We start from the raw sequence: 72,089 nt of genomic DNA, 5'->3' as shown, positions 1-72,089 counted from the left end.
AATGATGCCCTATTAGTCCTTGAGATCTGACCCTTTCACAGTGTTGTAATTCAAGGGTTCAAAATATGGATAGAGGGGCAGCTAGGTGGCCCAGTGGATAGAGCACCAGCTCTGAATTCAGGAGGACCTGAGTTCAAATCTGATCTCAGACACTTAACACTTCCTAGCTGTGTGACCCTGGGCAAGTCACTTAACCCCAGCCTCAAAAAAAAAAAAAAAAAAAAAAAAGAAAGAAAGAAAGAAAAAAAATACGGATAGGGACCTCAGATAAAAATGCTTTTGTCTGTAGGAACAGGCTGGTGTCTTCTGGAATCTACCAGGATTGATATCTGGGCCTTTGAATGTTGTCCTCCTGGCCCTTGAGATCCAACATTTTCACAGTTGTGTACTTCAAGGGTTCAACAGAGCCATGGGGACTTCTGAATAAAAATTCTTTTGCCTACTGGAAGAGGCTCTTCTTCTCCTGGAGACTACCAGGAGAGATACTTGCCTTTTGAACGTTGCCCTCCTGGCCCTTGAGTTCCAACACTTCTAAAATGTTACTTTTCAAGGGTTCAAATGGTGACAGGGACCTCTGAATAAAATTGCTTTTGCATGTTGGAACAGGCTCTTCTTTTTCTCTTAAAGGCCACCAAAAGGGTTATCTGGCCAATAAATGGTTCCTCCTGGCCCTTGAGATCCAACATTTTCAAGTGTTGTAGTTCAAAAGTTCAACACTGTCATGGGGACCTCTGAAGAAAAATGCTTTTGCCTGCAGGAACAGCCTCTTCATCCTCTCCTGCAGTTTACCAGGAGGGATACCTGGCCTTTGAATAATGTCCTCTTGGCCCCTGAGATGCAACAATTTTACAGTCTTGTAATTCAATGCTTCAACATGGTGCTGGGAACCTGTGTATGAAAATGCTTTTTTTCCCATGGTCTCAAGGTCTTCTTCTTCTTCTAGAAGCCACCAGGAGTGCTACCTGGCCATTGAATGATGTCCTCTTGCCCGTTGAGTTCCAACAATTCATAGGGTTCAAGGTTTCAAAGCGGTGAGGGGGACCTCTGACGAAAAATGCTTTTGATTGTCGGAACAGGAGCTTCTTCTTCACCTGGAGTCACCAGCAGTGATATCTGGAAGTCGAATGACATCATCCTGACCCTTAAAATTACATACTTTTACAGTATTGTAGTTCAATTGTTCAACAGAGCAACTGGGACTTCTGTAAAGTATATTCCTTCCCTCTATCTCCATTCCCCCCCTCTTCTTCTGTTTTGTTCCCTCCAATTTTAAATGTCACTATTTTTCCTCTTTCTAGCTTCTCTTCTTTCCTCAGCTGGTGTTGCTCCATGCTGCCTTATTTCCTTTCTACTCCCCTACTGTCATCTTAACCCCCTCAGAATCAGTACCTGGCAGGTATATTTGCAGGCTTTTCCTGGGGCTGCTGATGTGTCTTCTTCAATTCCAATCGTAGCTCAACCATATTTGAATTGTTTTATGGGTTTGTTTCTTTCAAGATTTTCTTTTTGACCTGGGGATTTTAAAAACTGTCACTAATATTCCTGTGTGGTTTGCACAAAGGATTTTGAGTTGATAGGGGAATTCTATTTCTCCATTCCCCTATCATGTTATAAATGGCTTTAGATTTTTAAAAAAGTTTTCTTTATGTACAAAGTTATTCAATTTCTGAGGAAATAAAGCTATTCTAAAACTTTGCCCTAAAAATCTCCACAGGCCTATACTATTGCAAACCCCCAGTAGAGTCTTTTGTCTCTGTATCCGCCATTTGAGGGGCTTTGGTTGGAGGGTTTGCAGTCAGATAATCCATGTTGTGTCTATGAAAGGCAGGATGGAGGATCCCAGTGGGAGCAGCCTTAGAAAAAGTTACAGTGCCTTCCCATATGTCATGAAGATTCACAGGTTGACAAGGTTGCAGCATTAAGGAAGACATTGTCAGAGTCATAGGATGAATTGCAAAAGTACGATTTTCCCCCCATGATGATTCTCCCTCTTCTTTGGGATTATTTACAGAACCAATAGGAATGACTTAAGGACCTTAAAATTAAGACACTTTTACATTCTTGTACTTCAAAGTGTTGCACGGAACAACAGGGACCTCTGAATATATTTTTTTTTCCTCTTAAAACAGGCTCTTCTCCTGGAGTCAAGGACTGATAGCTGGCCTTTGAATCATGTCCTCCTAGCCATTGAGATCTTTGAATCATGTCCTCCTGGCCATTGAGATCAAATCCTTTTACAGTCTTGCACTTCAAGAGTTCAACATGGTGACAGGGATCTCTAAAGGAAAATGCTTTTGCCAGTTGGAACAGGCTCTCCTCCTAGAAGCCACCAGGAGGGATACTTGGCTGTTGAATAATGTTCTCACCACCATTGGGATCAGACGCTTTTTTGATCACGTGATAGGGTTCAACAGAGCTAAGGGGACTTCTGCATCAAAATAATTATGCCTGTTGGTAAAGGCTGCTCTTCTTCTACTGGAATCTACCAGGAGAGGTACTTGCCCTTTGAATGATGTCATCTTGGCCCTTGAAATCCAACTCTTTTGCAGTGTTATTGTTCAAGGGTTGAAAACAAGGATGGGGACTTTGGAATAAAACTGCTTTTTTTCTGGAGGAACAGGCTGGTCTTCTCCTGGAATCTACCAGGAGTGACATCTGGCCTTTGAATAATGACCTCCTGGCACTTGAGATCCAAGACGTTCACACCTGTGTAGTTCAAGTATTCAAGAGAGTAATGGGGCCTTCTAAACTAAAATGCTTTTGCCTGTAGAAACAGTCCCTTCTTTTCTAGGAGACTAGCAGGAGAATGTCCATTGAATGATGTGCTCCTGGCCCTTGAGATCCAACAATTTTACAGTTTTGTAGTTTGAGTGTTCAAAGCGTTCATGGGAACCTCAGAATAAAAATGCTTTTTTTCAGTCTGCCAGGAAAGATAGTTGGCCTCTGAATGACTTCCTCCTGTCCACCGAGATCGGACACTTTTCAGTCATGCAGTTCAAGAGTTCCACAGAATCATGGGGACTTGTGAATAAACATTCTTTTGCCTGTTGGAAGAGACTATTCTTTTTCTCTTAGGAGGCCAGCAGGAGTGATGGATACCTGCCCTTTTAATGATTTCCTCTTGGCCCTTGAAATCTGACACTTTTATTGTCTTCTTGTTCTAGGGTTTGACAAGGTGATGGGCAGTTCTGAATAAAAAATCTTTTTTGCCATAAGGAAAAGGATCTTCTCCTGGAGTAATATCTGGCTCTTAAATATAATCATCCTGGCCCTTGAAGTTATACAGTCAAGTGGTTTAAGTTTTCAACAGAGCAACGGTAAGTTAAACTTTTAAGTTTTCTCATTCTTTCCCTTCTCTCGTTTTGCTCCCTCCAATTTTATGTCAATCTTTTTCCTCTGTCTTCTCTCCTTCCCTCAGTTGGTCTCACTCCATGATGCATTCTTTCTCCTCCCGTGCTGTCCCCCTCTGCCCGCTCAGAATCAACACTTGATAGATATATTTCCAGTCTTTTCCTGGAGCTGCTGATGTGTCTTCAATTCCTATTGTAGCTCCAACAAATTTGAATCATTTTTTTCCGTTTGTAACAAAGATTTTCTTTTGGACCTGGGGTTTTCAAAATTAGGGCCTAATATTTCAGCGTTTTCCACAGAGGATTTTGTTGAGGTGGTGCTGGGACTTTTTTCTATGTCTTCTTTCCCCACTCTTGTTATAGATGTTAATCCATCTATATTTCTTCTGAGTCACACAATTATTCCATTCCTGGGGTAATCAATGTATTCAATAACTTTGTTTTAAAAAACCCTCCTTAGCCCCATCCTTTTATGAAACCTTAGTAAAGTCCTTGGTCTCTTTATAGTCACCATTTTGGGAGCTTTGAGTGGAGAGCTTGGCAACAGTCCCTTAAGCGTCTCTCTTTTCTCTGCCCAAGGCAGATGGAGGATCCTGGTGGGAGCAGCACTAGGAAAGGCTACAGTGCCTTCCCATATGTCATGAAGATTCACAGGTTGACAAGGTGGTAGCATTAAGGAAGACATTGTCAGAGTCAAAGGATGAATTGCAAAAGTACAATTTTTCCCCCATGATGTTTTTCCCTCCTCCATGGGATTATTTACAGACCCAACAGGAATCACTTTGGGACCTTAAAGTACAGACACTTTTATATTCTTATACTTCAAAGTGTTCCACAGAGCAACAGGGACCTCTGAATATATAAATATATATATATATATATATATATATATATATATATATATATATATTTTTTTTTTTTTTTCTGTAAGAAGGGGCTGTTCTCATGGAGTCTAGGATTTATACCTGGCCGTTGAATCATGTCCTCAAGGCCATTGAGATCAAATCCTTTTACAGTCTTGTAGTTCAAGGTTTCAACGTGGTGACAGGGATCTCTAAAGGAAAATGCTTTTGCCAGTTGGAACAGGCTCTCCTCCTAGAAGCCACCAGGAGGGATACTTGGCTGTTGAATGATGTTCTCACCACCATTGGGATCAGATGCTTTTTTGATCATGTGATAGGGTTCAACAGAGCTATGGGGACTTCTACATCAAAATTCTTTTGCCCGTTGGAAGAGGCTGCTCTTCTTCTGGAGTCTACCAAGCCAGATAAATGCCTTTTGAGTGATGTCCTCCTGGCCCTTGAGATTCAACTCTTTTAAAGTGTTGTTGTTCAAAGGTTCAACAGGATGACGGGGAGGTCTAAAGAAAGATGCATTTGGCTCTTGGAACAAGCTCTTCATCTTCTACTGGAATCTACCAGGAGAGGTACTTGCCCTTTGAATGATGTCATCTTGGCCCTTGAAATCCAACTCTTTTGCAGTGTTATTGTTCAAGGGTTCAAAGTAGGGATGGGGACTTTGGAATAAAACTCCTTTTTTTCTGGAGGAACAGGCTGGTCTTCTTCTCCTGGAATCTACCAGGAGTGACACCTGGCCTTTGAATAATGACCTCCTGACACTTGAGATCCAAGACGTTCACACCTATGTAGTTCAAGTATTCAAGAGAGTAATGGGGCCTTCTAAAGTAAAATGCTTTTGTCCATAGAAACAGTCCCTTCTTCTCTAGGAGTCTAGCAGGAATGATAGCTGTCCATTGAATGATGTGCTCCTGGCCCTTGAGATCCAACAATTTTACAGTTTTGTAGTTTGAGTGTTCAAAGCGTTCATGGGAACCTCAGAATAAAAATGCTTTTTTTCAGTCTGCCAGGAAAGATATTTGGCCTCTGAATGACTTCCTCCTGTCCACTGAGATTAGACACATTTTCAGTCATGCAGTTCGAGACTTCCACAGAATCATGGGGACTTGTGAATAAAAATTCTTTTGCCTGTTGGAAGAGACTCTTCTTTTTCTCTTAGGAGGCCAGCAGGAGTGATGGATACCTGCCTTTTGAATGATGTCCTCCTGGCCCTTGAGATCCAATATTTCAAGTGTTGTAGTTCAAAGGTTCAATGCTGTGATGGGGATTTCTTTAAAAAAATGTTTTTGCCTGTGGGAACATGTTCTTCATCATCTCTTGTGGTCTTCCAGGAGTCATACCTGGCCTTTGAATGATGTCCTCTTGGCCCTTGAAATCTGACACACTTTTATAGTCTTGTCATTCAAATGTTCAAAGCAGTCAGGGGGACCTCTGAAGAAACAAGCTTTTCATTGTCAGACCAGCCCCTTCTTCTTCACCTGGAGTCTAGCAGCTGTGATATCTGGCCTTTGAATGATGTCATCCTGACCCTTCAAGTTAAACACTTTTTGCCGTCTTGTAGTTCAAGTGTTCAACAGAGAACATGGACTTGTGAACAAAAAAGCTTATTTCTTTTGGAACAGGCTGCTCTTCTCCTGGAGTGTGCCAGAAGTGATAGCTGGTTATTGATCATCATCATCCTGGCTCTTTAAATTAATTTAGACACTTTTACCGTCTTGTAGCTCAAATGTTCCACAGAACAACAGGAACTTCTGTAATGTAACTTCTCTCACTCTGTCTCTGTGTCCACCTCTGCTTGTCTCGTTTTGCTTTCTCCCGTTTTATATCAATCTTTTATTCCCACCTTCTCACCTTTGCTCAGTTGCTCTTGCTCCCTGCTTCTTTCTCTCCTTGCTCCTCCCCATGTCTGCCCTGCTCTCTCAGAATCAGCATGTGGTAGATATATTTTCCATCTTTTGCTGGGGCTTCTTCAATTCCAGATGTATCTCCAATATATTTGAATCGTTTTTTCAGTTTCAAGATTTTTTTTGATCTGGAACTTTCCAAGTTTAGCTCTATTAACCGTATGTGTTTTCTACAAAGGATTTTGTTGACTTGGTATGGATTATTTTCTATTTCTTCTTTCCCCCACTCTTGTTATAGGTTTCAAGCCATCTCTATTTCTCCTGAGGCATAAATTGATTCAATTTCTGGACTAATTGACCTATTCAATAACTTCGTTTTAAAACCCTCCACAGGCGAAATCTTTTGAGGCGTCCTTTGTCTCCGTATCTCCCATTTTGGGGGCTTTTGGCTTTAGGGTTTGGGGACAGACTGATACAAATCCTTTTGTCTGCCCAAGGAAGGATGGAGGATCTCAGGGGGAGCAGCACTAGAAACGTCTACAGTGACTTCCTTTATATCATGGAGATACACAAATGGACACGGTTGTAGTAATCAAGGCACAAAGTCAGAGGAGAAATTGCAAAAGTAAGATTTTTTTGACATCCGACATTTCTAAGTTCAAAGGTTCAACACGTTGATGGCTCCTCTGAATAAACTCCCTTTTGCTAGTTGGAACAGGTTTTTCTTCTCCTGGGGATTACCAGGAGTGATTACCTGGCCTTTGAATGATGTCCTCCTGGCACTATTACAGTCTTGTGGTTCAAGGGTTCAAGAAGGCAATGAGGACTTCTGAATAGAAATTTTTCTATTGAAACAGGCTTTTTCTCCAGGAGGCTGCAGAAGTGATACCTGGCCCTTCAATGATATCCTCTTGGCCCTTGAAATCTGACACTTTTATAGTCTTCTTGTTCTAGGGTTCGACAAGGTGATGGGGCGTTCTGAATAAAAAATCGTTTTTGTCATAAGGAACAGGATCTTCTCCTGGAGTAATACCTGGCTCGTTCATATAATCATCCTGGTCCTTAAAGTTATATATTTCTACAATCAAGTGTTTGAAGTGTTCAACAGAGCAATGGTAACTTAAACTTCAAATTTTTTCATTCGTTCCCTTCTCTCGTTTTGCTCCCTCCAATTTTATGTCAATCTTTTTCCTCTGTCTTCTCTCCTTCCCTCAGTTGGTCTCACTCCATGATGCCTTCTTTCTCCTCCAGTGCTGTCCCCCTCTGCCCACTCAGAATCAACACGTGGTTGATATATTTCCAGTCTTATGCTGGAGCTGCTGATGTGTCTTCAATTCCTATTGTAGCTCCAACAAATTTGAATCATTTTTTTCTGTTTGTAACAAAGATTTTCTTTTAGACCTGGGGTTTTCAAAATTTGGCCCTAATATTTCGGTGTTTTCCACAGAGGATTTTGTTGAGGTGGTGTTGGGACTTTTTTCTATGTCTTCTTTCCCCACTCTTGTTATAGATGTTAAGCCATCTATATTTCTTCTGAGTCACACAGTTATTCCATTTCTGGGGTAATCAATGTATTCAATAACTTTGTTTTAAAAAACCCTCCTTAGCCCCATCCTTTTATGAAACCTTAGTAAAGTCCTTGGTCTCTTTATAGTCACCGTTTTGGGAGCTTTGGGTGGAGAGCTTGGCAACAGTCCCTTAAGCGTCTCTCTTTTCTCTGCCCAAGGCAGATGGAGGATCCTGGTGGAAGCAGCACTAGAAAAGGCTACAGTGCCTTCCCATATGTCATGAAGATTCACAGGTTGACAAGGTGGTAGCATTAAGGAAGACACTGTCACGAGTCAAAGGATGAATTGCAAAAGTACAATTTTTCCCCCATGATGTTTTTCCCTCCTCCATGGCATTATTTACAGACCCAACAGGAATCACTTTGGGACCTTAAAGTTCAGACACTTTTGTATTCTTGTACTTCAAAGTGTTCCACAGAGCAACAGGGATCTCTGAATATTGTTTTTTTCCTCTTAAAACAGGCTCTTCTCCTGGAGTCAAGGATTGATACCTGGCCTTTGAATCATGTCCTCCTGGCCATTGAGATCAAATCCTTTTACACTCTTGTACTTCAAGGGTTCAACGTGGTGACAGGGATCTCTAAAGGAAAATGCTTTTGCCTGTTGGAACAGGCTCTTCTCCTAGAAGCCACCAGGAGGGATACTTGGCTGTTGAATGATGTTCTCACTACCACTGGGATATTAGATGCTTTTTTGATCATGTGATTGGGTTCAACAGAGCCATGGGGACTTCTGCATCAAAATAATTTTGCCTGTTGGTAAAGGCTGCTCTTCATCTACTGGAATCTACCAGGAGAGATACCTGCCTTTTGAGTGATGTCCTCCTGCCCCTTGAGATCCAATTCTTTTAAAGTGTTGTTCAAGGGTTCAACAGGAAGACAGGGACGGCTAAAGAAAAATGCATTTGGCTCTTGGAACAGGTGCTTCATCTTCTACTAGAATCAACCAGGAGTGATACTACCACAGAGCAACAGGGATTTCTGAATATTTTTTTTCCTTGTCAGAACAGGCTCTTCTCCTGGAGTCCAGGATTGATACCTGGCCTTTGAATCATGTCCTCAAGGCCATTGAGATCAAATCCTTTTACAGTCTTGCACTTCAAGGGTTCAACGTGGTGACAGGGATCTCTAAAGAAAAACGCTTTTGCCAGTTGGAACAGGCTCTCCTCCTAGAAGCCACCAGAAGGGATACTTGGCTGTTGAATGATGTTCTCACCACCATTGGGATCAGACGCTTTTTTGATCATGTGATAGGGTTCAACAGAGCTATGGGGACTTCTACATCAAAATACTTTTGCCCGTTGGAAGAGGCTGCTCTTCTTCTGCTGGAGTCTACCAAGCCAGATAACTACCTTTTGAGTGATGTCCTCCTGGCCCTTGAGATCCAACTCTTTTAAAGGGTTGTTGTTCAAAGGTTCAACAGGATGACGGGGAGGTCTAAAGAAAGATGCATTTGGCTCTTGGAACAAGCTCTTCATCTTCTACTGGAATCTACCAGGAGAGGTACTTGCCCTTTGAATGATGTCATCTTAGCCCTTGAAATCCAACTCTTTTGCAGTGTTATTGTTCAAGGGTTCAAAGTAGGGATGGGGACTTTGGAATAAAACTACTTTTTTTCTGGAGGAACAGGCTGGTCTTCTTCTCCTGGAATCTACCAGGAGTGACACCTGGCCTTTGAATAATGACCTCCTGGCACTTGAGATCCAAGACGTTCACACCTGTGTAGTTCAAGTATTCAAGAGAGTAATGGGGCCTTCTAAACTAAAATGCTTTTGCCTGTAGAAACAGTCCCTTCTTTTCTAGGAGACTAGCAGGAGAATGTCCATTGAATGATGTGCTCCTAGCCATTGAGATCCAACAATTTTACAGTTTTGTAGTTTGAGTGTTCAAAGTGTTCGTGGGAACCTCAGAAAAATGCTTTTTTTCAGTCTGCCAGGAAAGATAGTTGGCCTCTGAATGACTTCCTCCTGTCCACCGAGATCGGACACTTTTCAGTCATGCAGTTCAAGAGTTCCACAGAATCATGGGGACTTGTGAATAAAAATTCTTTTGCCTGTTGGAAGAGACTATTCTTTTTCTCTTAGGAGGCCAGCAGGAGTGATGGATACCTGCCCTTTTAATGATTTCCTCTTGGCCCTTGAAATCTGACACTTTTATTGTCTTCTTGTTCTAGGGTTTGACAAGGTGATGGGCAGTTCTGAATAAAAAATCTTTTTTGTCATAAGGAAAAGGATCTTCTCCTGGAGTAATATCTGGCTCTTAAATATAATCATCCTGGCGCTTGAAGTTACATACTTTTACTGTCAAGTGGTTTAAGTTTTCAACAGAGCAACGGTAAGTTAAACTTTTAAGTTTTCTCATTCTTTCCCTTCTCTCGTTTTGCTCCCTCCAATTTTATGTCAATCTTTTTCCTCTGTCTTCTCTCCTTCCCTCAGTTGGTCTCACTCCATGATGCATTCTTTCTCCTCCCGTGCTGTCCCCCTCTGCCCACTCAGAATCAACACTTGATAGATATATTTCCAGTCTTTTCCTGGAGCTGCTGATGTGTCTTCAATTCCTATTGTAGCTCCAACAAATTTGAATCATTTTTTTCCGTTTGTAACAAAGATTTTCTTTTGGACCTGGGGTTTTCAAAATTAGGGCCTAATATTTCAGCGCTTTCCACAGAGGATTTTGTTGAGGTGGTGTTGGGACTTTTTTCTATGTCTTCTTTCCCCACTCTTGTTATAGATGTTAAGCCATCTATATTTCTTCTGAGGCACACAGTTATTCCATTCCTGGGGTAATCAATGTATTCAATAACTTTGTTTTAAAAAACCCTCCTTAGCCCCATCCTTTTATGAAACCTGAGTAAAATCCTTGGTCTCTTTATAGTCACCATTTTGGGAGCTTTGGGTGGAGAGCTTGACAACAGTCCCTTAAGCGTCTCTCTTTTCTCTGCCCAAGGCAGATGGAGGATCCTGGTGGAAGCAGCACTAGGAAAGGCTACAGTGCCTTCCCATATGTCATGAAGATTCACAGGTTGACAAGGTGGTAGCATTAAGGAAGACACTGTCAGAGTCAAAGGATGAATTGCAAAAGTACAATTTTTCCCCCATGATGTTTTTCCCTCCTCCATGGCATTATTTACAGACCCAACAGGAATGACTTCGGGACCTTAAAGTTAAGACACTTTTATATTCTTGTACTTCAAAGTGTTCCACAGAGCAACAGGGACCTCTGAATATTGTTTTTTTCCTCTTAAAACAGGCTCTTCTCCTGGAGTCAAGGATTGATACCTGGGCCTTTGAATCATGTCCTCCTGGCCATTGAGATCAAATCCTTTTACACTCTTGTACTTCAAGGGTTCAACGTGGTGACAGGGATCTCTAAAGGAAAATGCTTTTGCCTGTTGGAACAGGCTCTTCTCCTAGAAGCCACCAGGAGGGATACTTGGCTGTTGAATGATGTTCTCACTACCACTGGGATATTAGATGCTTTTTTGATCATGTGATTGGGTTCAACAGAGCCATGGGGACTTCTGCATCAAAATAATTTTGCCTGTTGGTAAAGGCTGCTCTTCATCTACTGGAATCTACCAGGAGAGATACCTGCCTTTTGAGTGATGTCCTCCTGCCCCTTGAGATCCAATTCTTTTAAAGTGTTGTTCAAGGGTTCAACAGGAAGACAGGGACGGCTAAAGAAAAATGCATTTGGCTCTTGGAACAGGTGCTTCATCTTCTACTAGAATCAACCAGGAGTGATACTACCACAGAGCAACAGGGATTTCTGAATATTTTTTTTCCTTGTCAGAACAGGCTCTTCTCCTGGAGTCCAGGATTGATACCTGGCCGTTGAATCATGTCCTCAAGGCCATTGAGATCAAATCCTTTTACAGTCTTGCACTTCAAGGGTTCAACGTGGTGACAGGGATCTCTAAAGAAAAACGCTTTTGCCAGTTGGAACAGGCTCTTCTCCTAGAAGCCACCAGGAGGGATACTTGGCTGTTGAATGATGTTCTCACCACCATTGGGATCAGATGCTTTTTTGATCATGTGATAGGGTTCAACAGAGCTATGGGGACTTCTACATCAAAATACTTTTGCCCGTTGGAAGAGGCTGCTCTTCTTCTGCTGGAGTCTACCAAGCCAGATAACTACCTTTTGAGTGATGTCCTCCTGGCCCTTGAGATCCAACTCTTTTAAAGGGTTGTTGTTCAAAGGTTCAACAGGATGACAGGGAGGTCTAAAGAAAGATGCATTTGGCTCTTGGAACAAGCTCTTCATCTTCTACTGGAATCTACCAGGAGAGGTACTTGCCCTTTGAATGATGTCATCTTGGCCCTTGAAATCCAACCCTTTTGCAGTGTTATTGTTCAAGGGTTCAAAGCAGGGATGGGGACTTTGGAATAAAACTCCTTTTTTTCTAGAGGAACAGGCTGGTTGTCTTCTCCTGGAATCTACCAGGAGTGACACCTGGCCTTTGAATAATGACCTCCTGGCACTTGAGATCCAAGACGTTCACACCTATGTAGTTCAAGTATTCAAGAGAGTAATGGGGCCTTCTAAAGTAAAATTCTTTTGTCCATAGAAACAGTCCCTTCTTCTCTAGAAGTCTAGCAGGAATGATAGCTGTCCATTGAATGATGTGCTCCTGGCCCTTGAGATCCAACAATTTTACAGTTTTGTAGTTTGAGTGTTCAAAGCGTTCATGGGAACCTCAGAATAAAAATGCTTTTTTTCAGTCTGCCAGGAAAGATATTTGGCCTCTGAATGACTTCCTCCTGTCCACTGAGATTGGACACATTTTCAGTCATGCAGTTCGAGACTTCCACAGAATCATGGGGACTTGTGAATAAAAATTCTTTTGCCTGTTGGAAGAGACTCTTCTTTTTCTCTTAGGAGGCCAGCAGGAGTGATGGATACCTGCCCTTTGAACGATGTCCTCCTGGCCCTTGAGATCCAATATTTCAAGTGTTGTAGTTCAAAGGTTCAATACTGTGATGGGGATCTCTTAAAAAAATGTTTTTGCCTGTGGGAACATGTTCTTCATCATCTCTTGTGGTCTTCCAGGAGTCATACCTGGCCTTTGAATGATGTCCTCTTGGCCCTTGAAATCTGACACACTTTTATAGTTTTGTCATTCAAAGGTTCAAGGCAGTGAGGGGGACCTCTGAAGAAACAAGCTTTTCATTGTCAGACCAGCCCCTTCTTCTTCACCTGGAGTCTAGCTGCTGTGATATCTGGCCTTTGAATGATGTCATCCTGACCCTTCAAGTTAAACACTTTTTACAGTCTTGTAGTTCAAGTGTTCAACAGAGAACATGGACTTCTGAAGAAAAAAGCTTGTTTCTTTTGGAACAGGCTGCTCTTCTCCTGGACTGTGCCAGAAGTGATAGCTGGTTATTGAACGTCATCATCCTGGCTCTTTAAATTAATTTAGACACTTTTACCGTCTTGTAGCTCAAATGTTCCACAGAACAACAGGAACTTCTGTAATGTAACTTCTCTCACTCTGGCTCTGTGTCCACCTCTGCTTGTCTCTCTCGTTTTGCTTTCTCCCGTTTTATATCAATCTTTTATTCCCACCTTCTCACCTCTGCTCAATTGCTCTTGCTCCCTGCTTCTTTTTCTCCTTGCTCCTCCCCATGTCTGCCCTGCTCTCTCAGAATCAGCATGTGGTAGATATATTTTCCGTCTTTTGCTGGGGCTTCTTCAATTCCAGATGTATCTCCAATATATTTGAATCGTTTTTTCAGTTTCAAGATTTTTTTGATCTGGAACTTTCCAAGTTTAGCTCTATTAACCCTATGTGTTTTCTACAAAGGATTTTGTTGACTTGGTATGGATTATTTTCTATTTCTTCTTTCCCCCACTCTTATTATAGGTTTCAAGCCATCTCTATTTCTCCTGAGGCATAAATTGATTCAATTTCTGGACTAATTGACCTATTCAATAACTTCGTTTTAAAACTCTGCACAGGCGAAATCTTTTGTGGCGTCTCCATATCCGCCATTTTGGGGGTTTTGGCTTTAGGGTTTGGGGACAGACTGATACAAATCCTTTTGAATGCCCAAGGAAGGATGGAGGATCTCAGGGGGAGCAGCACTAGAAACGTCTACAGTGACTTCCTTTATATCATGGAGATACACAAATGGACACAGTTGAAGTAATCAAGGCACAAAGTCAGAGGAGGAATTGCAAAACTAAGATTTTTTTGACATCCGACAGTTCTAAGTTCAAAGGTTCAACACGTTGATGGCTCCTCTGAATTAATTCACTTTTGCTAGTTGGAACAGATTTTTCTTCTCCTGGAGTTTACCAGGAGTGATTACCTGGCCTTTGAATGATGTCCTCCTGGCACTATTACAGTCTTGTGGTTCAAGGGTTCAAGAAGGCAATGAGGACTTCTGAATAGAAATTTTTCTATTGAAACAGGCTTTTTCTCCAGGAGGCTGCAGAAGTGATACCTGGCCCTTCAATGATATCCTCTTGGCCCTTGAAATCTGACACTTTTATAGTCTTCTTGTTCTAGGGTTCGACAAGGTGATGGGGCGTTCTGAATAAAAAATCGTTTTTGTCATAAGGAACAGGATCTTCTCCTGGAGTAATACCTGGCACTTTCATATAATCATCCTGGTCCTTAAAGTTATATATTTTTACAATCAAGTGTTTGAAGTGTTCAACAGAGCAATGGTAACTTAAACTTCAAATTTTTTCATTCGTTCCCTTCTCTCATTTTGCTCCCTCCAATTTTATGTCAATCTTTTTCCTCTGTATTCTCTCCTTCTTTCAGTTGGTCTCACTCCATGATGCCTTCATTCTCTTCCCGTGCTGTCCCCCTCTGCCCACTCAGAATCAACACATGGTTGATATATTTCCAGTCTTATTCCTGGAGCTGCTGATGTGTCTTCAATTCCTATTGTAGCTCCAACAAATTTGAATCATTTTTTTTCCGTTTATAACAAAGATTTTCTTTTGGACCTGGGGTTTTCAAAATTTGGCCCTAATATTTCGGCGTTTTCCACAGAGGATTTTGTTGAGGTGGTGCTGGGACTTTTTTCTATGTCTTCTTTCCCCACTCTTGTTATAGATGTTAAGCCATCTATATTTCTTCTGAGTCACACAGTTATTCCGTTTCTGGGGTAATCAATGTATTCAATAACTTTGTTTTAAAAAACCCTCCTTAGCCCCATCCTTTTATGAAACCTTAGTAAAGTCCTTGGTCTCTTTATATTCACCGTTTTGGGAGCTTTGGGTGGAGAGCTTGGCAACAGTCCCTTAAGCGTCTCTCTTTTCTCTGCCCAAGGCAGATGGAGGATCCTGGTGGAAGCAGCATTAGGAAAGGCTACAGTGCCTTCCCATATGTCATGAAGATTCACAGGTTGACAAGGTGGTAGCATTAAGGAAGACACTGTCACGAGTCAAAGGATGAATTGCAAAAGTACAATTTTTCCCCCATGATTCTTCTCCCTCCTCTTTGGCATTATTTACAGACCCAACAGGAATCACTTTGGGACCTTAAAGTTCAGACACTTTTATATTCTTGTACTTCAAAGTGATCCCAATGGTGGTGAGAACATCATTCAACCGCCAAGTATCCCTCCTGGTGGCTTCTAGGAGGAGAGCCTGTTCCAACTGGCAAAAGCATTTTCCTTTCGAGATCCCCGTCACCACGTTGAAACCTTGAAATACAAGACTGTAAAAGGATTTGATCTCAATGGCCTTGAGGACATGATTCAATGGCCAGGTATCAATCCTAGACTCCAAGGGAAGAGCCTCTTCTAACAGAAAAAAAAAATTAAAAAAAAAATACTTCTTGTTCTAGGGTTAGACAAGGTGATGGGGCGTTCTGAATAAAAAATCATTTTTGTCATAAGGAACAGGATCTTCTCCTGGAGTAATACCTGGCTCTTTCATATAATCATCCTGGTCCTTAAAGTTATATATTTTTACAATCAAGTGTTTGAAGTGTTCAACAGAGCAATGGTAACTTAAACTTCAAATTTTTTCATTCGTTCCCTTCTCTCATTTTGCTCCCTCCAATTTTATGTCAATCTTTTTCCTCTGTATTCTCTCCTTCCCTCAGTTGGTCTCACTCCATGATGCCTTCTTTCTCCTCCCGTGCTGTCCCCCTCTGCCCACTCAGAATCAACACGTGGTTGATATATTTCCAGTCTTATCCTGGAGCTGCTGATGTGTCTTCAATTCCTATTGTAGCTGCAACAAAGTTGAATCATTTTTTGCCATTTGTAACAGATTTTCTTTTGGACCTGGGGTTTTCAAAATTTGGCCCTAATATTTTGGCGTTTTCCACAGAGGATTTTGTTGAGGTGGTGCTGGGACATTTTTCTATGTCTTCTTTCCCCACTCTTGTTATAGATGTTAAGCCATCTATATTTCTTCTGAGGCACACAGTTATTCCATTCCTGGGGTAATCAATGTATTCAATAACTTTGTTTTAAAAAACCCTCCTTAGCCCCATCCTTTTATGAAACCTCAATAAAGTCCTTGGTCTCTTTATATTCACCGTTTTGGGAGCTTTGGGTGGAGAGCTTGGCAACAGTCCCTTAAGCGTCTCTCTTTTCTCTGCCCAAGGCAGATGGAGGATCCTGGTGGAAGCAGCACTAGGAAAGGCTACAGTGCCTTCCCATATGTCATGAAGATTCACAGGTTGACAAGGTGGTAGCATTAAGGAAGACACTGTCAGAGTCAAAGGATGAATTGCAAAAGTACAATTTTTCCCCCATGATGTTTTTCCCTCCTCCATGGGATTATTTACAGACCCAACAAGAATCACTTTGGGACCTTAAAGTTCAGACACTTTTATATTCTTTTACTTCAAAGTGTTCCACAGAGCAACAGGGATCTCTGAATATATATATTATATATATATATATATATATTTTTTTTTTTTTTCTGTAAGAAGAGGCTGTTCTCATGGAGTCTAGGATTGATACCTGGCCGTTGAATCATGTCCTCAAGGCCATTGAGATCAAATCCTTTTACAGTCTTGTAATTCAAGTGTTCAAAGTGGTGACAGGGATCTCTAAAGGAAAATGCTTTTGCCTGTTGGAACAGGCTCTCCTCCTAGAAGCCACCAGGAGGGATACTTGGCTGTTGAATGATGTTCTCACCACCATTGGGATCAGACGCTTTTTTGATCATGTGATAGGGTTCAACAGAGCTATGGGGACTTCTGCATCAAAATTCTTTTGCCCGGTGGAAGAGGCTGCTCTTCTTCTGCTGGAGTCTACCAGGCCAGATAACTGCCTTTTGAGTGATGTCCTCCTGGCCCTTGAGATCCAACTCTTTTAAAGTGTTGTTGTTCAAAGGTTCAACAGGATGAAGGGGACGCCTAAAGAAAAATGAATTTGGCTCTTGGAACAGGCTCTTCATATTCTACTGGAATCTACCAGGAGAGGTACTTGCCCTTTGAATGATGTCATCTTGGCCCTTGAAATGCAACCCTTTTGCAGTGTTATTGTTCAAGGGTTCAAAGTAGGGATGGGGACTTTGGAATAAAACTGCTTTTTTTCTGGAGGAACAGGCTGGTCTTCTCCTGGAATCTACCAGGAGTGACACCTGGCCTTTGAATAATGACCTCCTGACACTTGAGATCCAAGACGTTCACACCTGTGTAGTTCAAGTATTCAAGAGAGTAATGGGGCCTTCTAAACTAAAATGCTTTTGCCTGTAGAAACAGTCCCTTCTTCTTCTCTAGGAGTCTAGCAGGAGTGATAGCTGTCCATTGAATGATGTGCTCCTGGCCCTTGAGATCCAACAATTTTACAGTCTTGTAGTTTGAGTGTTCAAAGCGTTCACGGGAACCTCAGAATAAAAATGCTTTTTTTCAGTCTGCCAGGAAAGATAGTTGGCCTCTGAATGACTTCCTCCTGTCCACTGAGATCGGACACCTTTTCAGTCATGCAGTTCAAGAGTTCCACAGAATCATGGGGACTTGTGAATAAAAATTCTTTTGCCTGTTGGAAGAGACTCTTCTTTTTCTCTTAAGAGGCCACCAGGAGTGATGGATACCTGACCTTTGAATGATGTCCTCCTGGCCCTTGAGATCCAATATTTCAAGTGTTGTAGTTCAAAGGTTCAATACTGTGATGGGGATCTCTTAAAAAAATGTTTTTGCCTGTGGGAACATGTTCTTCATCATCTCTTGTGGTCTTCCAGGAGTCATACCTGACCTTTGAATGATGTCCTCTTGGCCCTTGAAATCTGACACACTTTTATAGTCTTGTCATTCAAAGCTTCAAGGCAGTGAGGGGGACCTCTGAAGAAACAAGCTTTTCATTGTCAGACCAGCCCCTTCTTCTTCACCTGGAGTCTAGCATCTGTGATATCTGGCCTTTGAATGATGTCATCCTGACCCTTCAAGTTAAACACTTTTACAGTCTTGTAGTTCAAGTGTTCAACAGAGAACATGGACTTGTGAACAAAAAAGCTTGTTTCTTTTGGAACAGGCTCCTCTTCTCCTGGAGTGTGCCAGAAGTGATAGCTGGTTATTGAACATCATCATCCTGGCTCTTTAATTTAGACACTTTTACCGTCTTGTAGCTCAAATGTTCCACAGAACAACAGGAACTTCTGTAATGTAACTTCTCTCGTTCTGTCTCTGTGTCCACCTCTGCTTGTCTCTCTCGTTTTGCTTTCTCCCGTTTTATATCAATCTTTTATTCCCACCTTCTCACCTCTGCTCAGTTGCTCTTGCTCCCTGCTTCTTTTTCTCCTTGCTCCTCCCCATGTCTTCCCTGCTCTCTCAGAATCAGCATGTGGTAGATATATTTTCCGTCTTTTGCTGGGGCTTCTTCAATTCCAGATGTATCTCCAATATATTTGAATCGTTTTTTCAGTTTCAAGATTTTTTTGATCTGGAACTTTCCAAGTTTGGCTCTATTAACCCTATGTGTTTTCTACAAAGGATTTTGTTGACTTGGTATGGATTATTTTCTATTTCTTCTTTCCCCCACTCTTGTTATAGGTTTCAAGCCATCTCTATTTCTCCTGAGGCATAAATTGATTCAATTTCTGGACTAATTGACCTATTCAATAACTTCGTTTTAAAACCCTCCACAGGCGAAAACTTTTGTGGCGTCCTTTGTCTCCATATCCGCCATTTTGGGGGTTTTGGCTTTAGGGTTTGGGGACAGACTGATACAAATCCTTTTGTCTGCCCAAGGAAGGATGGAGGATCTCAGGGGGAGCAGCACTAGAAACGTCTACAGTGACTTCCTTTATAACATGGAGATACACAAATGGACACAGTTGAAGTAATCAAGGCACAAAGTCAGAGGAGGAATTGCAAAACTAAGATTTTTTTGACATCCGACAGTTCTAAGTTCAAAGGTTCAACATGTTGACGGCTCCTCTGAATAAACTCCCTTTTGCTAGTTGGAACAGGTTTTTCTTCTCCTGGAGTTTACCAGGAGTGATTACCTGGCCTTTGAATGATGTCCTCCTGGCACTATTACAGTCTTGTGGTTCAAGGGTTCAAGAAGGCAATGAGGACTTCTGAATAGAAATTTTTCTACTGAAACAGGCTTTTTCTCCAGGAGGCTACAGAAGTGATACCTGGCCCTTCAATGATATCCTCTTGGCCCTTGAAATCTGACACTTTTATTGTCTTCTTGTTCTAGGGTTCGACAAGGTGATGGGGCGTTCTGAATAAAACACCTTTTTTGTCATAAGGAACAGGATCTTCTCCTGGAGTAATACCTGGCTCTTTCATATAATCGTCCTGGTCCTTAAAGTTATATATTTTTACAATCAAGTGTTTGAAGTGTTCAACAGAGCAATGGTAACTTAAACTTCAAATTTTTTCATTCGTTCCCTTCTCTCATTTTGCTCCCTCCAATTTTATGTCAATCTTTTTCCTCTGTATTCTCTCCTTCCCTCAGTTGGTCTCACTCCATGATGCCTTCATTCTCTTCCCGTGCTGTCCCCCTCTGCCCACTCAGAATCAACCCTTAAACCTGGAGCTGCTGATGTGTCTTCAATTCCTATTGTAGCTCCAACAAATTTGAATCATTTTTTTCTGTTTGTAACAAAGATTTTCTTTTGGACCTGGGGTTTTCAAAATTTGGCCCTAATATTTCGGCGTTTTCCACAGAGGATTTTGTTGAGGTGGTGCTGGGACTTTTTTCTATGTCTTCTTTCCCCACTCTTGTTATAGATGTTAAGCCATCTATATTTCTTCTGAGTCACACAGTTATTCCGTTTCTGGGGTAATCAATGTATTCAATAACTTTGTTTTAAAAAACCCTCCTTAGCCCCATCCTTTTATGAAACCTTAGTAAAGTCCTTGGTCTCTTTATATTCACCGTTTTGGGAGCTTTGGGTGGAGAGCTTGGCAACAGTCCCTTAAGCGTCTCTCTTTTCTCTGCCCAAGGCAGATGGAGGATCCTGGTGGAAGCAGCATTAGGAAAGGCTACAGTGCCTTCCCATATGTCATGAAGATTCACAGGTTGACAAGGTGGTAGCATTAAGGAAGACACTGTCACGAGTCAAAGGATGAATTGCAAAAGTACAATTTTTCCCCCATGATTCTTCTCCCTCCTCTTTGGCATTATTTACAGACCCAACAGGAATCACTTTGGGACCTTAAAGTTCAGACACTTTTATATTCTTGTACTTCAAAGTGATCCCAATGGTGGTGAGAACATCATTCAACCGCCAAGTATCCCTCCTGGTGGCTTCTAGGAGGAGAGCCTGTTCCAACTGGCAAAAGCATTTTCCTTTCGAGATCCCCGTCACCACGTTGAAACCTTGAAATACAAGACTGTAAAAGGATTTGATCTCAATGGCCTTGAGGACATGATTCAATGGCCAGGTATCAATCCTAGACTCCAAGGGAAGAGCCTCTTCTAACAGAAAAAAAAAATTAAAAAAAAAATACTTCTTGTTCTAGGGTTAGACAAGGTGATGGGGCGTTCTGAATAAAAAATCATTTTTGTCATAAGGAACAGGATCTTCTCCTGGAGTAATACCTGGCTCTTTCATATAATCATCCTGGTCCTTAAAGTTATATATTTTTACAATCAAGTGTTTGAAGTGTTCAACAGAGCAATGGTAACTTAAACTTCAAATTTTTTCATTCGTTCCCTTCTCTCATTTTGCTCCCTCCAATTTTATGTCAATCTTTTTCCTCTGTATTCTCTCCTTCCCTCAGTTGGTCTCACTCCATGATGCCTTCTTTCTCCTCCCGTGCTGTCCCCCTCTGCCCACTCAGAATCAACACGTGGTTGATATATTTCCAGTCTTATCCTGGAGCTGCTGATGTGTCTTCAATTCCTATTGTAGCTGCAACAAAGTTGAATCATTTTTTGCCATTTGTAACAGATTTTCTTTTGGACCTGGGGTTTTCAAAATTTGGCCCTAATATTTTGGCGTTTTCCACAGAGGATTTTGTTGAGGTGGTGCTGGGACATTTTTCTATGTCTTCTTTCCCCACTCTTGTTATAGATGTTAAGCCATCTATATTTCTTCTGAGGCACACAGTTATTCCATTCCTGGGGTAATCAATGTATTCAATAACTTTGTTTTAAAAAACCCTCCTTAGCCCCATCCTTTTATGAAACCTCAATAAAGTCCTTGGTCTCTTTATATTCACCGTTTTGGGAGCTTTGGGTGGAGAGCTTGGCAACAGTCCCTTAAGCGTCTCTCTTTTCTCTGCCCAAGGCAGATGGAGGATCCTGGTGGAAGCAGCACTAGGAAAGGCTACAGTGCCTTCCCATATGTCATGAAGATTCACAGGTTGACAAGGTGGTAGCATTAAGGAAGACACTGTCAGAGTCAAAGGATGAATTGCAAAAGTACAATTTTTCCCCCATGATGTTTTTCCCTCCTCCATGGGATTATTTACAGACCCAACAAGAATCACTTTGGGACCTTAAAGTTCAGACACTTTTATATTCTTATACTTCAAAGTGTTCCACAGAGCAACAGGGATCTCTGAATATATATATTATATATATATATATATATATTTTTTTTTTTTTTTTCTGTAAGAAGAGGCTGTTCTCATGGAGTCTAGGATTGATACCTGGCCGTTGAATCATGTCCTCAAGGCCATTGAGATCAAATCCTTTTACAGTCTTGTAATTCAAGTGTTCAAAGTGGTGACAGGGATCTCTAAAGGAAAATGCTTTTGCCTGTTGGAACAGGCTCTCCTCCTAGAAGCCACCAGGAGGGATACTTGGCTGTTGAATGATGTTCTCACCACCATTGGGATCAGACGCTTTTTTGATCATGTGATAGGGTTCAACAGAGCTATGGGGACTTCTGCATCAAAATTCTTTTGCCCGGTGGAAGAGGCTGCTCTTCTTCTGCTGGAGTCTACCAGGCCAGATAACTGCCTTTTGAGTGATGTCCTCCTGGCCCTTGAGATCCAACTCTTTTAAAGTGTTGTTGTTCAAAGGTTCAACAGGATGAAGGGGACGCCTAAAGAAAAATGAATTTGGCTCTTGGAACAGGCTCTTCATATTCTACTGGAATCTACCAGGAGAGGTACTTGCCCTTTGAATGATGTCATCTTGGCCCTTGAAATGCAACCCTTTTGCAGTGTTATTGTTCAAGGGTTCAAAGTAGGGATGGGGACTTTGGAATAAAACTGCTTTTTTTCTGGAGGAACAGGCTGGTCTTCTCCTGGAATCTACCAGGAGTGACACCTGGCCTTTGAATAATGACCTCCTGACACTTGAGATCCAAGACGTTCACACCTGTGTAGTTCAAGTATTCAAGAGAGTAATGGGGCCTTCTAAACTAAAATGCTTTTGCCTGTAGAAACAGTCCCTTCTTCTTCTCTAGGAGTCTAGCAGGAGTGATAGCTGTCCATTGAATGATGTGCTCCTGGCCCTTGAGATCCAACAATTTTACAGTCTTGTAGTTTGAGTGTTCAAAGCGTTCACGGGAACCTCAGAATAAAAATGCTTTTTTTCAGTCTGCCAGGAAAGATAGTTGGCCTCTGAATGACTTCCTCCTGTCCACTGAGATCGGACACCTTTTCAGTCATGCAGTTCAAGAGTTCCACAGAATCATGGGGACTTGTGAATAAAAATTCTTTTGCCTGTTGGAAGAGACTCTTCTTTTTCTCTTAAGAGGCCACCAGGAGTGATGGATACCTGACCTTTGAATGATGTCCTCCTGGCCCTTGAGATCCAATATTTCAAGTGTTGTAGTTCAAAGGTTCAATACTGTGATGGGGATCTCTTAAAAAAATGTTTTTGCCTGTGGGAACATGTTCTTCATCATCTCTTGTGGTCTTCCAGGAGTCATACCTGACCTTTGAATGATGTCCTCTTGGCCCTTGAAATCTGACACACTTTTATAGTCTTGTCATTCAAAGCTTCAAGGCAGTGAGGGGGACCTCTGAAGAAACAAGCTTTTCATTGTCAGACCAGCCCCTTCTTCTTCACCTGGAGTCTAGCATCTGTGATATCTGGCCTTTGAATGATGTCATCCTGACCCTTCAAGTTAAACACTTTTACAGTCTTGTAGTTCAAGTGTTCAACAGAGAACATGGACTTGTGAACAAAAAAGCTTGTTTCTTTTGGAACAGGCTCCTCTTCTCCTGGAGTGTGCCAGAAGTGATAGCTGGTTATTGAACATCATCATCCTGGCTCTTTAATTTAGACACTTTTACCGTCTTGTAGCTCAAATGTTCCACAGAACAACAGGAACTTCTGTAATGTAACTTCTCTCGTTCTGTCTCTGTGTCCACCTCTGCTTGTCTCTCTCGTTTTGCTTTCTCCCGTTTTATATCAATCTTTTATTCCCACCTTCTCACCTCTGCTCAGTTGCTCTTGCTCCCTGCTTCTTTTTCTCCTTGCTCCTCCCCATGTCTTCCCTGCTCTCTCAGAATCAGCATGTGGTAGATATATTTTCCGTCTTTTGCTGGGGCTTCTTCAATTCCAGATGTATCTCCAATATATTTGAATCGTTTTTTCAGTTTCAAGATTTTTTTGATCTGGAACTTTCCAAGTTTGGCTCTATTAACCCTATGTGTTTTCTACAAAGGATTTTGTTGACTTGGTATGGATTATTTTCTATTTCTTCTTTCCCCCACTCTTGTTATAGGTTTCAAGCCATCTCTATTTCTCCTGAGGCATAAATTGATTCAATTTCTGGACTAATTGACCTATTCAATAACTTCGTTTTAAAACCCTCCACAGGCGAAAACTTTTGTGGCGTCCTTTGTCTCCATATCCGCCATTTTGGGGGTTTTGGCTTTAGGGTTTGGGGACAGACTGATACAAATCCTTTTGTCTGCCCAAGGAAGGATGGAGGATCTCAGGGGGAGCAGCACTAGAAACGTCTACAGTGACTTCCTTTATAACATGGAGATACACAAATGGACACAGTTGAAGTAATCAAGGCACAAAGTCAGAGGAGGAATTGCAAAACTAAGATTTTTTTGACATCCGACAGTTCTAAGTTCAAAGGTTCAACATGTTGACGGCTCCTCTGAATAAACTCCCTTTTGCTAGTTGGAACAGGTTTTTCTTCTCCTGGAGTTTACCAGGAGTGATTACCTGGCCTTTGAATGATGTCCTCCTGGCACTATTACAGTCTTGTGGTTCAAGGGTTCAAGAAGGCAATGAGGACTTCTGAATAGAAATTTTTCTACTGAAACAGGCTTTTTCTCCAGGAGGCTACAGAAGTGATACCTGGCCCTTCAATGATATCCTCTTGGCCCTTGAAATCTGACACTTTTATTGTCTTCTTGTTCTAGGGTTCGACAAGGTGATGGGGCGTTCTGAATAAAACACCTTTTTTGTCATAAGGAACAGGATCTTCTCCTGGAGTAATACCTGGCTCTTTCATATAATCGTCCTGGTCCTTAAAGTTATATATTTTTACAATCAAGTGTTTGAAGTGTTCAACAGAGCAATGGTAACTTAAACTTCAAATTTTTTCATTCGTTCCCTTCTCTCATTTTGCTCCCTCCAATTTTATGTCAATCTTTTTCCTCTGTATTCTCTCCTTCCCTCAGTTGGTCTCACTCCATGATGCCTTCATTCTCTTCCCGTGCTGTCCCCCTCTGCCCACTCAGAATCAACCCTTAAACCTGGAGCTGCTGATGTGTCTTCAATTCCTATTGTAGCTCCAACAAATTTGAATCATTTTTTTCTGTTTGTAACAAAGATTTTCTTTTGGACCTGGGGTTTTCAAAATTTGGCCCTAATATTTCGGCGTTTTCCACAGAGGATTTTGTTGAGGTGGTGTTGGGACTTTTTTCTATGTCTTCTTTCCCCACTCTTGTTATAGATGTTAAGCCATCTATATTTCTTCTGAGTCACACAGTTATTCCGTTTCTGGGGTAATCAATGTATTCAATAACTTTGTTTTAAAAAACCCTCCTTAGCCCCATCCTTTTATGAAACCTTAGTAAAGTCCTTGGTCTCTTTATATTCACCGTTTTGGGAGCTTTGGGTGGAGAGCTTGGCAACAGTCCCTTAAGCGTCTCTCTTTTCTCTGCCCAAGGCAGATGGAGGATCCTGGTGGAAGCAGCATTAGGAAAGGCTACAGTGCCTTCCCATATGTCATGAAGATTCACAGGTTGACAAGGTGGTAGCATTAAGGAAGACACTGTCACGAGTCAAAGGATGAATTGCAAAAGTACAATTTTTCCCCCATGATTCTTCTCCCTCCTCTTTGGCATTATTTACAGACCCAACAGGAATCACTTTGGGACCTTAAAGTTCAGACACTTTTATATTCTTGTACTTCAAAGTGATCCCAATGGTGGTGAGAACATCATTCAACCGCCAAGTATCCCTCCTGGTGGCTTCTAGGAGGAGAGCCTGTTCCAACTGGCAAAAGCATTTTCCTTTCGAGATCCCCGTCACCACGTTGAAACCTTGAAATACAAGACTGTAAAAGGATTTGATCTCAATGGCCTTGAGGACATGATTCAATGGCCAGGTATCAATCCTAGACTCCAAGGGAAGAGCCTCTTCTAACAGAAAAAAAAAATTAAAAAAAAAATACTTCTTGTTCTAGGGTTAGACAAGGTGATGGGGCGTTCTGAATAAAAAATCATTTTTGTCATAAGGAACAGGATCTTCTCCTGGAGTAATACCTGGCTCTTTCATATAATCATCCTGGTCCTTAAAGTTATATATTTTTACAATCAAGTGTTTGAAGTGTTCAACAGAGCAATGGTAACTTAAACTTCAAATTTTTTCATTCGTTCCCTTCTCTCATTTTGCTCCCTCCAATTTTATGTCAATCTTTTTCCTCTGTATTCTCTCCTTCCCTCAGTTGGTCTCACTCCATGATGCCTTCTTTCTCCTCCCGTGCTGTCCCCCTCTGCCCACTCAGAATCAACACGTGGTTGATATATTTCCAGTCTTATCCTGGAGCTGCTGATGTGTCTTCAATTCCTATTGTAGCTGCAACAAAGTTGAATCATTTTTTGCCATTTGTAACAGATTTTCTTTTGGACCTGGGGTTTTCAAAATTTGGCCCTAATATTTTGGCGTTTTCCACAGAGGATTTTGTTGAGGTGGTGCTGGGACATTTTTCTATGTCTTCTTTCCCCACTCTTGTTATAGATGTTAAGCCATCTATATTTCTTCTGAGGCACACAGTTATTCCATTCCTGGGGTAATCAATGTATTCAATAACTTTGTTTTAAAAAACCCTCCTTAGCCCCATCCTTTTATGAAACCTCAATAAAGTCCTTGGTCTCTTTATATTCACCGTTTTGGGAGCTTTGGGTGGAGAGCTTGGCAACAGTCCCTTAAGCGTCTCTCTTTTCTCTGCCCAAGGCAGATGGAGGATCCTGGTGGAAGCAGCACTAGGAAAGGCTACAGTGCCTTCCCATATGTCATGAAGATTCACAGGTTGACAAGGTGGTAGCATTAAGGAAGACACTGTCAGAGTCAAAGGATGAATTGCAAAAGTACAATTTTTCCCCCATGATGTTTTTCCCTCCTCCATGGGATTATTTACAGACCCAACAAGAATCACTTTGGGACCTTAAAGTTCAGACACTTTTATATTCTTATACTTCAAAGTGTTCCACAGAGCAACAGGGATCTCTGAATATATATATTATATATATATATATATATTTTTTTTTTTTTTTTTCTGTAAGAAGAGGCTGTTCTCATGGAGTCTAGGATTGATACCTGGCCGTTGAATCATGTCCTCAAGGCCATTGAGATCAAATCCTTTTACAGTCTTGTAATTCAAGTGTTCAAAGTGGTGACAGGGATCTCTAAAGGAAAATGCTTTTGCCTGTTGGAACAGGCTCTCCTCCTAGAAGCCACCAGGAGGGATACTTGGCTGTTGAATGATGTTCTCACCACCATTGGGATCAGACGCTTTTTTGATCATGTGATAGGGTTCAACAGAGCTATGGGGACTTCTGCATCAAAATTCTTTTGCCCGGTGGAAGAGGCTGCTCTTCTTCTGCTGGAGTCTACCAGGCCAGATAACTGCCTTTTGAGTGATGTCCTCCTGGCCCTTGAGATCCAACTCTTTTAAAGTGTTGTTGTTCAAAGGTTCAACAGGATGAAGGGGACGCCTAAAGAAAAATGAATTTGGCTCTTGGAACAGGCTCTTCATATTCTACTGGAATCTACCAGGAGAGGTACTTGCCCTTTGAATGATGTCATCTTGGCCCTTGAAATGCAACCCTTTTGCAGTGTTATTGTTCAAGGGTTCAAAGTAGGGATGGGGACTTTGGAATAAAACTGCTTTTTTTCTGGAGGAACAGGCTGGTCTTCTCCTGGAATCTACCAGGAGTGACACCTGGCCTTTGAATAATGACCTCCTGACACTTGAGATCCAAGACGTTCACACCTGTGTAGTTCAAGTATTCAAGAGAGTAATGGGGCCTTCTAAACTAAAATGCTTTTGCCTGTAGAAACAGTCCCTTCTTCTTCTCTAGGAGTCTAGCAGGAGTGATAGCTGTCCATTGAATGATGTGCTCCTGGCCCTTGAGATCCAACAATTTTACAGTCTTGTAGTTTGAGTGTTCAAAGCGTTCACGGGAACCTCAGAATAAAAATGCTTTTTTTCAGTCTGCCAGGAAAGATAGTTGGCCTCTGAATGACTTCCTCCTGTCCACTGAGATCGGACACCTTTTCAGTCATGCAGTTCAAGAGTTCCACAGAATCATGGGGACTTGTGAATAAAAATTCTTTTGCCTGTTGGAAGAGACTCTTCTTTTTCTCTTAAGAGGCCACCAGGAGTGATGGATACCTGACCTTTGAATGATGTCCTCCTGGCCCTTGAGATCCAATATTTCAAGTGTTGTAGTTCAAAGGTTCAATACTGTGATGGGGATCTCTTAAAAAAATGTTTTTGCCTGTGGGAACATGTTCTTCATCATCTCTTGTGGTCTTCCAGGAGTCATACCTGACCTTTGAATGATGTCCTCTTGGCCCTTGAAATCTGACACACTTTTATAGTCTTGTCATTCAAAGCTTCAAGGCAGTGAGGGGGACCTCTGAAGAAACAAGCTTTTCATTGTCAGACCAGCCCCTTCTTCTTCACCTGGAGTCTAGCATCTGTGATATCTGGCCTTTGAATGATGTCATCCTGACCCTTCAAGTTAAACACTTTTACAGTCTTGTAGTTCAAGTGTTCAACAGAGAACATGGACTTGTGAACAAAAAAGCTTGTTTCTTTTGGAACAGGCTCCTCTTCTCCTGGAGTGTGCCAGAAGTGATAGCTGGTTATTGAACATCATCATCCTGGCTCTTTAATTTAGACACTTTTACCGTCTTGTAGCTCAAATGTTCCACAGAACAACAGGAACTTCTGTAATGTAACTTCTCTCGTTCTGTCTCTGTGTCCACCTCTGCTTGTCTCTCTCGTTTTGCTTTCTCCCGTTTTATATCAATCTTTTATTCCCACCTTCTCACCTCTGCTCAGTTGCTCTTGCTCCCTGCTTCTTTTTCTCCTTGCTCCTCCCCATGTCTTCCCTGCTCTCTCAGAATCAGCATGTGGTAGATATATTTTCCGTCTTTTGCTGGGGCTTCTTCAATTCCAGATGTATCTCCAATATATTTGAATCGTTTTTTCAGTTTCAAGATTTTTTTGATCTGGAACTTTCCAAGTTTGGCTCTATTAACCCTATGTGTTTTCTACAAAGGATTTTGTTGACTTGGTATGGATTATTTTCTATTTCTTCTTTCCCCCACTCTTGTTATAGGTTTCAAGCCATCTCTATTTCTCCTGAGGCATAAATTGATTCAATTTCTGGACTAATTGACCTATTCAATAACTTCGTTTTAAAACCCTCCACAGGCGAAAACTTTTGTGGCGTCCTTTGTCTCCATATCCGCCATTTTGGGGGTTTTGGCTTTAGGGTTTGGGGACAGACTGATACAAATCCTTTTGTCTGCCCAAGGAAGGATGGAGGATCTCAGGGGGAGCAGCACTAGAAACGTCTACAGTGACTTCCTTTATAACATGGAGATACACAAATGGACACAGTTGAAGTAATCAAGGCACAAAGTCAGAGGAGGAATTGCAAAACTAAGATTTTTTTGACATCCGACAGTTCTAAGTTCAAAGGTTCAACATGTTGACGGCTCCTCTGAATAAACTCCCTTTTGCTAGTTGGAACAGGTTTTTCTTCTCCTGGAGTTTACCAGGAGTGATTACCTGGCCTTTGAATGATGTCCTCCTGGCACTATTACAGTCTTGTGGTTCAAGGGTTCAAGAAGGCAATGAGGACTTCTGAATAGAAATTTTTCTACTGAAACAGGCTTTTTCTCCAGGAGGCTACAGAAGTGATACCTGGCCCTTCAATGATATCCTCTTGGCCCTTGAAATCTGACACTTTTATTGTCTTCTTGTTCTAGGGTTCGACAAGGTGATGGGGCGTTCTGAATAAAACACCTTTTTTGTCATAAGGAACAGGATCTTCTCCTGGAGTAATACCTGGCTCTTTCATATAATCGTCCTGGTCCTTAAAGTTATATATTTTTACAATCAAGTGTTTGAAGTGTTCAACAGAGCAATGGTAACTTAAACTTCAAATTTTTTCATTCGTTCCCTTCTCTCATTTTGCTCCCTCCAATTTTATGTCAATCTTTTTCCTCTGTCTTCTCTCCTTCCCTCAGTTGGTCTCACTCCATGATGCCTTCATTCTCTTCCCGTGCTGTCCCCCTCTGCCCACTCAGAATCAACCCTTAAACCTGGAGCTGCTGATGTGTCTTCAATTCCTATTGTAGCTCCAACAAATTTGAATCATTTTTTTCTGTTTGTAACAAAGATTTTCTTTTGGACCTGGGGTTTTCAAAATTTGGCCCTAATATTTCGGCGTTTTCCACAGAGGATTTTGTTGAGGTGGTGCTGGGACTTTTTTCTATGTCTTCTTTCCCCACTCTTGTTATAGATGTTAAGCCATCTATATTTCTTCTGAGGCACACAGTTATTCCATTCCTGGGGTAATCAATGTATTCAATAACTTTGGTTTAAAAAACCCTCCTTAGCCCCATCCTTTTATGAAACCTTAGTAAAGTCCTTGGTCTCTTTATAGTCACCATTTTGGGAGCTTTGGGTGGAGACCTTGGCAACAGTCCCTTAAGCGTCTCTCTTTTCTCTGCCCAAGGCAGATGGAGGATCCTGGTAGGAGCAGCACTAGGAAAGGCTACAGTGCCTTCCCATATGTCATGAAGATTCACAGGTTGACAAGGTGGTAGCATTAAGGAAGACACTGTCAGAGTCAAAGGATGAATTGCAAAAGTACAATTTTTCCCCCATGATGTTTTTCCCTCCTCCATGGGATTATTTACAGACCCAACAAGAATCACTTTGGGACCTTAAAGTTCAGACACTTTTATATTCTTATACTTCAAAGTGTTCCACAGAGCAACAGCGACCTCTGAATACATATATATATATATATATATATATATATATTATTTTTTTTTTTTTTCTGTAAGAAGAGGCTGTTCTCATCGGGTCTAGGATTGATACCTGGCCATTGAATCATGTCCTCATGGCCACTGAGATCAAATCCTTTTACAGTCTTGTAATTCAAGTGTTCAAAGTGGTGAGGGGGATCTCTAAAGGAAAATGCTTTTGCCTGTTGGAACAGGCTCTTCTCCTAGAAGCCACCAGGAGGGATACTTGGCTGTTGAATGATGTTCTCACCACCATTGGGATCAGACGCTTTTTTGATCATGTGATAGGATTCAACAGAGCTATGGGGAATTCTGCATCAAAATTCTTTTGCCTGTTGGTAAAGGCTGCTCTTCTTCTGCTGGAGTCTACCAGGCCAGATAACTGCTTTTTGAGTGATGTCCTCCTGGCCCTTGAGATCCAACTCTTTTAAAGTATTGTTCAAGGGTTCAACAGGATGACGGGGACATCTAAAGAAAGATGCATTTGGCTCTTGGAACAAGCTCTTCATCTTCTACTGGAATCTACCAGGAGGGATACTTGCCCTTTGAATGATGTCATCTTGGCCCTTGAAATCCAACTCTTTTGCAGTGTTATTGTTCAAGGGTTCAAAGCAGGGATGGGGACTTTGGAATAAAACTGCTTTTTTTCTGGAGGAACAGGCTGGTCTTCTCCTGGAATCTACCAGGAGTGACACCTGGCCTTTGAATAATGACCTCCTGACACTTGAGATCCAAGACGTTCACACCTGTGTAGTTCAAGTATTCAAGAGAGTAATGGGGCCTTCTAAACTAAAATGCTTTTGCCTGTAGAAACAGTCCCTTCTTCTCTAGGAGCCTAGCAGGAGAGATAGCTGTCCATTGAATGATGTGCTCCTGGCCATTGAGATCCAACAATTTTACAGTTTTGTAGTTTGAGTATTCAAAGTGTTCGTGGGAACCTCAGGAAAAAAATGCTTTTTTTCAGTCTGCCAGGAAAGATAGTTGGCCTCTGAATGACTTCCTCCTGTCCACTGAGATTGGACACATTTTCAGTCATGCAGTTCGAGACTTCCACAGAATCATGGGGACTTGTGAATAAAAATTCTTTTGCCTGTTGGAAGAGACTCTTCTTTTTCTCTTAGGAGGCCAGCAGGAGTGATGGATACCTGCCCTTTTAATGATTTCCTCTTGCCCCTTGAAATCTGACACTTTTATTGTCTTCTTGTTCTAGGGTTTGACAAGGTGATGGGGCATTCTGAATAAAAAATCTTTTTTGCCATAAGGAAAAGGATCTTCTCCTGGAGTAATATCTGGCTCTTGAATATAATCATCCTGGCCCTTGAAGTTATATACTTTTACTGTCAAGTGGTTTAAGTTTTCAACAGAGCAATGGTAACTTAAACTTTTAAGTTTTCTCATTCTTTCCCTTCTCTCGTTTTGCTCCCTCCAATTTTATGTCAATCTTTTTCCTCTGACTTCTCTCCTTCCCTCAGTTGGTCTCACTCCATGATGCCTTCTTTCTCCTCCCGTGCTGTCCCCCTCTGCCTGCTCAGAATCAACACTTGATAGATATATTTCCAGTCTTTTCCTGGAGCTGCTGATGTGTCTTCAATTCCAGTCGTAGCTCCAACAAAACTGAATCATTTTTTTTTTGTTTGTAACAAAGATTTTCTTTTTGACCTCTGGTTTTCAGTATTTGGCCCTAATATTTCTGTGTGTTTTCCACAAAGGATTTTGTTGAGGTGGTATTGGATTTTTTTCTATTTCTTCTTTCCCCACTCTTGTTATAGATGTTAAGCCACCTATATTTTTTCTGAGGCACAAAGTTTTTCCATTTTTGGGGTAATCAATGTATTTAATAACTTTGTTTTAAAAAACCCTCCTTTGGCCCATCCTTTTATGAAACCTCAGTAATGTCCTTGGTCTCTTTATATTCACCATTTTGGGAGCTTTGGGTGGAGAGTTTGGGGACAGTCCCTTAAGCGTCTCTCTTTTCTCTGCCAAGGCAGATGGAGGATCCTGGTGGGAGCAGCACTAGCTTCTAGGCTTTATCCTTAAGAGGCACTCTATGTTAATGTGCCCTTGCACTGTCCTTGTGGGCCCTGGATAGTGAGTCCTTGGATGATCCAGATTAAGGGGTGGCAGCCACGATTCTGTTAATGGCACAGGATTGGGCTACTCTGTAGTTAGCAAGGAAGGTAGGGAACTACTGACCCTGGAGTATCAAGCCACCCTGTGTGGGGGTCTTGACTGTTCATTTGTTAAAAGTCCAACTCAGATCATCTGAGCAAAAGGAAAAGTGAAGTGCACCTGGAGGAGCTGTACAAGCTGTGAACTTTCTAGGAGGAATTTCTTATTGTGATCCTGGAGAGGTTGATTCATGACAGTCGCAGTAGGAGATAAAATGTCTGGGGCTGCAGGTGATGTTTGGAGTTTTAAATTCGTGTTTGACTATCTCATCATCAAGCCACCATGATCCACCATGTGAAAGGAAGTTGTTATAGATGGAAGTTAGTGTCTGGGAATGAATTAAGATGGACGATCTTGGCCTCTGCTGAAGGTAGGATTCTTCTGACTCAGTTTCCCGTGGTGTTCTTTTGTTGTTTTGAATGAGAACCCAAGAGGCTATTCCTGAGTCTGGCTTGCCCTGGAATTGTTTAAAAACTAGGACAGGACAGTTTGAGGAAATCATGTTCCTGATTTTTCCTCTTATAGCAAATGTCTGTAATCTGAGCAAGTGGTCAGAGTTTCTTTATCTAAAGGTCTACTTTGTCCAAGTATTTGGGTCCACTCTTACTTTCCTTTTTGTTCAATGGGAAAAAGCAGACAATTTAATCACGCCCTGATTAGGCTAAGGTTTTAGGACCCTAAAAGTTAAACTAATCTGCCTCCAGTTTTCGACACTGTAAATTGATGTAAGGCAGGGCGAGGTCTTGGTTCTCTGGAAGCCCAGTGCTAGAATTCTGACTTATCAAAGCTCTATACTGACTTCAAATGCATTTTTCATTTTTTGTTATTCTAAAACTTTGTCCTAGCAACCTGCACAGGCCCATCCTTTTATAAAGGACCCCAGCAGGGTTCTTTGTCTCCCTGTCCTCCATCTTGAGGGCTTTGTGTGGAGATTTTGCTGACAGTCCCATATGAATCCATATTTTCTTTACGAAAAGGCAGGATTGGAGGATCGGGGTGGGAACACCAGTAGAAAAGGCTATGGTGCCTTCCTGTATGGCATGGAGATACACAAGTGGACAAGATAGTGGCATTAATTTTGCACTGCCAGAGTTGAGAGGAGGAATCCCAAAACTAAAGATGTTTTATCCATGATGGTTCAGCCTCCTCCTTCGCCTCATTTACGGACCCAACAGGCGTGTCTTCCTCCTGGCCCTTAAAGTTAAGACACTTTTACAGTCTTGTAGTTCATGTTCAAAATGAGCATCGGGGACATCTGAATAAAAATGTTTTTTTCTCTTAGAACAGGCTGCTCTTCTCCTGGAGTTTTCCAGGATACCTGCCCATTGAATGACTTCCTCCTGGCCCTTGAGATCCCACACTTTGACAGTGTTGTAGCTCCAATGTTCGACAGAGTAACAGGGAACTCTAAGTTCTCTCAATCTATCTTTGTTTCTGCTTCTGTTTGTCTCTCTTTTGCTTATTCCAGTTTTATAGCAGTCTTTCATTTCTGTCTTCTCTCCTTCCCTCAGGTGGTCCCACTCCATGCTGCATTCTCTCTTTGCTTTCTTCTTCCCTGTTTCCTCCCCACAGACAGACACACTCAGAATCAACACTTGGGTTGAAATGCTTACAGTCTTTTTTTTTTTTTTTTTGGTAACTCCAACATATTTGAATCTTTTTTTTTTTTTTTTTTTTCTGTTTCAATATATATTGACTTGGGGCTTTATAAATTCGGCACTAATATTCCTGTGTGTTTTCCACACAGGATTTTGTTGAGGTGGTATTAGATTTTTTCCTATTTCTCCTTTCCCCCCTTCATGTTTTAGATGTTAATCCATCTATATTTCTTTTGAGTCACAAAGCTATTCAATTTCTGGATTAATCGACATATTCAGTAACTTCATGAGGCGCATCCTTTTATAAAGCCTCAGTAACATCCTTTGTCTCCATATTCACCATTTGAGGGGTGTAAGGTCTGGGAACAGTCTGATGGGAATCTTTGTGTTTTCTGTATGAGGCAGGATGGATCATCCAGGAGGGAGCAGCACTAGAAAAGGCTACAGTGCCTTCTTGTATGTCCTGGAGATACACAGGTGGAAAAGGTTGTAGTATTAATCAAAACACTGCCCGAGTCAGAGAAGAAACCAAAAAACTCGACGATTCTTTTACCCATGAATTTCTTCTTCCTCCTTTGACTTATTTACGGACCCAACTGAAATGACTTCCTCCTAGCCCTTAAAGACACTTTTACAGTCTAAGTTCAATTGTTCAACAGAACAACAGGGACTGCTGTAATGTGCATTCTCTCGCTCCATCTTTGTTTTCCCTCTGCTTGCCTTTTTTTGTTCCCTCCAATTTTATCTCAATCTCTTTTCCTCTTTTTGTCTTCTCTCCTTCCCTCAGCTGGTCTTGCTATATTATGCTGCCTTCTCTTTTTCTCTCCTTTCTCCTCCCCTGATGTCCCTCCTGCCTGCTCAGAATCCAAACTTATTTATTTCCAGTCTTTTCCTGGGGCTGCTCATGTGTCTTCAATTCCAACTGTAGTTCCAACATATTTCATTTGCTTTTGGTTTGTTTCCTTCAAGTTTTTTTGATCTGGGGATTTACAAATTTGACACCAATATTCCTGTGTGCTTTCTTGATAGGATTTTGTTGAGATGGCATTGGATTTTTTTTTTTTTAATTTCTTTTGATGCACAATGTTATTCAATTTCTGGGGAAATCGAGTTATTCTAAAACTTTTGTCTTGAAAACCTCCTCAGGCCAATACTTTTGCAAAGCTCCAGTAGGGTCCTTTGTCTCTGTATCAGCCATCTTGAGGACTTTGGGTGGAGGGTTTGCTGACTGTCTGATAATAATCCATGCTGTCTCTATGAAAGGCCAGAAGGAAGATCCCAGGGGAGCAGCACTAGAAAAGGCTTTGGTGCCTTCCCCTATTGTCTTGGAGATACAAAGTGAATAGGATTGTAGCATTAATCAATGCCTTAAGGAATCTCAAAAACAAGTTTTTTTAACATGACAGTCCCTCCTCTCCTCTTTTGGCTTATTTAAGGTCCCAACAGGAATGACTTCCTCCTGGCCCTTAAACTTAAACCTCTTTTATGGTTTTGTAGTTCAAGTGTTCAACAGAGCAAGGGGCACTTCTGAATAAAAATGCTTTTTTTCTGTTGGAGCAGGATCTACTTCTCCTGGAGTCCTCCAAGGGTGATATTTGCCCTTTGAATAATGTCAATATAATGCCCTTGAGATCCAACATTTTCATATTTATTTTCTCTTTTGGAACAGGCTTTTCTTCTCCTGGAGAGTTATAGGCCTTTGAAGGCGGTCCTTTTGACCCTTGAGATCCAAATTTTTTACAATGTTACTGTAGTTCAAGGTTCAAAGAAGTGATGGGGACCTTGGAATAAAAATGCTTTTTTCTATTGGAATAGGCCCCCCTTCTCCTGGACTCTACCAGGAGTGATATCTGGGCCTTTGAATGATGTCCTCCTGATCTTAGAGATTCAACATTTTCAAGTGTTGTGGTTCAAGGGTTCAATATGGTGACCTTGACCTCTGAGTAAAATTGCTTTTGCCTGTTAGAACAGGCTCTTCTTCTCCTGGAGTCTTCCCCAGAGTGATTGCTGGTCTTTGAACGACCTTGAAGTTTAGGCACTTTTACATTCTTGTAATTCATGGGTCCAGCAGAGCAACAGGGACCTCTGAGTAAAAATGTTTGTTTTTTGTTTTGTTTTTGTTTTTGTTTTTTTGTGTGTGGGATCAAGCTCTTTTTTCTCCTAGAGGCCACCAGGAGTGATACCTGCCCTTTGAAGGATGTCCTCTTAGGGGCAGCTAGGGGGCTTAGTGGATAAAGCACCAGCCTTGAATTCAGGAGGACCCAAGTTCAAATCTGGTCTCAGACACTTATCACTTCCTAGCTGTGTGACCCTGGGCAAGTCACTTAACCCCAGCCTCAGGGAAAAAAATAATGATTTCCTCTTGCCCCTTGAGATCTAATACTTTTAAAATCTTGTAGTTCAATGGTTTAAAGTGGTGACAGGAACCTTTGAATAAAAAGGCTTTTGCCTTTAGGAACAGGTTCTTCTCCTGAAATATACTGGGAACGATATTTAGTCTTGGAAGGATGTCCTCCTGGCCCTTGAGATACAACACTTTTACAGTCTTGTAGTTCAGTTGTTCAACAGAGCAATGGTGACTTCTGTAATGTACGTTCTCTCACTCAGTTTCCCCTTCTTGTCTCTCTCATTTTGCTCCCTACAATTTTATGTCGATTTTTTCCTGTCTTCTCATATTCCTTCAGTTGGTCTCACTCCATGCTTCCTTCTCTTTCCTTTCTCCTCCCTTGCTATCTGTCCCTGCCCACTCAAACAACACTTGGTAGACATATTTCCAATCATCTACTGGGGCTGCTGATGCATCTTCAATTCCAGTTGTAACTCCAACAAATTTGAATCATTCTTTTTTTCAGTGTCAAGATTTTCTTTCTGACCTGGGGATTTCAAAATTTGGTATTAATATTCCTGTGTGTTTTGCACAAAGGATTTTGAGTTGGTATCGATTTTTTTCTATTTCTCCTTTCTTCCCTGATATTAAAAGTGGCATTGGATTTATTTTTATTTTTTTGATGTACAAAGTTATTCAATTTCTGAGGAAATAAAGCTATTCTAAAACTTTGTCCTAAAAACCTCTGCAGGCCAATACTTTTGCAAATCCCCAGTATGGTCCTTTGTCTCCATATCAGCCATTTTGGGGTGCAGAGTTTGCAGACTATCTGATAATACTACATGTTTTTCTTTACAAAAGGCAGGATTGGAGGATCCCTGTGAGAGTAGCACTAGAAAAGGCTACTGTACCTTTCCCATTTGTAGCTCCAATTATTGGAATCGTTTTTCTTTTTGTTTCAAGATTTTCTTTTTGTTGTGATGGTTTCAAAGGCTGGCACTAATATTCCTATGTGTTTTCTACAAAGGATTTTGTTGAGGTGATATTGAATTTTTTTATTTCTTTTATTTCTTCTTGTAACTCTAACATATTTGAATCATTTCTTCTTTTTCAAGATTTTTTTTTTTTTTTTTTTTTTGACTTGGGGCTTTCAGAATTCGGCACTAATGTGCCTGTGTGTTTTCCACACGGGATTTTGTTGAGTGGTATTAGATTTTTTTCCTATTTCTCCTTTCCCCCCTCATTGTTTAGATGTTAATCCATCTATATTTCTTCTGAGGCACAAAAGTATTAAATTTCTGCATTAGTTGACATATTCAGTAACTGTGTTTTAAAACCCTCCTGAGGCCCGTCCTTTTATAAAGCCTCAGTAACATCCTTTGTCTCCATATTCACCATTTGAGGGGCTTTGGGTGTAAGATTTGGGAACAGTCTGATGGGAATCTTTGTGTTTTCTGTATGAGGCAGGATGGAGGATTCAGGTGGGAGGGTCTTATGTCTCCCTCTTCACCATCACAGGGGATTTGTTGGGAGTGTTTAGGGACAGACTAATAGGAATCCTTGTTTTCTCTGCCCAAGGAGGACAGTCTGATGTGAATTCTTGTTTTCTGTATGAAAGGCAGGATGTGGATCCTGTTGGGAGCAGAATTAGAAAAGGCTACAGTGTTTTTCCATATGTCATGTAGATACACAGGTGGACAGGGTAGTAGAATCAAGCAAGGCACTGTCAGAATCAAGAGGATAAATTGCAAAACTCAGATTATTTGCCCATGAAGGTTTCTGCTCTTCCTTGGGCTCATTTACAAATCCATCAAGAATAACTTCCTCCTGGCTCTTAAAGACACTTTTATATTCTTGTAGTCCATGTGTTCAACAGAGTAACGGGGACCTCGAATAGAAATGCTTTTTCCTGTGGGTTCAAGCTCTTTTTCTTCAGGAGTCTTACCAGGAGTGATACCTGCCCTTTGAATGACGAACTCTTGCCCATTGAGATTTTATAGAGTTCTAGTTCAGCACTAGAAAAGGCTTCCTGTATGTCCTGGAGAGACACAGGTGGAAAAGGTTGTAGCATTAATCAAAACACTGCCCAAATCAGAGAGGAGAAACCACAACACTCAGATTTTTTTACCCATGAATTTCTTCCTCCTCCTTTGACTTATGTTAGGGTGGAGGGTTTGGGGACAGATATATTAATCCTTGTTTTCTCTACCCAGGGCAGGATGAAGAACACTGTTGGGAGCAGCACTAGAAAAGGCTATGGTGCCTTCCCATATGTCATGGAGAAACACTGGTGGGGCAAGGTTGTAGCATTAATCAAGGCACTGCCAGGATCTGAGGAAGAATCATAAAACTAAGGGTTTTTTTATCCTTGAAGGTTCCCGCTCCTCCTTTGGCATATTTATGGACCCACTAGGAATGATTTCCTCCTGGCCCTTAAAGTTAAGACACTTTTCTTGTAGTTCATATGTTCAACAGAACAATGGGGATCTCTGAATATATTTTTTTTCCCTGTGGTATGATCAAGCTGTTCTTCAGGAGTCTACCAGGAGTGATACCTGCCCTTGGAATGATATCCTCCTGGCCCTTGAGATCCAACACTTATACAGTTGTATAGTTAAATATACAGTTGTGTGTTTTTATATATACAGTTTACAGTGGTATAGAGTTCAATGAATCAAAGTGGTGATGGGACTGCTATATAAAAATGTTTTTCTTCTTTGAACAAGCTTTTCTTCTCCTGGTGTATTCCAGCAGTGATATCTGGCCTTTCAATGCTGTTGTCCAGGCCCTTAAAGTTAGACACTTTTACAGTCTTGTAGTTCAATTGTTCAACCGAGGAACAGGGATGTTCAATGTAATGTACATTCTCCCGCACTCTGTTTCCCTCTCTGCTTGTCTCTCTCGTTTTGCTCCCTACAATGTTATCTCCATCTTTTTCTTCTTTCTGTCTTCTCTCCTTCCCTCAGTTGGTCTCACTCCATGCTTCCTTTTCTCTCCTTTCTCCTCCCCTGCTGTCTGCCCTGCTCTCTCAGAATCAACACTTGGTAGATATATTTCCAATTTTTTTGGGGACTGCTGATGTGTCTTCTTCAATTCCTATTGTAGCTCCAAGGTGTTAATTTTTTTTGGTGTTCAATTCATTCAAGATTTCCTTTTTGATCTGGGGGTTTCAAAATTTGACAGTAATATTCCTATATGTTTTCTACAAAGGATTTTGTTGTGGTGGTATTGGATTTTTTTTTTCTATTTCTCCTTTCTCCTTTCATATTATAGAAGTTAAGCCATCTCTATGTCCTCCGAGGCACAAAGTTATTCAATTTCTGGTGTCTTCGAGCTATTCAAGAACATTGTCCTATAAACCTTTGCTGGCCAATCCTTTTGCAAAGCCCCAGTAGGGTCCTTTCTCTCCTTATCCACCATCTTGGGGTATTAGGGTGGAGAGTTTGGGGACAGACTGATATGAATCCTTGTTTTCTTTTCCCAAGGCAGGATGGAGAACACTGTTGGGAGCAGTACTAGAAAAGGTTACAATGCCTTCCCTTATGTCATGGAGATACACAGGTAGAAAAGTTTGTAGCATTAAGCAAGGCACTGCCAGAGCCAGAGGAAGAATCATAGAACTAATATTTTTTTACTTATGTTGGTGCCCATTCTTCTTTTGGCTTATTTAAGGACCCAACAGGAATGACTTCCTTCTGGCCCTTAAATTTAAGACATTTTTACATTCTTGTAGTTCAAGTGTTCAACAGAGCAACAGGGACCCCTGAATAAATTTTTTTTTTTTTTTCCTTTTGGAACAGGTTCTACTTCTTCTCCTAGAGTCTACCATGAGTGGTACCTGGTCTTTGTATAATGTCCTCTTTTACAGTCTTGTAGTTCAATGGTTCATCATGGTGACTGGGACCTCTGAAGAATATTGCTTTTGCCTGTTAGAATGGGGACTTCTTCTCCTGGACCAAGTCTGTCAATGAAGAAGGGACTGTATGAGTAAAGGTAAAGGAATCAGGAAACATGGTTTTTTTACTTTTAATTTATATCTTTTTCCTAATTACATTAAAAAAAATTTTTCTTTTACATTTGTTTTGCTTTGTATATTCTTTCCCTGATTGCCACTCACAATTAAGAAATCACATTTGAAATTATCCAAAATATTTCCATAAAAGTTGTGAACAAAACAGAGATCTCTCATCCCAATGAAAATAAAAAGCCTCAAGGGAAATGAAGATAAAAATAGATAAGGAATTAGAGAAAGCTTTGCTATGTATACAGACACCATCATTTCTTCTCTGTGGATGGATAGGATTTTTTATCCTCAATCAGAGGATAAACAAGTTCAGAGAAGTTGTGGATGATTATGTTACTGAGAACAACAAAATCATTTGCAACCGGTCTCTCCAGAACATGCTATCATTTCATTTAAGATATATTTCACTTTGTTCATGGAGGACATTCTAGTTTTTGTTTTTCCGCTGGGGGAATTCTGCTCATCTTTTCCCAGAGAACAATGAGATTCCATCAGAAAAACTTGTTGCATATGTGCTGATCAATACTGACAGACATGACTTTCTTCAATAATGAGATGATTCAAACCAGTTCCAACTGATCAGTAATGAAGAGTATCAGCTACACCCAGAGAGAGAACTATGGGAAATGAGTGTGGACTGAAACATAGCATATCTAGCCTTTCTATTGTTGTTTGCTTGCATTTTGTTTTCTTTCTTAGTTTTTTTTTTTTTTTTAACTTTCTAGATCAGATTTTATTTGTGCAGCAAGACAATAAAAATATGTGTACATATATTGTATATATTGTATTTTATTGTATTTTAACATATTTAACATTTATTGGATTACATTCCATCTAGTGGAGGGGGTGAGTGGTGTGCCACAGTTCTCTTTTAGTGCCCTGACCCAGTTTCCCCAATTGTCCTATTCAGTTATTCTGCCTCAGATTACAATCATTCCCTCTTATATCTTAGACTTTAGGCTATACTTATTCCCTCTTAATGTTTGATGGGATAAAGGTCTTTATCCATTTTAGACATCATTAGAATATCAGGAGCCCCTCCAGGACCTCCCTCCATTATGCCTGCCTCCATTATGACATCCTCATCCTAGGTTCCTCTCCCCATCAGGTCATCCCCATCCAGGTACTTCCCCCATTATGTCATCATTCTTGTACCCTATAAAAGAGTCTTGTATCTGACATTCACTGCTGGATTCTTTGAGGCAATAGCCTCAGCCATGGGACTAACCATGGAATCATTTTGTCCCAGTAAATCTCCATTTAATAAATTCTGTATTAAATACTCTCTAATCTCTGTCTTGCTCAGTTTCTCCAGCATTAGAGAAGGAGGGGAAAAATTGGAACAAAGTTTTGCAAGGGTCAGTGTTGAAAAATGACCCATTCATATGTTTTGTAAATAACAAACTAAAAAAACCCTTGTTTTGATCTAAAACTTAGTTTTACAATTATAAAGACTTATTATATTTCTCACATTTATTTATTCTCTCTCACCTTTCACCCTGTCACTCCTCAACAGTGTTTTGCTACTGACCACTGACTCCCCCCAAATGACCAGTGCTTTTATCACCCACTCTTCCCATATTCCATTCCACTCCCATTTTCCTGCAGGCTAACATAGATTTCTATGTCCTCATTGAGTATTTATGGTGGTGTCTCCTATTTGAGCTACTTTTGATGAGAATAATATTCTCTCATTCAACCTTTACTTCTTCTCCCTCTGCCCCCTCCACTGGAAAAGTTTTTTCTTGACTCTTTTTCTTAGGGCGGATGATTTGCAACATTCCACTTCTCCCTTTCCTTTTTCCTGGACCATTCCTATCTCTTTTTCAAAAAGAGAATATTCCTTCATATTCCACTCAAACCTGTGCCCTCAAGCTATGTATACTCTAATTGCCAGAATATTGAGAATGTCCTAAGGAGTTACAAGTATCATCCTCCTATGCAAACAGATCAAGTTTAGACCACTCCCAGGTATAGTGATCCTACCTCAGTCTATCTCTTGACCTTTCTTTCCCAATCCCCATACTATCTGTTGGACATTTTGACCCAGAAAGCCACTTGCACATGAATCTCACTGTGTCCAAACCACAATCTGTTCTTTGTCCTCCCCCTCTGCCCTCTAATGCAATTCCCTTTTCTGTCAGCCAGGTGTGAGGGCTCAGTCATCCACCACTCTTCCCTTTGCTTAGCCCACATATCATCCATCTCAACATTTTTCCCCCAGAAGTTTTCTTTATTCCCAGAGCTATTTGCCTGGTGCCCTTATACACCTCTATCCTGAAGTGCTCTGATAGTTTCATTGGAACACTAGGATTATTGATGTAATAGCGCTATGTCCCCCGATCTTTGGTGGGGGTGCACCTGGGTTGGAAAGACCCTGAATCTCAACCCCTCCCCGCCTCTGGGAACATTCCCACTTTCCTAGTGGATTCCCAGGGGAAACTCCCACAATAATCTTCCCCTACAATTCATTTGGAGGTCAAGAAGATCTTCCCTTATTGATTTGAGAATTAGCCCCTCAATCACTCCCTAACCCAAGGGATAGAAGGCTAAATAAAAAGCAAGACTTGGTATCCCAGACTTCGCTATCTTAACCAGGGACCAGCCCACTGAGACCTCAGTAAAAACAGACCCATTTCTGCCAAAAACTTCACTTGGAGATTGGGACTGTGAATTCTTTCACAAAACCTATGATACTGGTGTGGGGACCCCAATGGTTGTTAGGGTATCCTCACCCCTCAACATTGTGACTTCTGACATTATTTTTCTAAACTCAGAGGAATCTGGCATATTCTAGGTTATGTACTTTTTGTCTTCCCTCTTAAAATGCATTTTTGGGGTGCATCTTCCTCATTTAATACAGTGACTGATATAAGAACAAGTATTACCTCAAGTTTGTTGATTCATTCTCATCTTGGGGAAACATCCGGGTTATTTTCACCATGATGACTTTAAAAGACTTCCTGAGGGCAAGAATGTCAATAAATAAATACTAAGAACTACCCCATCTTCCCAAATAAGGCAGTAATAAGAGTAATAAACAACCCAGGAATGCCCCAATAGGTCACTGGGCACAGCCTAACTATTGCTCCTCATTGTCAATATATTTTTACATGAGAGCCAGCCTCAACTCAATTGATAAAAACATTCCATTGCTACAGGTTCCTTTCCCTGTTTGCTCCTTTCTCCATCCCGCCTCTCCCCTCTCCTCATCATTGAAAGTAATCCAAAAGGAGCAACTGAGAAACTCCCTTGGATGACAATAGAAGAAACAGAGGATGAAACATTATAGGCAAAGTGTCTGTCAGTATAAAGGAGAATCTTGAAAATTCATTTGCTGAGATTTGTAGTGGTCTGTTTCAAATGGACAGGGGGTACCTTCTATCAGACTGCCCAAATCACAAATTTCTGAGAATAATTCCAGTATTTTTTGATTTTACAAAATCCTATGCATCTGTCCAGCTTTTAATAAAAGTCCATGGGTTCTGTCATAGTCGTATTCTCAAATCCACAAGACCTAAGGGCAAAGTAGCAGCTGCAATGTGGGCCAGAAGGTTAATTATCACCAAAAGGTTAAAACTTTTGATGCTGTTCTGCCCCATCTCCTCTCCTGCTAAGAACCCCAAGTCTCTGATGGTTCAGCTTGATCCCAACAAATTACACATCTCACCCCAAATACAAACTAACTCATTTCCCCTTCTACACATATGTGGCAGTCCCCACCCCCTGAAAAGTCTGGATCATCCAGCTTCTTACCACTAAGAGCTTCTTGAAGATGAGAAAAACTAGGCAGCTCCTTAGCTGGTCAACTTCTAGGTAATGGTGGGTTTCATGTGGCTACCAGAGCTCTCTGTCCCTCCTCTCTCTCTCTCTCTCTCTCTCTCTCTCTCTCTGTCTCTCTCTTTTTCTCCCTCTCTCTCTCCTGTGTCTCTCTCCTGTGTCTCTCTCTCAGCAAGGCTGTTAAGATTTCTGGCCTTTTATCCTAGTAACTGTTTGTGAGGTAGTCATGACAACACACGGAACCTTTTTTCTGTCATATCCGTTACCTCCCTCCATCTCCTCTGTCATCAAAGGCTGGAGTATTTGTACAGAGAGAGGAAGCTTCTTGCTCATCTAGTGTCCTGAACCCGAGCCACTCTGCCTCATTTCATTTTCAAACTGTATTTCCCACTGATTCTCATTCAACATATTGTTCATTTTTACCCAGTGTGGATCTTTGAGGAAACAAAAGCAGGAATTTTGGGGAAATGCTCTTTGGTATTTATTTTAAGAAAAGCTGTGTGGGAGAGCCTCCACTTCCCCCCATAGTCTTCCTCTGGATGGGGTCCCTGGTGACTATCCCTTGTAATCCCCATTCTAACTGCAATTTGTTCATTTTTTGCTCTTAATTGGTCCTTGCAGTTTTAATCTACTTGTGAGAATTGTTTCCCCAGACTCCAAGCCATGAAATTCTAAGTGTGTGGTCAGCATAAAATCACCTGACACCTGATTCAGGCACCCAGTCCCTGCTGCTGCTGCTGCTGCTCCCTACAAGTCATGGTCTCCCTTATCAGTCTGGACCCCATTGGGCAGGGTCAGCCCCTCGCCCCTTGTCAGCCTGCAGCAGGTCCATAAGGTGAGACCTTCATCCCTTTGGCCCAAATGGCTCAGTATTTCCTGCTTGAGATGGGATAACGGCACTGATGTATCCAGGCCTGGACAGTGCTGGAGTTCTGTGGATAACATTGTCTGCCAGATGCCAATTGTGGGTGGGTCTGTGATGACTGGATGTCCAAGATGGAGGATGGGAGCTGATGCAAGGGGTGTCTCTGACTCCTGCCCCTTGCCTTAAGCAGCTTGACCTGATCACTGGCTTAATGACTTCAGCACAAGAATGGGTCAAGATTTCTTAGCTAATGTGGTTCCTGAAAGCTCCCACGGATGGGCAGTGTCAGTTCTGAAACAGAAAGGGCGGTTACATGTATCCTGAGGAGGGGGACCAGTCTCAAGGCCTAGGTAACAAGGATGTCCTAGTGGAAGAAATGCATGAGAAAGCTTCAAAGATCTGAAATAAGGAGGGACTGAATGGGCTGAGAGATGAAGAGGATTTTTCAAAGGCTCTTTGAACCCCAGGCCTAAGTTTCAGAAAGTCACATTACCCAAGGGAAGTAGAATAGGTGACTATTGGTCAATGATTATTTCCTTTTAAGTCCAACCAATGAACCAAGTCTTTTGCTATTTAATGTATTCCCTGTGACCTTGGGTCACAAGTCATGCTGATCTGCTCAGTATGTATACTTGGATCTCTCATTGTTTTTTAGTTTTGTTTTAATCTTTTTTATTTTCAAATCATATGAAAGCATAATTGTCAACATTTATACTTGCAAAACCTTGTGTTGCAATTCCCCCCCCCCATTCTCTCTCCTATATTAGTTCCCCCCATTCCCTCCACTACATGGCAAGTAATCCTATATATGTCAACATGGAGAAAATATCTGTTAAATCCAATGTATGCATATTTACACAATTATCTTACTGGACAAGACATAATGGATCAATGAGGAAAAAAAGAAAATAAAATGTAAGTAAACAACAGAGTCAAAATGCTGTGTTGTGATCCACACTCAGTTCTCACAGCCCTCTCTCTGGACATACATGGCTCTCTCCATCAAAAGACCGTTGGAATTGGCCTGAGTCATGTCAGTGTTGAAAAGCATCACGTCCATCAGAATGTATCAGAATATATTGTATAATATTGATGTTGCTGTGTTCAATGATCTCCTGGTTCTGCTCACTTCACTCAGCATCTATTCATGCAAGTCTCTCCAGGCCTTTCTGAAATCATACTGTTGTTCATTTCTTACAGAACAAAAATATTCCATAACATTCAGACACCAGACTTATTCAGCCATGCACCATTGATGGGCAACAAGTCAGTGTCCAGTTCCTTACCGCTACAAAGAGGGCTGCCACAAACATTTCTGCACATGTGGGTCCCTTCCATTCCTGTAAGATCTCCTTGGGATATAAACCCTGTATAAATACTGCTGGATCGAAGAGTATGCACAGTTTGAAAGCCTTTTGGGCTCTTTGCAAGGATAGAATACATTCTCTTTGTATCTGGAGACCCTTCTGAGGAGCCAATTTGGCAAAGGGGTTCTAGCACCCTGTCCAACACAGATTCCTATTTTTCCTTTGTTGTGTTTTTTTTGCCACATGATCTGATTTTTGATTGCACAACAGGAGAAACATGATGATGTGGTTAAAAGAATTGCAATTACTTAACTTTTATTATATTTCTTACTGCTTTGGGGACAGTGGGGTTAAGGGAGTAAAGGAGAAACATTGAGAACACACAGTTTAACAAGAATAAAGGTTGAAAACTCTCTTTACATGTACTTGGAAAAATACTATTGAAATGAGTTGAAAAAATAAATTTTAAAACAAATAATGTATGATATGAAAACGTTACAATGGAAGTTCTTGCTCTCTGCTTCCCCCTCTTCTTGTCTTTCATTTTGCTCCTCCCAATTTTATCTCCATCCTTTTCCTCTTTCTGTCTTCTCTCCTTCCTTCAGTTGGTCTTGCTCCATGCTTCCTTTTTTCTCCTTTCTCCTCCCCTACTGTCTGCCCTGTCCTCTCAGAATCAACACTTGGTAGATATATTTCCAATCTTTTACTGGGGCTGCTGATTCGTTGTCTTCAGTTCCAGTTGTAGCTCCAACATATTTGAATCACTTTTTCTGTTTGTTTCATTCTGATCTGAAGGTTGCCAATTTTGGTACTAATATTCCTATGCATTTTTCAAACAGGATTTTGTTAAGGTTGTATTGGAATTTTTTCTATTTCTCCTTTCCTTCCTCAAGTAATAGATATCAAGCCATCTATATTTCCTCTGAGGCACAAAGTTATTCAGTTTCTTGGGGAAATAGAACTATTCTAAAACTTCATCTTAAAAACCTCTGCAGGGCAATCTTTTTACAAAGCCCCAGTAACATCCTTTGTCTCTGTATTTGCCATCTTGGGGGCTTTGGGTGGAGGGTGTGGGGGCATTCTGATGGGAATCTTTTCTCTGCCCAAGGCAGAATGGAGGATCCCAGTGGGAGCAGGACTGAAAAAGGCTACAGTGCTTCTCATATATCATGGAGACATACAGGTGGACAAGATTGTAGCATTGATCAAGGCACTTCCAGAGTCAGAGGAGGAAGTGTAAAACTCAGATTTTTTACCCATGAAGGTTCCCCCTCCTCCTCTGGCTTATAGACCCAGCAGGAATGACTGGTCCTTAATGCTAAGACACTTTTACTGTCTTGTAGTGCAAGGGGTCAACAAGGTGATGATGAACTCGGGGTATTAGTACTTTTGTCTGTTGGAACAGACTCTGCTTCTCATGGACCATGTCTTTAAATGAAGGAGAGGTTTGTATGAGAAAAGGGGAAGAGATCAAGACACATTTGTTGGTGGTAAAGATGGCAGCAGTCCAGGGATTATGATCTACTAAGAGTGATTCCTGGCCTTTGGAGGAGCACAGGACCTTTGTCAATGTACTCTTGCATATGCTCTCCCTCATTTCCTACTTGGACATAGCTCAAGAGACAACTTCACAGGAGTGAAACAAGGTTATCCACTATCATCATTACTATTCAATATTGCATTAGAAATGTTAGCCTCGGCAATAAGAGTCGAGAAAGAGATTAAAGGAATAAGAGTAGGAAATGAGGAAATCAAACTATCACTCTTTGCAGATGACATGATGGTATACTTAAGAGAACCACAAAGATTCTGCTAAAAAGCTATTAGAAAAAATTCAGAATTTTAGCAAAGTTGCAGGATACAAATTAAATTCACATAAATCCTCAGCATTTTTATTTATCACCAACAAAATGCAACAGCAAGAGATACAAAGAGAAATTCCATTCCAAACAAATGTTGAGAGTATAAAGTATTTGGGAATCCATCTACCAAAGAAAAGTCAGGAATTATATCAAGAAAATTACAAGGCACTTGACACAAAAATAAAGTCAGATTTAAATAATTGGAAAGACATCCAGTGCTTGTGGATAGGCCGAGCGAATATAATAAAGATGACCATACTCCCCAAACTAATCTATTTATTTAGTGCTATACCAATCAGACTCCCAAGAAACTATTTCAGTGACCTAGAAAAAATAACAAAGTTCATATGGAAGAATAAAAGGTGGAGAATTTCAAGGGAATTAATGAAAAAAATTTCAGATGAAGGTGGTCTAGATATACCTGATCTAAAACTATATTATATAGCAGCAGTCACCAAAACCATTTGGTATTGGCTAAGAAATAGACTGGTCAATCTGTGGAACAGATTAGATACAAAGGACAAAAAAGGGTACATCTATAGCAATCTAGTGTTTGACAAACCCAAAGATACCAACATTTGGAATAAAAATTAATTCTTTGAAAAAAACTGTTGGGAAAACTGGAAATTATTATGGCACAAATTAGATATAGATCCACACTTAACACCATATACCAAGATAAGATCAAAATGGGTCCATGATTTAAGCATAAAGAATGAGATCATAAATAGATTAGAGGAACAGAGGATAGTCTAACTCTCAGACTTGTGGAGGAGGAAGGAATTTATGACCAGAGGAGAACTAGAGATCATTACTGATCACAAAATAGTAGATTTTGATTACATCAAACTAAAAAGTTTCTGTACAAACAATACTAATGCAAACAAGATTAGAAGGGAAGTAACAAATTGGGAAAATATTTTTAAAAGGAAAGGTTCTGACAAAGGTCTCATTTCCAAAATATAGAGAGAATTGATCCTAATTTATAAGAAATCAAACCATTCTCCAATTGATAAATGGTCAAAGGATATGAACAGACAATTCTCAGATAATGAAATTGAAACAATAACCATTCACATGAAAGAGTGTTCCAAATCACTATTGATCAGAGAAATGCAAATTAAGACAACTCTGAGATATCACTACACACCTGTCAGATTGGCTAAGATGACAGGAACAAATAATGATGAATGTTGGAGGGGATGTGGGAAAACTGGGACACTAATGCATTGTTGGTGGAGTTGTGAAAGAATCCAGCCATTTTGGAGAGCAATCTGAAACTATGCACTAAAGTTATCAAACTGTACATACACTTTGATCCTGCATTGCTGCTGTTGGGCTCATATCCCAAAGAAATACTGAGGAGGGGAAAGGGACCTGTATGTGCCAAGATGTTTGTAGCAGCTCTTTTCGTAGAGGCTAGAAACTGGAAGATGAATGGATGTCCATCAATTGGAGAATGGTTGGGTAAATTATGGTATACAAATGTTATGGAATTTTATTGTTCTATAAGAAATGACCAGCAGGAGGAATACAGAGAGGCTTGGAGAGACTTACATCAACTGATGCTGAGTGAATGAGCAGAACCAGAAAATCTCTGTTCACTTCAACAACAATGCTGTATGAGGATGTATGCTGATGGAAGTGGATATCTTCAGTATAAAGAAGATCCAACCCACTTCCAGTTGATCAATGATGGACAGAAACAACTACACCCAGAGATGGAACACTGGGAAGTGAATGTAAAATATTAGTACTACTGTCTATCTACCCAGGTTACTTATACCTTTGGAATCCAATACTTAACGTGAAACAAGAAAATTGCATTTAGCACACATATATTGTATCTAAGGTTATACTGTAATACATGTAAAATGTATGGGATTGCCTGTCATCTAGGAGAGGGAGTAGAGGGAGGGAGGGGAATATCTGGAAAAATGAATACAAGGGATAATGTTATTAAAAAAATTACTCATGCATACATACTGTCAAAAATGTATAAATATAAAATTAATTTTAAAAAAAGGGAAAAATAAAGAGACAACTTCATTAATTCTAATTTATGTAGTAAAGCATTTATTTATACAGTCTTATTTGTATGAAGTCACCTTCTTAGACAGAAAGCTTTTCCAGACCAGGGCCCTGCTTAGGCCATTCTCTGTACCCCCAGTGCTTACTATGGAGCTTGGTCCACTGTAGATAATTAATAAATGTTTATTTCCTGTGGCTTCCACTTAGTCTTTTCCCTTTCTCTCTCATCTAAACTCTCTGCACTTTGGTTTCTCACATTCCCATTCAGTTGAATTTTATTAATTGAAATGCAAAGTTACTATTATAACCTCTAAAGAACAAAAGTATACTATCCCTTTTTTTCTTTAATTTTAATTTATTTAATATTTTATCTGTTACATTCAAATTTTTTTCTGTTATATTTACTTTTAAGATTTTTGTTTTGTTAGTTCCCTGATTTGCATTCACAATTCAGAAATGGCATTTGAAATTGTCCAAAACATTTCCATACAAGTTGTGAAAAAAAAACTTAGATTTTCTACCCTGATTAAAATAAAAAGCCTGAAGAGAAATTAAATTAAAAATAGAGAGATAAAGAGGGAAATAGAAAATTATTTGATCTGTATAGATCTACATTCCTTTTTGTGAATGGATATGAATTTTTATCATGAATGGGTCTGATTGGATGTGAAGGTTTCTTAAGTTTGAAACTAGGCGCAAGTCACATGATCCCTATACCCATTTGAACCTTGGTTCCAGGAAATCACATGATACCTGTTCCCAGCCTGGAACCCTGGATGCAGGAAGTTAGTGAAGTGATGTGACCCACAGGAAGCAGACAACATTGATGACCATTGGTCAAAGATGGTTACATCCCTTTAGTCTATGCAATGAGAAGGCTTGGGTCTTTTGCTGGCCAGGTTCCAGGAGTACATGGTAGAGTTGAGATGGCTTCCAGGTGTTTTTGGGTCTCTCTCTGCAGGGACTAATCAATACTTTCTCTTTGTACCTGAAGATGTCTTTGATTAATTTGGGAAAGTGGTCTAGCTTGGTCCCACCCAGTTCATGGGGGCTCATCAGGGATCTGTGACTTCCTAGAGAAATGGCTGGGATCCTGATTCAAGGGAAGTGCCAGATTGGGTTCTCTGACTGAGCTTCAGATCAGACTCCCAGCCTCCCTCTCTGAGAGGAATGGGCCTAGGAGAGACACTCAGATCCAAACAGAAGGCACACAAGTCTTTGAAGATGACTTCGATAGTGGATCCTAGAATTGTCCTTGTGGGCCCTGGGATCATCAAGCCATGGATGATTCAGATTAAGGGGTGAGGACAAGGAAAAGGGGTTCTGTTAATGGCACAGGATGGGGGCACTCTAGTTGGTAGGAATGTAGGAAACTCCTCCTGATCCTGGTCTAACAAGCCAACCTGGGAGGGTTAGCTGTGCATTTGCTGCAGGCAAGGGGATGTGATTGGATGCTCTGAGAGGGGACAATCCAATTCAGATCTTCAGAGCAAAGAAAAAAAAAGGGCACTTGGGCATATCTGTTGTATGTGGGAAAGTGGGGAAGGGGTGGTCTTTTCCATGTAATTTTTGTCTCTATGTGTCTGTGCACAAGTGTCTTTTTCTGATTTGTTCTGTGAGCTAGAATTTGTTAGAGAACAAAAAGACAAAGAAAGGTTTCAACTCTGTCCACAGTTGGACAAATAGAAAGGTCCATTGTGAATAATGGTTGGGGAATTTAGTAATTGGTAATTTCAAAATTCCAAAGCAAATCAATTAAACTGGGGAGGATCTTGCAGAGAGTGAAGAGAGAGTGAAAATAGTTTCTTTTTCTTCCTTTCTCATTCCCTGATTGCAGCAGTCCACATGGGGCCAGAGGGAGAGAAAGAAACTATGTTTAATCACTGTAGTGCAATTCATTATTCGAAATAAGCAGTATCATTGGGAATTTAAGGCTGTATTTGATTGGATTTTAAGTTAAAATATAGGTTATTAAATCAAAGTGCTGATAGCTTCCCTTAAGTGAGGTTGTGTTTGTATCTCCCTACTTAGAGGGTATGTTGCTTTCTAGAAGTATTGGGTAATTTGTAAATTATGCTTTAAATATTGTCTGCTCTGCTGGATATATGTGTAAGTTTTATGAAACTTGGTCCAATAAAAGGAACATTGGGAAATGAGTGTAAACTGTGAGCATTGTTTTTTTGTTTTGTTTTGTTTTGTTTTATTTCTCTTCTCAGATTATTTTACCTTCCAAATACAATCCTTCCTTTGCAACAACAACAACAAAATTCGGTTCTGCACATGTATATTGTACCTAGGATATACTATAAGATATTTAATATGTCTGGGAATACCTGCCATCTAGGGCAGGGGGTGGAGGGAAGGAGGGGAAAATTTGGAACAGAAGGGAGTACAAAGGATAATGCTGAAAAAAAAAAATTACCTATGCATATGTACTGTCAAAATAAATAAATAAATAAATAAATAAATAAAACAAAAAAATAAATAAATAAATAGCAAGAGAAAAAAAAATAAACAATAAAAATTAAGAGAAATGAGAGGGGAAAAAAAAAAAAGAAAGAAACTTGGTCCAAAGTTATTTAATTGGAATCTTAAATTTTAACGTTACAAAAGAGTGATTTGAAGACAAGGGACAAGAAAGATTGATTTGCAAAAGCAATTAATAGTTTAAATGGAGCATCTAGTTAGAAAGGGTATTGCCTTGAGAGTGAGTTTAAAGTACATTGGAGAAGGATTGAGCACGTAGGCATCTGGAGGAGGTAGAGATGGGACAGGGGAAGAGATGGTGTGAGAAAAGGAAGAAGAGAGAAAAATGGTGTGTTGGAAATAGGAGACAGAAAAGGTTCAAGCTCCTACTGAACTTGCCATTTGCCAGGAGAAAGGAGATACCTCATGAGGTTGGGGCCTGCCTTTAGCTGGCAGATTGAATCCTGGGGGATTTGGCACCCTAAAAGGGTTAGCTGTGAGGTGGGGGTTGGGGAGCATGGTGGAGTTGGGAGAAATGCTATGTGGAGTGGGGGGGAAGATAGGCCAAGTGGAAAGGGCCTTGTCAGGTGACTCTCTCATTTCCCCTCCCCCATTAAGTATGGTTCAGCTGCTTTTTAAAACCTTCAATTCCTTGCTTATTGAAACATTAACTGCTTATACTGTTTAAAGGAACAGGCCTACATTTACATGGTGTTAGTAAGTGAATGTTTTATTTTTATTTTTCAAGTCTATAGCTGTTTACAAGATTTGTTGGAACCATACATTTTCAGAAAGCGATTTATTTCTACTAGGTATCCCACCTGTCTTCAGCAAATTATTCAATTTTTATCAAAGTGTATAATGGTCTCCTTGTTCAACGAATATGATAATAAAAAACCTAGAGCAGAATTCTAATCTGATCTGATAATTGATGGGGTTATCTCCAAAAGTTTAATAATTTGTTAAGAATGAAGAGATTATTAATGTTAAATCTGAAAGGTTCTTTTAAGGGAAATAGGATATTCTGTATGAGTTTTAATTGATTGTATTGAGTCATCTTAAAGGTGTACCATTATTTAAAGGGACTCTGAGAATAACAGTTTTTGCCTTTGTTCTTTTGAACATGTTTCTGTTATGAACAATAAGCAATTTAGAATTTTTCTATGTATTGGGCATTTTGAAAGCTGATCTGTGTAATGTTGAACTTAGAACTGAATGAGATGAGGTGAGATCTTTCAAGACAGTTGTGTTGTGAAAATCGAGAAAGGCTTCATCTACTTCAGAGTTTGAGTAGGCCTGAAGGACTTTGAGGATTGAGTCAGTGGCATAATTGAGTCCCCTTCCTGCTATCTCCCATGACACAATTTCCTCCCTATTACAGTCAAATATGGGCAACTATGTACTTATTGGCCAAGTTCAATTTCGTGGGTAGATCTCCTGTTTAGAATGTAAGACTCTCAGCCAATGAGGATGAGGGTGAATGATGGGAGGGGGTGTTTGCATTAGGGATTAAAGGTGCAGATCCTGCCCACAGTAGGCACTTCCTCTCTTCAATTGTAGGTGGGACCCCCTTCTTGAGAGAATGTAGAATAAAATTTGCTTCATTATAAACATCTCTTCATGTTTTTTTATTAAATGGTGTTCCCTCACCATTTCTGTACCACACAGAACCATCTCCTGACATATGAAAGATAAGCTACTATAAACTGTGAATTTTCTAGGAGGAATCTCTTACTGTGACCCTTGAGAGCTAGATTCATCTGAAGCTTTTATTGACAATGTTGATGACAATTGCTGTAGGAGATAAAATCTCTTAGGACTGCAGATGATACTTACTTGGAGTTGTAAATACAGGTATTATTGTACCACAGTTCCCTTTTAATGTCCCGACCCAGTTTCCCTAATTGCCTTTTCCTAATTGTCCTGCCTTGGTTTATAACCATTCCCTCTTAATATTAGGATGAAGGTCTTATGTCTTAGACCTTAGGCTATAATCATTGCCTCTTAATGTTTGCTGGGATAAAGGTCTTTATCCATTTTAGACATTAGAATATCAGGAGTCTGGATCTCCACTACCTTCCTCCATTATGCCTGCCTCCATTATGTCATCCTCATCCTAGGTTCCTCCCCATATTAGGTCATCCCCATCCAGGTACCTCCCCCAATATGTCATTCTTCTTGTAACCCTATGAAAGAATCTTGTATTTGATATTCACTGGATTCTTTGAGATGGTAGTCTCATTAACCCTGGGACCAAACCATGAATCCATTAGTCCCAGTAAATCTCTCCCTTTTAATAAATTATTAAATACTCTTTAATCTCTATCTTGCTCAGTTTCTCTGGCATTATAGTACGACTGTCTGATCATGAAGTCAATGATTCAGTGTCTGAAAGGAATATGCCATAAGCTGCTCAGAAGTTGTTACAGGTGGAAGTCAGTATCTGGGAACGAATTATAAGAATGATTTTGGGCTCTGCTGAAGGCAGGATCCTTTTGACTCAACTTCTCAGTGGTATTTTTCTTCTGAATGAAAACCTAACAGATTATTCCTGAGTCTGCCATAAGGTGGAATTGTTAAAAATTAGGACAGTTACTAAAGTAAAACTGCTTTAAGGGAACCATGTTCCTGATTGTTTCTTTTATAACAAATTTCTGTAATATGAGCAAGTGGTCAGTAGAAGATATAAAACACAATACAAGTATAAATTTTAATTTGCAGCCCAACCCTGGGGGACTTTCTTGGTTGCTGCTATAACATCTTTTAACTGTTTTGCTTCACAGGGCTAAAGTTTCTTTAGTATCTAAAGGCCTATTTTGCCCAAGTATTGGGGGCCATTCCTACTTTCCTTTTTATTCACTGAGAAAAAGCAGACAATCTGATCACACCCTGATTAGGCTAAAGTTTATTTTAGGACCTTAAAAGTTAAACTAATCTGCCTACAGTCCTTGATACACTGAATGTTGATAGAAGGTGGGGATAGGTCTTTGGGATCTCTAGAACTCCAATCCTGGACTCCTGGTTTACTTATCAAAGATCTATACTGATTTCAAATGTGTTTTTCATGTTTTGCATGATCATGATGGGGGGAGATATATGAAAAGAAAGGGAATTTTTGGCAGCCAAACAATTGCCCCATTAATGACTCACCTACAAAGGAAATGTTTTTTGTTGTTGTTGTTGTTGTTTTGTTCTGTTCTTCAGAAGAAGCTTCACTATTCTTAAGTAGAATTAAGACATGTAAGAACTTAGAGAACTGGGCTGGGAATAAGGATGCCCTGAGTTTCACATTATGTCTCAGACAGAGCTGAGTTTCCCTGAGGCAAACTATTTCACCCTTTGCCTCCATTTCCTCACAGGGTTGTTATAAGGATCAAAGGAGATGATATATTGGGTGTGGAGTACAGGGAAAAGGACAGAAAAGAGGTTTTTCCTCTCACTTTATTTTTCCCTGATGTGACCTTGAAACTGCCTCCAGGTCTTCCTTGCTTTAGAGCACTCAAATACATTCTACCATCAGCTGATGGATGGAGCTGATCCCCTTAGCTAGACAGGCCATGGGGCAGAGCAGCAAAATTTTTAACCTTTTTCTGAAAATTAACCTTCCGACCACTAGTGGAGCTTACCCCAGCTTTCTCCAAACCAAATTTTAAATTCACTTTAAAAAACACTCTGCAGTCTCAAAATGTATATCTAATCCATTGCTTTTTTACCTGGAAAGATTTCATATAATACAGTATTCTTAAATTTATTTTTTCATCCCATTTCAACATTATTTTTCCAAATACATGTAGAGTTTTCAACATTCATCTCTGTCAAATTTTTATGTTCCCAATGTTTCTCCTTTATTCTCTTAACCCTACTGTCCCCAAGATTGTAAGGAATCTAATAACCGTTAAATAATTGCAATTCTTTTAACACATAACCACATTTCTCATGTTGTACAAGAAAAAAATCTGATCACATGGCAAAAAAAGCACAACAAAGGAAAAGAACCAGGAATTGTATTGGACAGGGTGCTAGAACCCCTGAGACAAATTGGCTACATGGAAGTGAATTGACACAAACAGAAAGCATGTATTCTGTGCTTAAAAGGAGACATCTAAACTTTGCCCAAAGGGCTATCAAAATGTGCATATCCTTTGACCCAGCAGTGGAATGTGTCTTGTTGTCTCTCAGTTGAAATCCTTCTCTGGGAGAAGGTTTCTTTTTTGTAAAATCTTTTCCTCTGTGAGCAGGTTTCTGAGAGGCTTCTGGAACCTTCCCCTCCAAAAGGGTGGGATTGCTGGATTTAGGAATCCACAGCACGGCTTCTCTTTGACTCAATCCAGACTGCCATCCCAACTCAATGTCCCATCTAGACTGCTCTTCAGACTCAATGCTGCCTTCTTTTATCCTCACTGAGAATGGGCTTGTGAGAACTCCTACAGCCTTGAACTTGCTCCTTTTAAAGGTGTAAACTCCTTTAAATGTATAAACTCCTTTTCAGAAGTCTAAAGGGGTAAACTCCTTTAAAAGGTATTAACTAAAAGTGTGTATTCTGAGCTAGAGAATTGTTTAGACAACCTGAGTTATCACCTTGTAATCCTAACACAGCAGTGTTTCTACTGGGCCTGTATCCCAAAGAGACCTTAAAGAAGGAGGTACCAACCTACATGTGCAAAAATGTTTGTGGAAGCCCTCTTTGTAGTGGCAAGAAACTGGAAACTGATGTCCATCAGTTGAGGAATGGCTGAATAAATTTTGGCAGTTGAATATTATGGAATATTGTTATTCTGTAAGAAATGACCAGCAGGATGAATACAGAGAGGATTGGAGAGACTTCCATGAACTGATGCTGAGTGAAATGAGGAGAACCAGATTATACATGGCAACAATAAGATCATACAATGATCAATTCTGATGCACATGGCTGTCTTCAACAATGAAATGATTCAGGCCTGTTCCAATGGTCTTGTGATGAGGAGAAACATCACCCAGAGACAGAACTGTGGGGATTGAATGTGGACAACAACATAGCATTTTTCACTCTTTTTGTTGTTTTTGCTTGCATTTTATTTTATTTTTTCCTTTTTGATCTGATTTTTCTTGTGCAGGGAGATAATATAATTATGTATGTATACATGTATTGGATTTAACATATTTTCATTCTGTTTAATATATATAGTTTTACTTGCCATATGGGGAAGGGGTTAAGGGAAGGGGGGAGAAGTTGGAATACAAGGTTTTGCAAAGGTAAATGTTAAAAATTATCCTTGCATGTGATTTGAAAAGAAAAAGCTTTAATTAAAAAAGAAAGAAAGAAGTCCAAGTACACCAACTGATGAGCCCCACATGGCGTGTAGCTCCCACCTCGCCAAAAGGAATGGATGAAATAGCAAAAGACATGACTTCATTGGATGGACAGAAAATGAAATAACCATTGGGCAATGGTCACCTATGCTGTCTACTTCCCATGGATCATGTGACTTCCTGAAACTTGGACCAAAGGTCTGACCTTTCCTGCCCTAGAACCCTCTGAGGACAGGAATCAAAGGACTTGCTGAACCTTAGGTCTAGGGTCCTGCATCCTCTGAGAAATCACCCCCCATTCAGTCCCTCTTTATTTCAGACCTTTGAAGCTTTCTTACCCCAGTCCAGATGCTTTTCTTCCACCAGGACATCCTTGTTATCTAGGCCTTCAGGCTGGTCCCCCTCCTCAGGATCCCATGTAACTGCCCTCTGCCCTTCAGAACCAACCCCTGCTCATCAGTGGGAGCTTCAGGAACCACCTCACTAAGAGATCTTGACCCACTCTAGTGCTTAAGTGCATGAACTAGTGAGTGGTAGGATAAAGCTGCTTTAGGCAAATACCCCTGAAGGTAAGTTATCAGAACTTTGTTTCAATTAATTTTTTAAGTTAAAATCATATCAAATGCAGAAATAAATTTCCAGTAATGTTTCAATATCTGCACATAAATTTCTAACATCTTGTGCTTAAAGTAAACAAATTCACAATTGTATTACATACCAGTGGACAGTGGTTGTCTCATTGTGCTTCTCCAGGCAATGACACCTACCTAGCAACACCTGCTTAGCTACAGGATTTGAGGTCATCCTGGCCTGGTTTTGAGCCCCACTAAGAGCCAGCCATTAGATCAGCAAAGACCGAAAAGAATTGGGAACAGGTGTGTTGGGCACATACCATAATCAGGTTAGCAAGGAGGTGAAGCTGTTTCTATAGAGAATGCCTAGTTTCTACTAGTTCCCAAAACATTGTCCCTTCCTGCACTGATTGATTTATCTGCATTAGGTTTCCTCAGTAAATTTGTGGTTTTAAAGCTTAGATATACAGAACACAAATAATGATAACCTTGTCTTGACCATTAAGACCTGTGTTTCTCTCTTTTCTTGCTTTCATGGTCTTTGGGAGAGCCAATAGAGATGGCCTGCTGTTGGCATTTCACAGCTTGGTACCAGCGAACAGGGACATACAGGTTACCTGTTAATGCAGAGATCAGCCCTTGCCTGGGACAGTTTCACAGACACACAGTTTAGGGAATAGGGTGAGTTTCTTAGCATTTTCTCTCATCTATTTTTATTTTTAATTAACCAATGGGGCAAGCAGAAGTTAAACAGCCCTGTAGAGACATATATGAAAAGGTTTTAAAAGCCCTTGTTAAAGAGAAGAAACTCATTATCACATCAAAGCAAGTTACAGAGTTCCTTAAAGTGATACCAAAAACATCTCCCTGCTTTTCCCTTTAAAGGCACTTTAGACATGAAAAAATGGAAATTCATGGGGGAGAACAGTTAACAAAATTTTATAATACAATAGGACCAGATGCTTTTCCTCTCTGTTGTTTCCAAGTATACAACATTTAACAATTTAATTTAAAGATTGTGCATGATCCTACTTGCTTCTGAGTAATGAGATATTTCATGGTTTAAACACAAACACAAACAGATCCTGAAGAATTGCCTTATCTATTAAAGCTCAAACCCAGACAGATTTTTGAGGAACTGCCCTCTTTGTACATCCAAGAGGAACCTCCCTACTGCCCCAGAACAAGAGCAGCAGCAGCCTTCTGCTTCTAACTCAAACAAAAGTGGCATCTTCTTACTGCCCACAAGAGATCTCAAAGGCAAATGCAGGAAATCCCAGATTCAAATAGTGCAGGACAGGCACTCCTTTGCCTAGGAGCATACCCCAGGAATACAGACTTACCTCTACATGTGTTAAAAAGCCTTTTAGAACAGTTTAGCATTCTGTTCTGCCCCACATGATCAGTGCACTCTTGCTCATATTTGTCCAGTCCCAGGAGATTTTTTAACTTGGTCTACAGCTTTCAGGGAAAAGTGTAGGTTTCAGGAAGTGGAAAAGCAAGTGCATAATATAAATTTGCTCAGGAGCAGGTCAGTACATTCAGGGTAACAATTGTTTTATTCTATGCAAGCATACCAACAAATTGCTGCTTGTGTTCAGAGGGCTTGGAAAAAGCTTCCTTCTGCAAAAGACAGAATGTTTCTTTTGCACAGATCAAGCAAGGATTCAGTGAGTCCTTCAGTGACTTCCTTGCCAGACTTATGACAGCTGTAAAAGGAGCTATATATAGGAGAAGGACAGTCTGCTGATATTATTGTTAAGCAACTGGCTTGGGAGAACTGTAACAAAGACGATAAAAAGGCCCTTTTGGGGGTATCCTCGACAGGTCTTAGGAGGAAATATCAGTGTTGGCTTTCACACATGTTGTGTTGATTAGTTTGAAAGCAATGGCAACTCTATTTGGCCCCAGGAACAATTGTTTCAAGTGTGGCAATCCAGGGTGCTTCCTGCCCACTAGGAGGAGGGAAAGGAAAGAAAACTCTCCCATCCTCAATATCTTGCCCCAATCATAAGAAGGGATTTCACTGGGCTTCAGAAACCAGCCAAGGGGCCCAATCCCTAGGCCCATCAGCAAAATATGGGAGCAATCACCCAGCAGTGGCTGAAAGGGCAGACACAAAAGCCTTAGTTTTCATAGATGCCCAAGATAAAACCATGTTCAGTAGGACAGTAATTCCATTTTTTTTAAAGCCAATCCTGCCTGTGTCTGACTTTTTTCTAATTCCCAAATCAGCAAAATAGAGAACCAAGCTAACCTTCCCCAAATTTACCTTAGGCATTACTGTTGGCACAGAATGTTGTCTCTAAAGGGGATGTTTATACATCCCCTGCTCTGGGGCCCTGGGGAAATACTGAAAAAGGTGGCTAGTATCAACCCTACCAACCAACCCGTACATTTTCAGGAGGGGGACGTGCTGCCTTATGCCCTCATTTTCCATCCCAAAGTGTATGAAGGATTAGATACAGAACACTTCCATATTTATTGGTCTGAAGTGATAAGTCAGTCTTCCTTGCCTATGTTAATGATTGACACCCATGGCAAAAGTGGGCACATATACACAGGGGCTTATAAAACACTGTTGTCATCCTTTTCTGGTTGGCAGAATGGCCCTCTCAATCAGCTGATAACTGTTTGGGTGGGGAATGGTGCTGCTTGAGCCCCCCACCCCCCATTAATACTCATCCCTTAACAATGGTGTAAAAGGGCACCAAGGGAAAATCAGATCTTTATATCATTGATCACTTGCCAGTAAATTTGGGGGCCATGACTTGCTAAGTCAATTAGGAAGTAGGCTTTTCCACAGGGGCTACAGCAGAGCCAGCACCTGTTCCAAATTGATGGAAATCTGACCAACCAGAACAGGGATACTCAAAGTATAGCCTATGGGCCAGATGCAGCCTGCTGAGGACATTTATGCAGCCCGCCTATGGCAAAATCAGACTGGAAGTGACATTGGACCTAAATTCCTGTTAGCAATGCACACTTAGGCACTGGGCTGAGGCAGTGGAGACAGAGTGTGAGGCGCTCCAACAGTCCTGAGGGACAGTGAACTGGCCCCCTATTTTAAAAGTTTGAGGACTACTGATATACACTCTTTGAAAAAAATAGGGAAAGGAGTACTAAGAAATTACTTTTTTGACACAAATATGGTGCTGATAGCTGAACCAGGGAGGGTGAATAAGGAATAAAAAATTTTAAACCAATTTCCCAAATGAATATTAATACAAAGTTCTTAAATATTAGCAAAGAGATTACACAAAGTCATCCCCATGATAATACACTATGATCAAGTAGGATTTACATCTGGAATTCAGAGCTGGTTCAATATTAGAAAAACTATTAGCATAATTGACTATCAATAATCAAAACTAATAAAAATATGATTATCTGAACGATGCAGAAAAGGCATTTAATAAAATCCAACACCCATTCCCATTAAAAACACTAGAGAGTATAGGAATAAATGGGCTTTTCCTTAAAACAATCAGTAACATCTATTTAAAACCAACAATCATATGTAATGGGCACAAACTAAAACCATTCCCAATAAAATCAGGAGTGAAACAAGGCTGCCCACTGTCACCATTACTATTTGTAGAGGGCTGAAGCTCTGAAAAACTATTAGCATAATTGACTATCAATAATCAAAACTAATAAAAATATGATTATCTGAACGATGCAGAAAAGGCATTTAATAAAATCCAACACCCATCCCCATTAAAAACACTAGAGAGTATAGGAATAAATGGGCTTTTCCTTAAAACAATCAGTAACATCTATTTAAAACCAACAATCATATGTAATGGGCACAAACTAAAACCATTCCCAATAAAATCAGGAGGGAAACAAGGCTGCCCACTGTCACCATTACTATTTGTAGAGGGCTGAAGCTGTGAAAAAGGTGTGCTTCAATCAGACAAGAGAGCACTTAAGGCTAATAAACTATTCTATGTGAGATAATGGCTTGAGAAGTATATATTTAGATGATGGCTCTCATGATTGAGGCTTGCTGAATGCTTGTGGTGGAGTAATCATAGGCAAGGATTGGAGGGCTGAAAGAGAGAAGTCAGACTCACTCAGCTGCTGGACAAGAAGAGAGGCTGGAGAATATGGACTCCAAAATTCAGGATACATCATGGAAAAACCGCTTGGCAGCTTGCCTGCCTCCTTCCCTTCTCCCTCTAAAGACCAAGAACTTTGATTTATCTTGACTCTGACTGATCCCTGAGGACCTCCAGGGAGTTGGTCTAGACATTATAACTATTCAATATTGTATTAGAAATGTTAGCTTTGGCAATGAGAAGAAAAAGAAATTAAAAGAATAAGTAGGTTGTGAGAAAACCAAATTATCTTTCTTAGCAGATATGATAGTATACTTAGAAGACCCTAAAGTATCAACTAAACTACAAGGAACAATTCACATTTTTAGCAAAGTTGCAGGATACAAAATCCACATAAATCAGCATCTTTATACAACAAAATCCAATAGCAAGAGATACAAAGAGAAATTCCATTTTAAATAATTGTTGATAGGATAATTTGGGAATCTATCTGCCAAGAGAAACTCAGGAACTATATGAACAAAACACTTTCCACACAAATGGATCTAATCAGTTGGAAAAATATCAAGCGCACATGAATAGGCTGAGCAAATATAATAAAGATGACAGTACTACCTAAATTAATCTATTTAATGCCATACCAATCAAAATCCCAAGAAATTGTTACTGACCTAGAAAAAATGACAAAGTTCATCTGGAAGAAAGAAAGGTCAAGAATTGGAAGGTCCAATCTAGCTCCCTGGAGGCCTCAGGATCAGACAGAGTCAGGATAAGCAAAAGTTCTTGGCCTTTAGCAGAAAAAGTGACAGAACAAAGGCAAACAAAAGTATGACAGTGAGAACCAAGCCCAATAGGGTCCAAAACCAAGCATAGATAACATGGTGTTATCCCATTCAATAAGTCATGCTCAAGGAGGAAGGATGTCAATGAGGCTGGATGTCACAGCTCTGTAGTTTCAGTTGCATACACCTTTTGGTAAAGAAAGGTAGAGAGGAAGGTGTACACAAGCAAAGTCCTTTCCTGTAGCACTGCCTCACTAACTTTGGCAGGTGGGTACATTGGTTTTACCCCACTAATAAGCCATTATAATAAATATTATATAATTATAATAATATAATAAAAATAATATATAATTATATAATAATTATAATAATATAATTATAATAAGCAAAGGCCTTGACTATGAGTGGAAAAGAAGACAAAGCCTCTCCCCAGGCCACCATATGAACAGTGAGTAGCCATGGGAGAAGTACACAGGCCCATTGTCCATTTGTCAGTCTTTGTGTAATGCACATCACCCAGGACAGTCCAATTCAGCTGCTACATTGGAGCTTTGTCTGCTGTCTCTAGTGTCATGGTCAGGAGGGACATGGCTGCCATCAGAGTCTGAAGGGCTGCTGACATCTGGCCCAATCCCTCTGGGCCATTGAATGGTCCTTCTCTTCTTGGATCCCCAAGACACACATGTTTATGTTTGGGATCGGCTCCTCTGTTGTTGGGTCTGAGTCTGGAATGACAAGAGTGTACCCAGAGTCCCAAACCTGACTCAACCTGGGCTCTTTCAGATGCCATCTAAGCCCTTCCACATCACTGTGAAGAGAGAGTTCTTGTCCTTGTCAGTCAGTCTGTTAGTTAGCCGCACTTTCTGCCTGTGCCAGAAGCGCATTGCTGAGATAAAATCCAAAGAATTTGAAAATTGCAGTCAATTACATGTATGTATTGCCACATCTTGTACAAATACCAAAATTCTCTTATCTTGTATGAATGGGAACATCTTGGAGGCATAAATAGTCTGTCCTCATGGCTTGGCCAATGTTTATATAGCATGCCAATGGAATGGGCAAAGCTAAATTCAATGCAAAAGGACCTAAAAGGCAGCAAATATATAAGCTAATCCATTATCTGTCTTTAAGTGCACGGAAAATTCCTACAATGGAAAGATGGCTGATCACCTGCCTGACTGCTTCTCCTGGTTGGAAGAAGCTATAAGGAATTGAGAATGTATATCCATGTTCTGCCTCTTAACATGAGTGATATCCATTTGCCAATACTTTTGGAGTTATTCTTTCAGCCATATAGGATAAAGGCAATTCAATCTCTTTTAGAACCTCTTGATATTTTTTCATAAGCTGGCAAGGCGAGTCTAAAACACTGTATTTTCTTAAAATGTCATATAATGGTGATAACAAAACTTTTGGGGACACTTTTCTCATAGGAGTAAGATCAGCAGCCACCTGCATTTGACATATTACTAGGGCTGTTCTTCATTTCCTGTGGCAAAATTTTCCAGTCTAACACTTTATAAGGCTTAGCTAAATTAATCCTGGGCACCTTCATACCCTTATCTAGAGAGATATAATTTTTAATCCAAAAAGACCATTCCCTAGGCAGTTGAGGAGATGGAAGCCCAAGCTGAAAAGCTTCCATTGTCTCCATCTTATCCATTTACTTTTCACGAATCAATCAATATTCTCCATTCCCCAAATTTTTTTTCATATCAAATTCAGGTGAATTCCAAGGACTTCAAGAAGCTTATAAATATCCTTGGTTAAGTTGCTACTGTCCTATACCTAATGAAATCTGATTTTTTTCACTTTATAAGATGTCTCTTCCCTACTGATTGAGGGGGAACCTATAAACAATAAAATAAAAACTTCTGTCTTATCTTTAAATTCCATCTCAAAGAGGTAGCACAAATTATATCTACTATAGATCCTTTTATGCCAGATGTATAGGTGTTTACTGTAATCTTTAGCCAAGTAGACCAGCTGGTACTTCTAATAGATGTACTATCTACATCTGTGTCTACCAACCTTTTCAATGGTCTGCCATTCATACAGATAATGAGCAAAAAGGATGCTAAGCTGTGAAAGCTTCAGTCCACAATATCCCTAAATTCTGTTGTCAGAAGTCAAACTTTGAATAACTATCACCAAAGTGTATTCCAGGAGTGTGAGTCAATAAATCTGATGTTAGAGACTAACTGAGCAAGTTGGAATGCTGCATTTTCAAAGACTCTCCTGGTGGGCAGAATTGCAGCCAAAACCGAATTTTGCATATGAAAAGAATCAAACTCCTTCCCTTTAGCAGGGTAGAAAGTTCTTTCAGTAAAATGACTACTAAGCCCAGTAGATCCCCCTTAAGCAGTAGCAGATGAGATAAATTAACAAAACGCTGGTTTCCATGTGGCGTGTTCAACGTTCTGCTTGTTGTTTTCCTTCTCTGTTTCAATCAGTAGGCAGAACTCTTTCTGTTCTGCTATAACCCAACTTTTCAGCTTGTAATTCAGCCTGTAATACTTTTATGTTTTTTATTGTCTTGTAATGTAATTTTTCATTTTACCTCTAACTCAAACTTTAATTCTTGTATTTTTTGCTCTATACTCTCAACCACCTCTATTAGCTCGAGATTTTTTCCTTGCTAAGCCATATATAATGGGTGTGGGGTAAACTCCTTGGAGCTTGAAAGCAAGTTCCCTGCTATTCTTCAGAGGTGATCTTTGTTAAAAGATCATCCATCTGGCTCTTTGATCTATTTATTTGAGCTGCATACACAGCTGTGTCCTAGAGCTTGGTCGTAGGTAAACTTACACCTAGATCCATAATGCCTTTCTGCCTTCCCCTCATGTCTTCCCAATTAATGGGGATCTGGTGATTTACAGCATAGGCCCACATTGGGCGCCACTTGTGAATGCCAATTCAGCACTGACTACTTTTGTTACCCTTGTTAATGCTCACTCTGCATTCACTACTGCCAGTTATCCCAAGCCCTTAGAGAAATCTCTAGTCACTGTCTTTTGCAGTGCTGAAGCCAGGTTTACAAAGCTTACATCTGTCAAAGTTATTCAAAGATTTCTGGCCATAATTTCATAAGAATGATGGTTTAAACATGACAGATCACTCAAGAACAGCCATGTACAATGTCAAGATCTTTTATTCACTTGTTCACATCTTGTCTAGTTGACTAGCCGATCAGAGAAGAAGACATTTCCCCTATAAATGATGCGGACTTTGATGTGACCACAGTTCCTGACAATGAGGCAGTCCCTACTAGTTCATAGCAGACCCACTTCCGGGCGTCTCAAGGTTTATTGGGTATTTACTTCCTGTTTCACTGCACCTGACTCCTCTTCAACCCTTACACATACATATTTATATAATTATGTTGCTGCCCAAGAAAAAGAGGGAATAAGGGGAAAAAAATAAGAAAATGCAAGAAAAAAAGTGTAAAAATCCCATATTGTGAATCACACTCAGCTGCCACAGTCCTCTCTTTGGGTGTAGATGGCTCTCTTCATCACAAAATCATTGGAACTGGCCTCAATCATCTCATTGTTGGAAAGAACCATGTGCATCAGAATTGATCATCATATAATGTTGTTGCTGTATACAATGATCTCTTGTTTCTGATAATGTCCCTCAGCATCAGTTCATGTTCCTCTAGGCCTCTCTAAAATCATCCTGCTGATCATCTCTTACACAACAAAATTTTCCATAATATTCATGTACCATAAATTATTCAGTGATTTTGCAATTGATGGGCATCCACTCAGTTCCCAGTTTGTGCCACAAACATATTTCTACATCTGGGTCCCTTTCCTGTCTTTAATATCTCTTTGGGATACAAGCACAGGAGGAACACTGCTAGATCAAGGGGTATGCACATTTTTGACAGCCCTTTGGGCATATTTTGGGCTTCTCACAATACTTTCTGTTTATATCTGGCTTAAGAGTCTAGCACCCTGTCCCACACAGATTCCTATTTTTTCTTTTGTTGTGTTTTTGCTTCATTTGATTTTTTTTCTTACACAACATGAAAAATGTGGTTATGTGCTAAAAGGAATTGCAACTATTGAACTTTTATTAGATTGTTTTGGGGTTGGTGGGGTTAAGGGAGCAAAGGAGAAACACTGAGGGCACAAAATTTGACAAAGACAAACTACATATATTTTGAAAAATACTATTGAAATGAGATAAAAAATAAAATTTAAAATACTCTATTATATGAAATCTTTCCAATGTAAGTTTTCTTGTACCCCTTCTCATTTTCCTTCCTTTCCTTTGATCTCAATCTTTCTCCCCTTTCTGTCTTCCCTCCTTCAGTTGCTCTGACTCCATGCATACTTCTCTCTCTCCTTTCCCCTCACTCTCCCTCCCCCATTCCCCACTCAGAATCAATACTTGGTAGATATGTTTCCAGTCCTTTACTGGGGCTGCTGACATGTCTTGTTCAATTCCAATAACAGCTCCAGCCTATTTAAATGGGTTGGTTTCTTTCAAAATTTTTTCTGTGATCTAGGGGCTTCAAAATTTGGCAAAAATATTTCTATGTGTTTTTCACAAAGGATTCTGTTGAGGTGCTACTGCATTTTTAAAATTTATACTTTTCCCCTTCGTGTTCTAATTGTTAAGCCATCTATATTTGTCCTGAGGCACAAAGTTGTTTAACTTGTGGGGGAAATCAAGAGCTCAAATTTGAAAATCTATCTAGGTCTTCTGGGGAGAATCCTTATAGGCCAATCCTGTCATAAAGTTGCAATAAGGACATTTTTGTCCATATCCACCTTTCTGGAGGCTTTGGTCATGAAAGTAAATAGGTTAGGTTGGCATGGTTCTACATTAATATGGGCACTGCCAGGTCAGAAGAGGAACTGCAAAAGAAAATTTCTGGTCCACGATGGACTGCCCAGTTTCTTTTTCTTGGTCACTGACCAGACATGAATGACTTCCTCCTGGCCCTTGATGTCTGACACTTTCACACTGTTGGAGCCTAAGGGTGCTATCCAGTGACAAGGACCTCGGGGTATCATTGATGTTGGAACAGGCTCTTCTGATGCTCCTGGGCCAAGTCTGTGAATGAAGAAGGGAGCATATATTCCTTCCCCTTTGCATATGAGCAAAGGAGAATAAATCAGGAAACACATTATGGGTGGGAAAGATAGCAGCAGCTCTGGGATTATGATCTACCAATAGTGTACCTGGCCTTTGGAGGAGAACCGGACCTTTGTCAATGTGCCCTTGTTTATGCCTCCCTCATTTCCTACTGGAAGCCCAGGAGACAACTTCATTGCTTCTAGTTTTATGATAAACCACTCATGTAGTTTGTTTGTATGTAGTCACCTCCTTAGACTGGGAACTTTTAAAAAAATTATTTTTTATTAAGTTTGTACTTATAATTTTTTGACAGTAAATATGCATGGGTAATTTTTTTTACAACTTCATCCCTTGTATTCACTTCTGTTCTGAATTTTCCCCTCCTTCCCTCTACCCCCACGTTCCTTGGATGACAGGCAAATCCCATACATGTTAAATGTGTTATAGAATATCCTAGATACAATATATGTGTGCAAAACTGAATTTCTTGTTGAACAGTAAGAATTAGATTCAGAAGATAAAAGTAACCTGGGAAGAAAGACAATAGTACAAACAGTTTACACTCAATTCCCAGTGTTCTTTCTGTGGGTGTAGCTGATTCTGTGCATCAGTGATCAATTGGAACTGAATTAGATCTTCTCTAGATCTATGTTGAAGATATTCACTTGCATCAGAATACATCTTCATACAGTATCGTTATTGAAGTGTATAATGATCTTCTGGTTCTGCTCATTTCACTCGGCATCAGTTTATGTAAGTCTCTCCAAGCCTCTCTGTATTCATCCTGCTGCTCATTTCTTACAGAGCAATAATATTCCATATCCTTCATATACCATAATTTACCTAACCATTCTCCAATTCATGGGCATCCAATTCATTTTCCAGTTTCCTGCCACTACAAAAAGGGCTGCCACAAACATTTTGGCACTTACAGGTCCCTTTCCCTTTATTATTTCTTTGGGATATAAGCCCAGTAGTAGCACAGCTGGATCAAAGAGTATGCACAGTTTGATAACTTCTAGGGCATAGTTCCAAACTGCTCTCCAGAATGATTGGATTCTTTCACAACTAGACAATGCATCAGTGTCAGACTGGGAACTTCAGGCCAGAGCCTGCCTTAGTCCATTCTTTGTATTCCCCCAGTCTTACCATGAAGCTTGGCCCACAGGAGACAATTTCTGTTTATGGACAGTGGCATCCAGTTATTATTTCTGTTTTCTAACCTCTCTTCTAAACTCTGGTTTCTCACATTCTCATTCAGTTGATATTTACTAATAGATATGCAAAGTTAATATTATAAGCTCCAAAGTACAAAAGTAAATGACTGCTTTTGTTTACAACTTTTATTTGTATCTTTTACCCAATTATATTCCAAAATTTTTCTTTTACATTTGTTTAAAAAATTTTTGCTTTGTAGGTTCTTTCCCTGATTCCCACTCACAGATAGGAAACCACATGTGAAATTATCCAGTTATCGAAAACATTTCCATAAAAATTGTGAAAAAAACATAAGATCTCCCACCCTAAAGAAAATAAGAATACTCAAGAGAAATGAAGATAAAAATAGAGAAATTTTAAGGAATTAGAGAATGTTTTGATATGTGTACAGAAAACAATCATTTCTTCTCTGTGAATGGATGGGATTATTTTATCCTATGTCCTTCAGATTAGTTGTGGATAATTATGTTAGTGAGAACAAAAAATCATTTACAACTGGTGTTCTACAGAACATGCTATCATTTCATATAAGATATATTTCACTTTGTTTTTTGCTTTTCCCCAAGAAGCATTCTGCTCATCTTTTCCCAGAGAACAATGCTCTTCCATCAGAAAAAATTGTTTTGAAAAATTAATTTTACAATTACAAAGGCTAATTTATATTTCCCACATTTATTCTCTCCTTTCACCTTGTCTCTCTCCTCAAAAGTGTTTTGCTACTGATTTAGTGACTCCTCTTCAAATGACCAGTGCTTTTATTACCCACTCTTCCCATATTCCATTCCACTCCCATTTTCTTACAGACTAAGATAGATTTCTATGTCCTTATTAAGTATTTATGGTGGTGTCTCCTATTTGGGCCAGTTTTGATGAGAATAATATTCTCTCACTCAAACCTCTCCTCCTGTGCTCTCTCCACCTAAAAAGCTTTTTTTTTTTTTTTTTTTTTTAATTTCCTGCCCTTTTTCTTAGAGCAGATGACTTGCACCATTCTGCTTCTCTCTTTCCCTTTTCCTGGTAACATTTCTGTCTCCTTTTCAACCTTTGTTCAAAAGAGATTATCCCTTAATCTTCTACTCACACCCATCCTATCTAGCTAAGTATACTCTAATTGACAGAATATTGAGATAATCCTTAGGATTTACAAGTATCATCCTCCTATGTAAACAGATAAAGCCTAAACAACATTCCAGGAGTAGTGAATTTACCTCAGTCTCTCTTTTAAGCTCTTTCCCAATTCCCACATAATATCTATTGGACATTTTTATCCAGAAAGCCAACTGCACCTGATTCTCAATGTGTCCACATCACAAGCTGTTCTTTTGTTCCCCATCTTCTGCCCCAAAGTAATTCCCTTTTCTATCAGTCAGGTTTGCAGTCTTCCCCCACTCTTCCCTTTGCTTAGCCCCACCTATAATCCATTCTCAACATCATTTAACCCCCAGAAGTTTTCTTTTCTTTATTCCCTGAGCTATTTGCCTGTTGAACTTATGCACATCTATCCTAAAGTGCTCTGACAGTCTAATTGTTCCATTAGGATTATTGATGCAATAGGGCAATGTTAACCCTGATCTTTGGTGGGGGTGGCACCTGAGTTAGAAAAACCCTGAATCTCAACCCCTCCACATCTCTGGGAACTCTCTGACTGGATTCCCAGGGGAAACTCCCACCATTACCCTTACCTACAATTCATTTTAAGGTCTTGGGCTGGGGCACAATCACCCCCCTAATTGATTTGAGAATTAACCTCTCAATCACTCCCAGTCCCAAGCCATAGAAGGCTAAATAAAAAGCAAGACTTGGTATCCCAAACTTCACTCTCTTCCTAATCAGGTACTAGCCTAGTGAGATTTCTCAGTGAAAACCAACCCATTTCTGCCAAAAACCTCTCCTGCAGATTGGAACTCTGAATTCTTTCACAAAACCTATGATACTGGCTTGGGGACCCCTATTGCTGTTAGGGTATCCTCACTCCTCAACATTGTGACTTCTGACATTTTTCTATACCCTGTATCTGGTATATTCTAGTTTACATACTTTTGGTCCTCCCTCTTAGAATGAATTCTTTTGGGTATATTTTCCTCATTTAATACAGTGTCTGATATAAGAACATGTATTCTGACATTATTTTTCTATACTATCAAATTCTAGATTACATACTTTTGG

Source organism: Sminthopsis crassicaudata, chromosome 5 (genome assembly GCF_048593235.1).
Source record: "Sminthopsis crassicaudata isolate SCR6 chromosome 5, ASM4859323v1, whole genome shotgun sequence".
In the NCBI taxonomy this organism is placed as follows: domain Eukaryota; kingdom Metazoa; phylum Chordata; class Mammalia; order Dasyuromorphia; family Dasyuridae; genus Sminthopsis; species Sminthopsis crassicaudata.
Note: the sequence above shows the minus strand (reverse complement) of the source record.